Source organism: Cynocephalus volans, chromosome 4 (genome assembly GCF_027409185.1).
Source record: "Cynocephalus volans isolate mCynVol1 chromosome 4, mCynVol1.pri, whole genome shotgun sequence".
In the NCBI taxonomy this organism is placed as follows: Eukaryota; Metazoa; Chordata; class Mammalia; order Dermoptera; family Cynocephalidae; genus Cynocephalus; species Cynocephalus volans.
The window spans coordinates 3997493-4069581 of record NC_084463.1 but is presented as its reverse complement, the minus strand read 5'-3'; the positions used below and the strand labels follow the sequence as shown (position 1 = coordinate 4069581).

Sequence of the window (72089 nt, the reverse complement as noted above, 5' to 3'; positions counted from 1 at the left end):
CTCACCAGCATTTGTTATTCTCCATCTTTTTTTATTATAGCCAGTCTAACTGGGATGAGGTGATATCTCGATGTGGGTTTAATTTGTATTTCCCTGATGATTAGTGATGTTGAGCATTTTTTAAAAATGTCTGTTGGCCATTTGTATGTCTTCCTTAGAAAAATGTCTATTCAGCTTCTTTGCCCATTTTTTAATTGGACTATTATTATTATTTTTTTTTTTTTACTGTGTAATTGCTTGAGTTCCTTGTATATTGTGGATATTAATCCCTTGTCAGATGTATAGTTTGCAAATATTTTCTCTGTAGGTTGTTGTTTCACTCTGTTGATTGTTTCCTTTGCTGTGCACAAGTTTTTTAGTTTGATATAGTCCCATTTTTTAATTTTTTCTTTTGTGGCTTGTGCTTTGGGGCTCTTGTTCATAAAGTCTGTGCCCAGCCCTAGTTCCTGAAGTGTTTTCCCTATACTTTCTCTTAGTAGTTTTACAATTTTTATTATACAATTGTCTTATACTTAGGTCTTTAACCCATTTTGAGTTAATTTTGGTATATGGTGAGAGGTGCATGTCTAATTTCATTCTTCTGCATATGGATGTCCAATTTTCCCAGCACCACTTATTGAAGAGGCAGTCTTTTCCCCAATGTATGTTTTTGTTGCCTTTGTCAAATGTCAATTGACTGTATTCTGTGGGTTGACTTCTGGGTTCTCTATTCTGTTCCACTGGTGTGAGTGACTATTTTTATGCCGGTACCATGCTATTTTGGTTACTATAGATTTGCAGTATAATTTGAGGTCAGGTAGTGTTATGCCTCTGGCTTTTTTTTTTTTTTTTCTCTTTGCTCAGGATTTCTTTGGCTTATTGGGGTCTTTTGTTGTTCCATGTGAATGTTAGGATTGTTTTTTCTATTTCTGTGAAGAATGTCATTGGTATTTTGATGGGGATTGCATTGAATCTGTAGATCACTTTGGGTAGTATGGACATTTTCACAATGTTAATTCTTCCAATCCAAGCACAAGGAATGTCTTTCCATCTTATCGTGTCTTCTTTAATTTCTTTCAGTAGTGGTTTGTAGTTCTCATTGTAGAGATCTTTCACTTCCTTGGTTAAATTGATTCCTAGGTATTTAATTTTTTTGGTGACTATTGTAAATGGGCTTACTTTCTTGATTTCTCTTTCTGTTAGCTCATTATTGGAGAATATAAATGCAACTGATTTGGGGATATTGATTTTGTATCCTGCATCATTACTGAAATTATTAACCAGTTCTAAGAGTTTTTTGATAGAGTCTTTAGGTTTTTCTATATATAGGATCATGTCATCTACAAATAGGGATAATTTGACTTCATCTTTTTCAGTCTGGATGTCCTTTATTTCTTTCTCTTACCTGATTACTCCAGCTAGTACCTCCAGTACTATGTTAAATAGGAGTGGTGAGAGTGGGCATCCTTGTCTTGCTCCTGTTCTTGAGTGAAAAGCTTTCAGTTTTTCCCCACTCAGGATGATATTAGTGGTGGGCTTGCCATAGATGACTTTTATTGTGTTGAGATACTTTCCTTCTATACCTAGTTTGTTGAGAGTCTTTATCATGAAAAGATGTTGAATTTTGTCAAATGCTTTTCCCACATCTATTATGATAATGATATGGTTTTTGTCCTTGATTTTGTGTCATGTGGTCAATCATCTTTATTGACTTCCATATGTTGAAACATCCTTGCATTTCTGAGATGAATCCTATTTGATCTTGGTGTATAATTTTTTTGATGTGTTGCTGTATTCTGATTGCTAGTATTTTGTCAAGGATTTTTGCATCTGTGTTCATCAGAGATATTGGTGTGTAGTTTTCTTTTTTTGTTGTATCTTTGTCTGGTTTTGGTATCAGGGTGATGCTGGCCTCATAGAATGAGTTTGGGAGGATTGCCTCCATTCATTTTTTTGGAATAGTTTGAAGAGAATTGGTATTAATTCCTCTTTAAAGGTTTGGTAGAATTCAGCAGTAATGCCATCCAGTCCTGGGTTTTTCTTTGTTGGGAGATTGCTGTTTACTGCTTCAATCTCATTGCTTGTTATCAGTCTGTTCAGGTTTTCTATGTCTTCTTGGTTCGGTATTGGCAGTTTGTATGTGTCCAGAAATTTATTCATTTCCTCCACGTTTTCAAATTTGTTGGCATATAGTTGTTTATAATTGTCTCTGATGATTTTATGTTTTTAAATTTGGGTCTTTTTTTTTTTTTTTTTTTGGTTAACGGAGCTAATGGTTTGTCTATTTTATCTCTCAAAAAACCAAGTCTTTGTTTCATTGATCTTTCGTATTGTTTTTTGGATCTCTATGTTATTTAGTTCTGCTCTAGTCTTAATTATTTCTTTACATCCACTGACTTAGGGATTGGACTGTTCTTGTTTTTCTAGTTCTTTTAGGTATAGAGTTAGGTTGTTTACTTGAAATTTTTCTATTTTTTAAATGTAAGCATTTATTGCAATAAAATTCCCTTTTAGTACTGCTTTTGTGGTATCTCACAGGTTTTGATATAATGTGTCTTTATTTTTATAGTCTTCTGAAATTTTTTGATTTCCTGTTTAATTTCTTTTGGACCCATAAGTCATGATTTAACTTTTTTTCAGATTTTTGAGTTTTATTGAAATCTTACATGAACAAGAAATTGGAAATACAATAACATCAAGGAACAAATTGTCACAGCTTTGACATTTAAGCCAAACCAATTTTGTAGGGAAGATCTCAAAAAGGTATGAAGTTATAGTGATTTAAAAAAACAGTTAACCTGCTTGTAGAAATGCAAAACATACAGTCATAGGTTATTTTCAATACAAGAAAACTTAAATTTGTTTGCTTTTTCATTTTTTTTGGCAGTATATAATCACATTAAAAAAATCAATAATAATTCCTTAATATAATCAAACATTAAACAGAGTTAAATTTCTCCACTTCTCTCTCCCCCCTTTCTTTCTTACAATTAATTTGTTTACATCAGTATCCAAACAAATTTTGCTTGTTGCATTGGTTGCTATGTCAGCTGTCTCTTAAATTTCTTTTAACCTATAGATTCCTCCTTCATCTATTTTTTTCTCCTTTACCCCATAAAGTTTCCCATGGCCTGGATTTGCTGGTTCTATTCCAGTAGTGTCATTTAACATGTTCCACTGTTCCCTGCATTTCCTGATGCTTGGTTGCTGGATCCTGAGGCTTGGTCTCAGGCTAGATTTGCCTTCAGAGGTATATATTATTACTGCAGGAGGCCCATTATGTCTGATTATCTCTCTGTGACAGTAGTAGACATTGATGATCATTTGTTAGATCCATTATTTCAATAGGGGATTGCAAAATACCATGTTCTAATTATTTTATTCCTTCTTTATTTACTAGCTGGGATACTTCAGAAATGTTCGAAAGAAATGTTCCTTCCTCAGCTATTTATGGTTACCCTGAGGAACAATTCATATAGAAAAGACAGAATAAATTCTTGACTCTTCCCTTTTACTTACTAGTTTTAGAAAAATGGTTTCCCTATCATCTTCCAAAGAGACTGAGAGTTTGTCTGCTATTCTGTCATTGTCTTCATGTTTTTTTGTGTGTGTGGTGGTAAGATTTGGTTTTTTTTTTATCTTTCTTGTTTGCATTTTTTTCCTATCAGTGAACTTTGTTCTATCTCATGTATTCATGGTAGTGATTATCATTTTCCAGGTTCCAGATGCAGGACTCCCTTGAGGTTTTCTTGTAGAAGTGGTCGTATGGTGGTAAACTCCCACAGTTTTTGTTTGTCTGGAAAATACAGTTTCTCCCTCATTTCTGAAGGATAGCCTTGCTGGTTATAGTATTCTTGGCTGGCAGTTTTTTTCTTTTAGTATTTTGAATACATCATCCCATTTTCTTCTGCCCTGTAGGGTTTCTGTTGAAAAATCTGCTGTTAGTCTGACAGGGGCTCCCTTATAGGTGACTTGATGCTTTTCTCTTGCTTCTTTTAAGATTCTCTCTTTGTCTTTGAGCTTTGCTAGTTTGATGATAATGTGTATTGGAGGGGACCTTTTTGAGTTGAATCTGTTTGGGGATCTTTGAGCCTCCTGGATCTGAAGGTCTATGTCTCTACCTATACCTGGGAAATTTTCTGTTATTTTTTCATTGAATAGGTTTTCCATGTCTTTTCCTTTCTCTTCCCCTTCTGGAACACCTATGATTCAAATGTTGGTGCACTTGAGGTTGTCTGCTAGCTCTTTTAGATTTTCTTCCTTTTTAAAAATTCTTTTTTCCTTTTTTTTGTCTGCCTGGGTTATTTAGAAAAGACTGTTTTCAAGATCAGAAATTTTTTCTTCTGCTTGTTCTAGCCTGCTGCTTAAGCTCTTGGTTGTGTTTTTTATTTTGTTATATGAATCTTTCAGTTCCACGAGTTCAACTACATTCTTTTTTAAGGTATTAATCTCTTTGTAAATTTTCTCCTTCATATCCGGGATTTTTTTTCTCATTTCACTATGTTGTCTAACTGAATTTTCCTGTATCTCAGTGTGTTTCCTTAAGACTGTTGCTTGGAATTCCTTTTCAGTAATTCAAGGGTTTCCTGCTCTGTAGGGTCTGGTATTTGAGAATCACTGTATTCTTTTGGTGGTGTCATATTTTCTTGGATTTTTGTATTTTAGTATCTCTACAATGATGTCTGGACATCTGGTAGTGCAGTTGCTTCTTCTATTGCTCTGGAGTGGACTTTGAGGAGAGAGATGTCCTCTTCTTTTCCCAGTCTCTGCTGGTGACTCTCCTTGTATCACTGTAGTTGAGTGTCTGATGGGTCACCTGCATGGTGGCTGTGACTACTAGTGTTGAACCACTTTTGTGGCAGCCGTGGCTGTTTTGGTGGCTGTGGTGGGCCACCTGTGTGGAAGTGGTGTTTTTGGTGTTCTCCTTGCCCGCTTCTGGGCAGAGGGGGCTGTCCTTGGCTCCTGCCTAGGATCCCGGGCATGCTCCTTGCTTACCTCTATATATTAATTTAGATTGCCTCTAAATTTCTTCCTATGCTGAGTTTCTATCATTCTAAGAAGAGCCTTGTCTATGGTCATTTCCAATGCCTTGAGGATGAAATACTGAGTAAAAGTTATTCTTCTTATTATTTTACTTAAAAGAAATATAGGTTGTGGGGGATCAGGGCAGATTTTTGAGCAAGAGAAAAATGTGACCAGAGCTACCTTTGGGAAGTTAATTTTACAATGAAGAGTAGGATAAATTAATGGGGGAAAGTGGTATTAGGGAAAGTATTTGGAGACCATAGAAATAATTCATATATGGATTCATAAAGACCTGAATTAGACAGGGAGTAGGCAGTGGGGGGTGACCCTGGAGTGAGAATGGAGGATCAGATCTGCAGGGTAGTTCTATTAAGATTGGAGAGAACTTGGAGCCTGACTGGGTGAGGGAGTGGGATAATGGAAAGGAAGAGTTAAAGGTAATTTGACTGATTAATGTCAATGTTTAAATTGATTAATTATATCTCCAGTGTCATATTTTATTAAAGTTAACTTTTATTGCTAATAAAACTTAATACCTAGCGATTATGGAAAACGCATTTGTTCTTTTATTCATTTTTTTGAACAAATATATAAGGAGTGCCTTCTATGTGCCAGCCACTGTTCTAGACACTAGAGATATAATAGAAAATAAAATGAAACAAAAATCCCTGCCCTCATGGAGCTTACGTAGATAAAAGAAAGGGAGAAAAAGTAAAGAAAATCCTCAGATCCTCCCTCCTGCCCCACCTTAACATAGTGTATTTTTTTCTTCTCTCTCTCTCCCCTTCCCTTCCTCCCTTTCCCTTTTTCTCTTCTGTGTTTTTGTCTATTGTTTGTTTAGCAACATTTTGATGACTGAATAAACATACTGCTTTATTCATGTACATTATAGTGTATGATTTTTTTCCGTGTTAGTACCTATTCTTCATTACTGTCTCTTACTGGTTGTGGGAAGCTAGGCAACTTCTGTGCCTCAATTTCCTCATCTGTACAAAGGAAATAATGGCAGTACATCCTTCTTAGCATTGTTGTGAGGTCTAAGTTGATATATTTAATATGCCTTGAACAATGAATGTGACGGTGTAAGCACTCAAATAAATTTAGTTATGAATATTATTTTTATCATTAAAATTATAAAGCATCATCATTTACCACTATACTGCTGTTTTTATTTATTTAGGTTATTTACATTTTAAAGTAACACTAAATGAGCATCTCTTTATATACAAACTTTTTCTCTATTTCAGAGTCTATCCTAGGGACTGGTTCATAGAAGGTGAATTACATGGTTAAGAGTTACAAGCATTTTGTGGGGCTTAGTGGCTTTGTGATTTGATTTTTCTGGGTTTGCTGCCCACATAGATTAAGCTGAATAATTGTAAATCTCCACATTACTCTGTGCGATTGGAATCAAGGTGATTCAGGCCTTGGCTCGAGGCAAAGCTGAGGTGAAGTTGAATGTTATTTGGGTTCTTCCATCCTCTCCTTTGTACACTCTTTTTATATTCTTCTCTTGATTCATTCCTCAATTATTCTGCAGAGAACTTGCTGAGTAGCAGGCACTGTGTTGGTTCCTGCTGGACGGGAAAGCTCAGTCCCTGACTTGGAGCTTGAGGTCCAGAAGCATGATTACAATTTGGTGATGATGTTGTTTTGGCAGAACAGGACTTGAACTAAGCTGAGGAAGCAGCTGAGAGCTCCCCCCAAACAAGACTTGGGGTTTCAAGGCTTTCTGGAGGGGATAAAACTTGGGTTGAGGCAGGCAGTAGAAGTTAGTCAGACACTGACATGAAATTGACTCTGCCATTGTTACTTACTAGATGTGGGACCTAAGGTGAGGTTTAAACCTCTCTGAGCCTTAGTTTCCTTATATATAAGATGGGGGTGATTGTGCCTACTCCATAAATTATTGTGAAAGACATGGAGAATTGTTTATAAAGTAATTGGTAGCAAACAAATAATTCTATAGCACTTAATAGGTGCCAGGTATTATTCTCATTTAATATATTATTGAATTTCTTAGGCAATTAGTCTCAGGCAATATAACCTATTGAATCCTCATAACAACTCTATGATGTGAATGCTTCTATTATACCCATTTTACAAATGAAGAAACTAAAACCCAAGGTGTTAAATAGCTAGCTCACATTGTTTATAAGTGAATAAAACGGGATTTTAAACTATGCTTTTAATTGCTACCCTATGCAGTATCCCTAAAAAGTGCAAAAATAAGTGAATTATTATTAAAGGAGGAAGGGCACATGATGCAGAGGAAATAGTAAGTTAAAGGACAGGAAGTAAGAGATAATACTGTGACTCACGTGTAAGACTGGTTCTGGTGGAATATTATTGTATCAGCCAGGATTTTCAGTTACCAGTAATAGAAACTGACTTATAATAGCTTAAGCTAAAGGGAAGTTGTTGGTGATGTCAGGGGGCTCACACAACAGATGTAAGTTTGAAGGACTAGGCTTCAGAAACATGTAGAATCCCTGGAAGCCCATGGAAACTCCAACAGGCACTGTGGGGAAGAAAGAGTTGGAGCAACTCCTAGAAAGATAACATCCAGTCCTAGCCCAGCAAATCCTAAGTCCTCAGGACATGTCCTATTGGCCAAGCATAACAATGTGCACTAAACCCAGGAGAAGGAGGATCTGAGCCCTTCATCTTCTATCATGGGAAACTGTTTCTAAGAATTATCCTCTCTCCAAGAATACACAGTGTAGGAGAGTTATTTTTCCATCCCCAGAAAATTGGGGTGCTATTAGGATGCGAGTGAATGTTGAAAACTTGATAACAACCTAGTCTACTACATGTACTAAGATAGTTGATATTGAGGTACCATTCCCTATGTCATCAAACAGGTATTTATTTGAACCCTGAGGTTTTGTGTTCCAAGGAGAAAAAGCCATTTGATCATTTTTCACACTTGTCAAAAAAAGTAGACATGGGCCTCATTACTTTTGGGAGATCTGAAACATTTCTGGAAAAAGATAATAGCTAAAAGATTATTCTTTTTCATCATATATTTGAAGCCTAATGTGTATAGCTCCTTCATTCTCAGCTTTGAAATGACAGGTTGATGGCTTTTTCTCTCTTCTTACAGCTCCCTGGTGAAGTGCTGATTCTTGGACCAAAATTAAGGTAGATGAAATATCCCAGAAATTACATTTAGTGTTTTATGGCTAGCTGCTTCTTTCATACAGAGAGTTGGAGAATTTTAGAAGTGGAGGAAATGTTAGAGATTACCTCATGTCTTCATTTTCTAGAGGAGGAAACTAAGATACAAGACATTCTTTGGCCATCCCAGGGTCAAATAGAAACAAAACTCAGGTTTGCTGATCTCAACTCTCTGCTTTTTCCATTCTAGCCCATAGCCAATGAGATCATTTTTTTTTTCCAGATTTTTTTTTTTTTTTTTATGGTTTGCAACATGATTCAGATCCTTCAATAAACTGTCTGAGCTTCTAAATTTCCAGGAAGATATTCTTTCCATTTCATGGTAAAATCTGACTCAGTTACTTTCCTTCAATTTTCCTGCACCCCAGCCCTGTTTCCCTTCTCCAGTTTCTACAGCTCCTTTATCTCGCCAATGTGCACTTGATGATATCACAAGGATCATTATACTCAGCTCATTACATGAGTATTAGTCTCCTCTCCTCTGCACCTTGCAATAAAGGAGATGCATTGTACCACCTAATAGAATTTCAGTAAATGCGGGAATGGAAACTTGTAGGTTGATTGGTTTGATTTGCCACACACCTTTTTTTGTAACTTCCTCGTGCTTTCAGCACTTCTTGGCTCTGCTCTCCAAGGCCTCAGGCTGCCAGTGTGCTCACTGTAGAAGCCAACCTAAGCTGCAGCCATGTGTCCGTCTCTTACTGCTGTCTTCCCAACTAACAAAATTAGCCCATTAGTATTGCAGGCTTAGTTACCTTTGATAACTTTGATAGTTGTATTATTAGCCATAAATGGAGAAGGTCTGTTTCAGATACCTACTGCTGCATTATAAACCACTGCAAAACGTTGCAGCTGAAAACCACAACGATTTATTATTTCTCAAGAGTCTACGGCTGGCTGGTTCTGCTGATCTGGGCTGAGCTTGGCTAGTCGTGGCTGGGCTTTCTCATGCATCTGCAGTCAGCTAGCAAATGACCTGGGGGCTGGCTGGTCTAGGATAGCTTTGGCAAAGACAACTTGACTTTCCTCCACATAGTCTGGTCCTTCAGCAGCTAGCCCAAATTCCTTCTCATGGTGGTGGCCAAGTTCACATACAGCAGCAGCAGGAAACTCAAAAATTATTTTTCAAACCTTTGCCTGTGTCAAGTTTGATACTGTCTTCTGGCAAAAAGTAAGGCACAACGCAATCCCAGAGTCATTGGGAGAGTACAGAGATCAGATTCAGGGAGGTGTGAAAATTGGGGCTACTAGTGTAATCAATATAGTACAACATCCAAACTAAAATAATTTAAAAACTACCCAGCTGATTGGTTCTCTCTCTCTCTCTCTCTCTCTCTCTCTCTCTCTCTCTCGTATTTAAAATATAATACACATATAAGTAGGCAGGTAGGTAGATAGTGTGTAGTTTTAATTAAAAGAGTAATAATAACCATCAGAGTAGTAAGCAATGGAGCAGACATTAGTTGTTTTTTGTCACCCTCCCCCAGTATCCATTTCCCCTACTTCTCCTCAAAGTACCTGATTTCTTTAGTGGTGAATGACTCCTCCCCTTCTCTCAGTGAACATAGTTTTGGGAGAGTGGCACATGACCACATTTAGTCAATGAAAGTACTACTTTCCCATTGCAACAGTGATTATTCATGGGCACGTGTCTCAAGCTGGCTAGTAAGAGATTCAATTCCAGGTTTTTATTTGAACCAGGCTTCCTCAGCAGACTCCTTGCCAGGGCCTTAACCTATGGTGTGGAAGCTGCTTCAGGCAATTTGCCACTGTGGGGACAAGAGATGGGAGACAAACTCAATTCTGGTGTTTTTTGGAGCTGCTGGATCCATCTGTATCTGAAGCCAGATGTATGACTAATTTTCTCAGTCACATGAGTTAATAATTTTCTCTTTTTATATAAATGAGTTGAACGATTAATACATATGAAGTGCTTAGAACAATGTCCAGCAATAATAAGCACCAATATGTGATATTATTTGTTTATGACAATTTGAGTTGGCTTTTCTGCCATTTGCTACCAAAAGAATCCTAACTGATGCAACCTATGAGAAAATAAGATGCCAGGAAAGAGCCGATTTACAATAGCAACAAGGAGGGAAATTAAAACAAAAACAAAAACAAAAACAAAAAACCATAGGTATTAACCTAGTAAGAAATAAGTGAGTCCTTTATAAAGAAAATGACAGAACTTTATTGAGGGACCAGAGAAGATCTGAATATTTGAAAAGAAACAAGAACCTGGATAGGAAGATTCCATATTTTAAATACATCAAATTTCCATAAAACAATCTACAAATTTTTCTATTTATTGGTTTCTTCCCCCCCACCACACCCTAATACATCTGCCCAATCCCTCCAGACGCACTTTCTTCCTCCTGTAATCATGTACTAATTCCTTCTGATTTAATCTTCCAAATATTTTCTGAATCTGTTTCTTCTTCTACATATCCATCCCCACAATTTCAGTTTGGCCCCACCTAATTTGTCACTTGGACAGCACTACCAATGTCCCAACAACCTTCCTGTCTTATTTTTGATGCCTCAAATTCACACCTGAGTCCCAGCTCTTGAACAAAGCATTCAAGGGCATCATCCAGGATCTAGTCGCCATTCTAATCCCGTGCTCCCTGCTCTCTGATTTAATGAACTGCTTAAAGCTTTGCTCAGACTGTGTTCTTCCTCACCTAAGTGTCTTCGTTCATGGTGTCCCCATGGGTGGCTTTTCCTGTAACACCCGAGAACCACTGCACTCACCTCACTTTAGTGTAATGGACTGTTTATGTGTCTGTCTCCCCACCAGACTTGCAGACAAGGAATATGTCTTGTTCATTTCTGTATCCTGGCACCTAGCACAATGTCTGGCATGGAGCAGGCCCTTGATGAAGATTTGCTGATGAATGGATGAAAGAATGCATGGTTCCCAGCCCCCCGATTGCACAGGAACAGGAAAAATGAATATTTCTTCCATGGGTATCCCACCTGAATAACAGGACCATAAGCAAGTCTGTCACTTGGTATGTGGAGCTGATGAGTCGGAGGAAACAAAGACAGAATATTCAGGGTTGAGCAGTGAGATGGAAAACGAATATGGTCACTTGGGCTGAAACTGTCATTCCTTACAGCAGCAATAATAACAAGACATAAATATTCATAGTGTCATTATTCAGAGAGTTATGTAGTGTTGGCAGAGGATGTGCTGTCTGGAGTTTTTGCTTCAGTGTCTGAAATCGTTATTGCTAAAACAAAAACAAAAACCAACAACAATCAAAAACACCAAAAACAAGACCCAGGGGTCTCTGAGAGCCAGAGACATAATGAGAATCTCTCAAGTTAATGGTTAAGGAAAAGGAGGGTCCTGGTCACACTAGCTCAGGTGGCTCCTATCTGACAGGACTTTACTGGGAATATTGTTAGGGTTGGCTCTCATTTCTAGTGGCAACCTGGGCCTGATTATCTAAGACAGTCTCCTCTTTCCTGCCAAAGAACATGCATAAATTAGACTCCTGAGGCTATTCTTTCTTTCTCATAGAGTATTATTTTATTATATAAAGATGTTTATTATTTTCTTCAGATTGTAAATACCATACATACTCATGAGTGAAAATGTGGGAAACATAAATATGTATAAAATAAAAATAATTTCTAATTCTACCACGCAAAGATAAGCATTTTGGTATATTTTCTTTCAGTTCCTTTTCTAAAAAATAAAGCAAGTGCTGAACTGGTGGGAATATAACATACGGTTACATAATAACGACTTGGACAGAGCCAGAAAAACTGGGTTTGCAGCATGTCTTTGTCAGCTTCTAGCCGAGAAAATTTGAGCTAGGCACTCAGCTTTTCTCAGCCTCAGTTTCCTTATTGGTAAAGTATGAATAAAAACAATAGGCTGCAGTGTTACTTTGAGTGTTAAAAGAGACAATGAAAATAAAGCACTTGACCAAGGACTAGCATGGAGTAGGTGGTCAGTCATTAGTGGCTATTGCTATTATCATTGTCATTAATAACTTAAGTCATCTAGTCTCAGAAGTCATCCTACACTCCTCTCTATGCCTCAGCCCTACTTCCAACCAGTTACCAAATCCTGTTGATATTACTATTTTGTGCTACTCAGATATATCCCCTCCTCTCTGAGGGGACGACACTCAAATGCATTCCCTCAGTCTCTGCTTTGGTTCAGGCTCTCAGAATTTCTTGCTTGGGCACCATAGTTCCATATCCTTCTTCTCCTGCTGCCTTCCAAACCATTCTCCACACAGCAAGCAAAGAGAGTTTATTAAGTGCAAATCTGACCATATCATGTCCCTGTGATAGTTACAGGGCTACTGTATGTACCTGTGTGCGTGTATATGTGTGTGTGTGTGCATGAACATGCGTTTGGGCATTCTGAGGGTGAGGGAAAGGGTTTTGTGCTTTAGGCCCAGGAGAAGTATGGAGAGGGAGGAATGGTGTCTGAAATCCCATCTGGTCTTGGGTTTGTTTTTACCCTTACTTTACACATAAGAAAACTGAGACACAGGAGGATGTTTGGGCCAGAGTCCGAAGGCACTGTTTTCATAAGCATCTTTGGTGAGACTGTAGCTATAAGCAGTGCTGCTGGAGGGACCCAGTGACCAGGGGGATCTGAATGATCTGTGATAATCTCTGCATGACCCACAGCTGCAGTATCAGCTGCTGAAGCAGCAGTGAAACCAGGAGGGCTGAGCTGCCCTGTGGAGCTGCAGGAGGTAGCAGCCTGCAGAGTGCTTTGGCAAAGGGCCAAGATCAAGGCTCTCTCTCAAATAGTTTGTGGGAGGATACATATGGATGTATGGGTATTCTGAGACCTGTCTGGGGAAGATTTTGAACGAGAAATCTGTATTTGTGTATTTGTGCAGACATAGTATATATACCACACCCTTCATTATCTGGCCCCCGTCTTTATCTCTGGCTCCTGCCCTATTTCTAGTTAGGTACCAATGAGCACCTGTGCTCCAGCTGTTCTGAACTAATAGTGTTCCCTAGATGTGTCACGTATGTCTCCATGTATTTGCATCTGGTATGTTAGTCAGGATCAGGCCTAGTTGTTAATAACAGATAGAATAACTTTATTCTCCAAATAAAGAATAGTAGCTTAGGGCTGGCCAGTTATCTCAGTTGGTTAGAGCATGGTACTGATAACACCAAGGTCCAGAGTTTAATCTCTGTACCAGCCAGCCAAAAAAAAAAGAAGCATAAAGAAGGTGGTTCATTTCACATTCACATTAAAGTCTGGAGGAAGACAGTCTAAGGCTGGTACATCTGCTGAGACCTTCAGGGACCTAGGCTATTTCTTGCTCACCACTTCGACATCCCTAGGATGTAGCTCTTGTATTTATGGTTCCAGGTGGCAAATACTACATCTGGTTTACAGCAGCAGGAGGAACCAAGAAACAAACGGGCAGAGGGTACATTCCACATATCTTTAATGGAACATTCTTAAAAGCTTCCAACAACACTCCTGTTTACATGCTATCATTCAGAATTAGTCAAACGATCCTATCTAGCTGCAAGTTAAGTCAGGAAATGTAAGTTTTTCTTCTGGGAAGCCATGTGCTCCAGCTCAAAATTAAGGGTTTTTATTACTAGGAGAGAGGGTTTGGTCAGATATTGGGGAATGACCAGCAGTCTCATCTGTGCCTGGAGCATCCCACTCTTTTAAGACTTGGGTTAAGCTATACTGTTCCTGGGAAGCTCCTCTCCAAGCCATGATTGGTGCTTTCAAAGCTTTCTGAACACACCTCAGTTACAATCCTTGTCTCATCATAATGTATTTGCTTAGACATTTATTCACTTCCAAGACTGGTAACAATTTAAGGGTGGGGATAGTGTGCCTAGCACACTGCCTCATGGCGGAAGATCAGTAAATTATTTTCTGAATGAACTATTATTCACAAGGCAAGAAACTGAAGACCAGAGAGACAAAGCAATTTAAAAAAATATCCACGGTGCCCTCATAAATATGTCCAAGGAATTCTTGACAAAGATGTAAAAGCAATTCAATGGAGGAAGAATAGCCTTTTCAACATATGGTGCAGGATCAATTAAACATCCACAAGCAAAAAAATGAACCTCAACCTAAACCTCACACCTCATATACAGATAAACTCAGAATGGATTATGGATTTAAATGTAAAATGTGAAACTGTCAATTTTTTAGGAAAATATCATAAGAGAAAATCTTCAGAGCCGAGGGCCGAATGAAGAGTTCTTAGGCTTGATACCAGAAGTGTCATAAGAGAAAAATTGATAAATTGGACCTCATCAAAATTAAAACCTGCCTTGGGTTGAATGTCCCCCCAAACGTAATTCCCACTGTAACTTTTGAGGGTGGGAAATCCTATTATGGTAACTGAAAGATGGAGCCTTAAAGAGGTGATTAGATTATAGGACGATGCTGCAGTAAATCAATTAAAAATGGTGATCAGGGGCATGGTTCTGAGGGTTTTAAAAGAAGAGCATGAGAGGTGAGTCTGTCTCTGCTCCACCATTTTCTGCAGTGTGAGATCCTGCATTGCTGTAAAGCCACCACCAAGACCTTCACCTGATGTGTTCCCTGGACTTTGGACTTCCCAGCTTCTGCAACTGTAAGCAATAAATTTAGTTTCCTTTATAAATCACCAGGTTTGGGTATTTATGTTATAAGCAACAGAAATGGACTATTACAGGAAATTGGTACCAGAGAAGTGGGGTGTTGCTTATAACAAATACTTGAAAATGTGGAAGTGGCTTTGGAACTGGGTATTGAGGAGAGGCTGGAAGAATTTGGTGGAACAGGCAAGAAAAAGCCCAGATGCTGGTGAAAATTTAGAAGACAGGAAAACCAGAAGTTTTAGGGACTGGTTAAATGATGGTGACCAGAATGCTTATGAAAACATGGAATGTAAAGACCATTGTAAGGAGTTCTCAGATAGAAATAAGGAGTTTATTGGAAACTGGGGCAAAGATCACACTTGCTATGAACTGGCAAGGAACTTGGCTGCATAATGTTCATGCCCAAAAGTTTTATGGAATGTGGAACTTCAAGGTGCTGGCCCACAGTATTTAGTGAAAGAAATTTCTTTCTTTTTTTTTGGGGGGGGGGGGACCGGTAAGGGGATCGCAACCCTCCTGCACTCAGCCAGTGAGCGCACCGGCCATCCCTATATAGGATCCGAACCCGCAGCCGGAGCGCTGCTGCGCTCCCAGCGCCACACTCTCCCGAGTGAGCCACGGAGTTGGCCCTAGTGAAAGAAATTTCTAAGCAGCAAAACATTCAGGAAGCTGCATGGCTACTTGCAACAGCCTATGCTGAGTTATGTTGGCAAAGGCATGATGTAAAGCCAGAATTTATAATGAAAAGGAAAGCAGAGTGCAAAGATTTGGAAAATGTGCAGCCTGTCCATATGGTAGAGAAGCAGAGAGCATATTCAGGAGAGCAATTAAATAGGGTATGACCAAGGAGATTAGTACAAAAGAAAGGGATTATCAAGAGAAGGGGGAAAAGGCCCTGAAGGCATTGCAGAAGCCTCTGTTACAGGCCCAGAGGCCTAGGGAGATAGAATGGTGTTGGGGAACAGGCCCAAGGCACCCTCCACTGACTTGCTGTCCGGGGCCACCTCAGGATGCTGCTCCCCACACCAGCACCCCAGCTGCTTTGGCTGCTCCAGCCATGGCTACATTGGCCCCAGGTGTGGCTGGACCCACAGCTTTGGAAAATACAAGCCAGAAGCTTTGGCAGCATCCACATGGTGTTACGTCTGCAGGCCTACAGAATGCCAGAGCTGTGGAGGCTGGGGAGACTCAACCCAGATTTCAAAGGATGTATGGAAAAGCCTGGGGGCCCAGGAAGAGATTGGTCACAGGGGTGGATTCCCCTCAAAGAGCCTCCTGAGTGGAAACATGGAAGTATGCAGCAGAAAAACCCCAACAGTGCCATGCTTAGTGGAGCCATGGGAGTAGGACCATCAAGGAGACCCCAGAATTGTGGAGTTACCAGAGTAGAACACTAGCCTGGGAGATCTGAAGTTTGGCCAGAGACCAGGAAAGCCATAGGAGTGGAGCTGCCTGAGGACTTGGGGACCCAATCCCCACACCAGCATGCAGAGGACATCGAACATGGAATCAAGGTACATGATTCGTCTGCTGTAAGATTTGATGCCTGCCCTTCTGGGTTTCGGACTTGTTATCCCTTTCTTTTGGCCTATTTCTCCCTAGAACTATGTACCCTATGTTTGTCCCACCATTGTATCTTGGAAGTACTTGTTCTGACTTCACAGATGGGACTTTGAACCTTTGACTTTTGAGCTGAAACAAGTTAAGACTGTGGGGGTGAAACAAATGTGTTTGTATGTGAAAAGCACATGAATTTTGGGGGACCGGGGGCAAAATGCTTTGGGTTGAATGTCTCCCCCAAACATAATTCCCATTTTAACTGTTGAGGGTGGGAAATCCTATTGTGGTTATTGGAAGATGGGGCCTTGAAGAGGTGATTAGACTGTAGGACCACACTCTAGTGAGTAGATTAAAAATGGTGTCAGGGGCATAGTTCTGTGGGCTTTAAAAGAAGAGCATAAGAGGGGTTAGTCTGCTCTACCATTTTCTGCCATGTGATACCCCTGTGTTGTCATAAAACCACCTCCAAAGAAGACCCTCATCAGATGTATTCCCTGGACTTTGGACTTCCCAGCCTCAGAAACTGTAAGCAATATATTCCACTTCCTAACAAATTACCCAGTTTCAGATATTTTGTTATAAGCAACAGAAACAGACAAATACAAAACCTTTTTGTTGATTAAGAGAATGAAGAGACAAACTAAATACTGGGAAAAAATATTTGCAAACTGCACATCTGACAAAGGACTATTATCCTGTATATATAAAGAGCTCTCAAAACTAAACAAACAATTCAAATAGAAAACAGGCAAAAGACACAAACAGACATTTCACTGCAGAGGATATAAAATGGCAAGTAAACACATGAAAACACATGCAACCTCATTAGTCATTAGGGAAATGCAAATTGAAACCACAATGAGATATCATTATATACCTATCAGAATGGCTAAAATAAAAAGCAGTGACAACATTAAATGCCAGTGAGAATGTGGAGAAGTTGGATCATTCATACATTGCTGGTGGAAATGTAAACTGGTACAGCCACTCTGGTAAACAGTTTGGCTCTTTCTTATAAAACTAAGCATGAATTACAATATGACTCAGTAATTGCACTTCTGGACATTAATCCTGGAGATATGAAAACTTATGTTTGCATAAAAGTGTGTACTCTGTTCAGAGCAACTTTATTTGTAATGCCAAAACCTGGAAACAACTCAAATGTCCTTCAACAGATGGATGGTTAAACAAGCTGTGGTATGTTCATTCCATGGAATACTATTCAGCAATAAAAAGGAATGAACTGTTGATACATGCACAGATTTGGATGTCTCTCAAGGGAATTATGCTGAATTGAAAAAGCCAATCCAAAAATGGTTACCTACTGTATAAACCCATTTATAAAACATTCTTGAAAAGATCAGATGATAGAGATGGAGAACAGATTAGTGGTTGCCAGTGCTTAGAGACAGCTATCAGAGGAAGAGGGTGGGCATGGTTATAAAAGGGCAGCACAAGACATCCTTACAGTGATGGAAGTGTTCCAAACATTGATTGTGGTGGTGATTGCATGAATCTACCCAGATGATAAAATTGCATGGAAACAAACATACACACTCTTACATGTAAAACTGGTGAAACCTGAATAAGTTAATAGGTGAATTGTATCAATGTCAACTTCCTGGTTGTGATATTATATTATAGTTATGCAAGATGTTACCATTGGGGGAAACTGGGTGACAGGTAGATTGGATCTCGTCATACTATTCCTCACAATCTCATGTTGTAAGAAATACAATTATTTTCAGGAGGAGCTCAAGAAAAAATGCTTTCAAAAGCTGGAAAAAAACCCACCAAATTAATGTCATTAAAAAGTATTAATCCATAAAAACAAATAAACCCACAGCATGTTAGTGGCATTTTTGATAGATCCTATTTACATGATCCATGTCTCCTTACATTTGTATAGATAATAATAATTTTTAAAAACAGAAATTGCCACATTTGTGTAGCATGTTCATACATGTAAATTCACTTAATACAGTCTGTGTGAGATTCTTTGGTTTATTTAAGGAAGGGCTCTACCTTGGTCTGCAAATGAAGAGTCTGTTTATTTGTTTTCTCCAGCATCTAGGAGGCTGGCATTCTGACAGACACCTCGAAAGAAGAAAACTTTGAGAAGGACCATCAGCGGGAGTTTGTCCCTGGGGCAGCACTAGCTTTGGATACTGTAAGCAGCTTCTCAAGAAGCATTCGGGGTTGCGGGGGAGGGGGCAGTGAGGAGTGGGGGCAGGTGATTGTGGTGAGTCCCTCATCCGTGCTAACTCCTGCTTGGAGATTGGCACAGAGTCAAGTTACACTGATAGAATAAGTTGAGGGAAAACAAAGGGCATGTTTTTATTTCTAAACTGTTAACAGTTAAGACTAAACCTTGTCAGGTTTCAGTGGACACCAACCAGATCAATACCCCCAGAGCAGCACTTCTCAACTTACTGTACACACAACTCACCCCGGGAGAGGGGTAAAATGAAGATTCTCATTCGGTAGGTCTGAGCAGGGGGCTGAGATGATTCATTTCTAACAATGCTCATACTGGTGGTCCAAAGACCCGACTTTGAGAAGCAGGGCCTCAGACTTAAGACTATGAGGTCCCTCGGACCAAGGCCAAGGTCTTGTTTCCCATTTGATCCCCAGACTTGGCATGATGCCTGGCACTAAAATAAGTTCTCAGTCAATATTTGCTGAATTGAATTAATGGGGGACACTGGCTAGAAGGACAAATTTTGTAGCTTAATTTCTGTTAGAGTAAGCTCAAAGCCAAAAACGAAATGGATAAATACAAAAGCATAATTAAACATGCATTTAACTAGTACTTTGGAGTTCCTCAAGCACTTTAATTAATAATAGCTTATTTGATTTTTACTGTTATAAGAGTCCTCCAAAGAGGAACTGTCATTGTTTTTATGTTACAGATGGTAGAAGCAAAGTCAGAGAGGTTAAGTCACTGACTTAAGAAAGACTAGCGGCGCCTGCACAGATCTGGGTCTTCCGACTGCTATTTTTCTCGGGCTGTACTTTACAGAAAGAGCAAACACTTGACGGGAAGTGGATTATGTAACTCTTTGTATCATACAGCTTGAGGCTGTTGATGTCTCTCCCTATGCTTCCATAATTGTTATACACTTGGCATAGAAGAGCTAATGTCAAAATGTAAGAATATGGGTGTGACACAAGAAGATTTGTCAAAAGATAACTCATGCGCTGTGTCTGGGCTGCTCGGACAAACCAGATGAGACTGAAGGCTCCTCCCTCTCCCAGCAGAAAGGTTGTATCCAAGCTCAGCCTCTCTTAGGACCAGAGATTTCCTCCCCCAGGGTGACATCCCACAGACCCCCAGTCTCCAGGTGCAGGGCAGCTGGTGCTCCCACTTGGCTCCCAACCAGCTGGCAGCTAGATCTGGAGACTGGCTACCAGCTGGTCTGATCGTATCACCACTCCTTTGCCAAGGTTGCTTTCATGCTTGCCCTAAAAGAAGTACAGGGGCAGGCTCTCTGCACCTGAACACACACCTGAGTGCATCCAGCAGAGCACCCAGGCCCTGGCATGCCTTGGGATGATGGGAAGCACTTGTACCCTTTTCTTTGGCTGACCCTTGGTTTATAAATTTCTCTAAAAAAGTCTATTCCAAAACCCATGCCTTGTGATGCTGTGGAATTCATCTAAGCCTTTGTATGGTAGATGGCAATCACAAAAAGACACTTAACTTGCATGACAGAGGGGGTTTAACTGCGGTTTTATGCATTTAACCTCAGCTTTCTCCTCTCTTGGCCACTTTCCTAGTTGCCATCAACCTTCCTTCTATGGTCTTTCCCAAAGCACAGCACAGTGCTAGGTACATAACAGATAAAAAATAGTCACCATTTTGATCTTTGTAACCTTGCCCTGACCCTCTCCTAACCATCTATCAGGTTTTTGTGAAGCATCCCAGGCATGTTAATGGATGACATAATTCCTGTTAGCATATCTATTAGTAGCAGCATTCTGGAGGCTTTGGCAGGTTAGTGGGCACAAGAACTTCAGCTGTGAAAGAATGCTCTATTTATGAAGATTCAATGTGCCCAAAGCCCTGGGTGTTTCTCTTTCCACAGAAATGCCCAGTAGCTTCTGGCCTGAGCATGTTGCAGCCCAGGCTCTGCAAGCTTACCTTGCTAAGGCTTTCTGCAGGGGAGCAGGAAGGAGGTGCAGGCTTCCTTTTCTCGGGGAGACAGGGATCAGGAGGAAGAGCTTATCATCCTTCAGAGTTGTTCTTTGTGTATCAAGGGGAAGAAATTCTGACCAAGAAGTACTGAGGGACAGTATGGCAGCATTTGTGAACTGCAGGTATGAATTCACTCTGTGCATCTGAGCAAGAAATATTTATTACATATATATTATCACTTGAGGAGTAGCAGGTGTGTGAGTGTTTATAATTTACCAGTCCCCTGGGATAGTAAAGAAGAATTCCAATTAGGTAGACAGCGTCATGATTAAAAGTCTGGGCTTAAGGCCTTTGGTTCAAGGTCTAGCCATGCCGTTTACTTCTCTCTTGAGACCTTGGGCAATGTATTTAAATTCTCTAAGCCTGTTGGTCTAGAAAAACAAGCAAGCCAAATGAACAAAACCCCCTTTGACTTTGTATGTTGTTAAGGAGAAGAAATAATGCAAGGCAGGGTCTAGTATTGTCCATAGCTTAAGAACTCACTAAATGATGGCCCTTGAAATGGAATCCAAACCAGAATCTCTATCTTCTTTTGATCATTTTCTATACTCGGTTCTGCTTTTCTGCCATTTTGTCTCCACATTAAGTAGCCACCACTGTTAAGCTCCCTGGAGAGTTAGAGGCATTGCTTTAATAGAGCCTGTGTCATTATGACTCAGTTTCCTGGATGAGGAAACTGAGGCCTCGCTGACACTTTCCTTTTTGTCTGTCCCCTTCCCCTTCTCCCCGTGATCTCCCTTCCCCTAGCCCCACACTCCACCAACTCTGGCCCCCTCCTCATTCCCATTCAATTGGATCTGGCCTCATATGTTTATGCATTAAGCTAGTTTGTGGGCATAGAGCTCAATGCTAGGATTTATTTTCTCATTGCCAACTTAGGCCCAGTCTATGCAGCTGAACTTGTCAGCTCAGACCAAACCCATATCTGTGATGGGTCCTAAGATTTTGGGTAGCATCCTGGATATCAAAATGTCTATGTCCCTAAGATGTACTTTTGCCAGAGGTTAGAAAGTGAAGAAACCGGTTTGGAATTGCTTATTTGTTTTGTGCATTGACAACCTCTACTTATGTCTATCTTTTGATCTCTTTTGGTCACAACATCTCAGTTTCCTCAAACAGTCCCAGTTTACCCTGTCGTCCTAAAGAAATTATTAATAACATCCTCTTTCTCTCTCAAAAGTATCCTGGTTTGGAAGCTATATTGTAAGGTCACCCAATTTCTTGGGATTAGCATATATTTAAGCCTCTTTTCAAATACAGAAAAGATTAGGGGTTATCAGGCAAAATTTCTTTCTGTAGTGCAAACTGGAATGTGTTTTTATCATAGTCAGTCATGTTCTGGAAAACTTGGAAGAAACTTGCTATACAACTTACATTTTGTGTGGTCAACCCTTGTTCAACAGATTAAGTATAAGCAAACTAAAAATACTCAAGGGAAACACACACACACACACTACACATTTTGGATGCTTTTGAAACCTTCTCCTCTTCTTTTTCTCACTTCACTTTGTGTTACTGGGTAGAATGCATCTTCCACAGAGGTGTGAATGAGAAATCTAATAATACTCAGCAATAGAAGCTGGTGGGGCTTGTTCATCCTGAAGTTGTGCTGCCATGTTAAGATACACCAGAGAGAAAGCACTCAAGGAGCTTGGAGGGGAAACTCTTAGCTTTGTTAGCATCAACTCTCTCTACTTGAACAGAAGAGACGTGAGCTGGTGTAAGTGCCAGATATGATCAAGCCATGCCAGTGACACGGGAACACAGTGGACAGAAAGAGACAGTGTACACATGCGGCTGACAAAGGCTGCATTGCACATGGAATAACACCTTCATCTACAGCAGCTGCAGCTGCAGCTGCAGTGGGAATTCAGCACTCCCAAGACAGGCCATCTACGAGGTTCACACATTCTCACTTGCTCTGGAGAGAATTTATTCTTGTCATTACTCATGATACACCTCACGTGTTAAGCAACTCCTTCCGTTCCCCACTCTAGGAAGGGCACAGAGCTATAATACAGGCAATGCAAAACGCTGCCACCTGGTACATGGCGGAAAGGGAAAAGAACACGACTCCAGAGGAGCTAGAACAGACAAGGAAACACTGGGCAGTTAATGCTGCTTCTTCATCACTATCTAGCAGTAGCCAAACCAGGCTTCGTAGGGAGTCAGTCACAAAGAAACATTCATTCTTTTATGAAAGCACCATCAGGCCTCAAAATTAGTTAAAGAAGTCTCTCAGACATAAGACATTCTAATTTACACCTGGTTACTCTGAATAACGGCATGATTTATTGTCAGCTCCAGGTTGTCTGTCTTTGACATTCTGCCCACTCATATATTTGCATATTCAGAGCTGTACGAGCACAGAAATGTCAAAATGAAATCCACTCTGTTACAGTATGACATGTAATTTATTCATATAACCGACAGTTAGGCAGTACTCAAAATTCATTTAAATAAGCAAGTGATTACACAAACATCTAATAATACTAAAATTGATAGCCAGAAGGTATAAAATACCATGGGTATGAAATGCCATGGTAAATACTATTCAACAGACTACAATCATAATTCCAAACTAAATCATGGTTTTTTAAATGATTTTTAGCAGTTTTGGAATGATTTGACTTTTCCCCTTCCAAGCAATTTACTTCTTTCCCTGATACAAGACAAGGTCATTATTTTCAAGAAATACTGAAGAGTGACATAGCTTAGGTTCCTTTCTTTCAATGTATTTTCTTGCAAATTGTTTTTTAATATTGCCCCTTGACATAGAAAACAAACTGGTCAGTACTCAGTTCCCCAACCAAAGATGCCTGGATCAGAACAGTGCCAGGGTATAACTCTTGAGTTCAGCAAGAGGCAGGCAGTGTAAAACCTTTTGCAGCTTTTGAAATATGCTTACTTCTTTTCTGAGGCTCCAAGCATCATAAACATATTTAGGTATCCAAGCCAGTGAAATTATTGGAATAAAATAATTTGATATCCAGATGACTATGAGACAACTGGGGGTAAGTTACAGTATAATTCTACAGTACTTCAAACAAAAACAGCTCCTACCTAAACTTACTTCTTGTAAGCCTCATTACATTTTTGCGAAGCGCAGCGATGTTTGCAGGAAAAGTTTGGTTTATCATGTGTCTGTCTGTATTATTTTAAAGTCTTATACTTTATCAGAATGAGGTCCAAGCATGAACCTGGCTTAAGAAGCTAGCAGCAGTGGTCATGAAACATATTAATAAATTAAAAGGCTGTCACAGAACAAGATTCAGCTAACCCTCTTAACATACAAAATACAGCTAGAGAAATACGATTCTTTAATGCTGAATTATGAAGGGGATGAAAAAATCTAAAAAAATAGAAAACTCTTTCCATACCTGGGTGTCAAGGCAAGATGTAACACTGCATAATGCCACAATATGAGCAGTCACCGGATGACAGATACTCCAGAAATAGTGGTATCTGGGGATCTTGGAATTATGACCAAGAGATGAAAATACTGTACCAAAAGGCATGCATACAATCACCGTGTGCATTCAGTGTGTGAGCTGTGACCTAAGCAGAGATCTAACACGACAATGAGGCAGTGTTCCAGGGTACCCATTAAAACCAGTGTGGGAAACTACATGTTGATTAAACCTTCCGAGGCAGCAAAATGTGGGCACAGTGCCATGTCTGGGTTCTGCAGCTGTTTTACGATCCTCTTGCGGAATTTCTCCCGCACACGATTAAATTCCATTATGTCCATGGGGTCCTCTTCAATCCAAAACTTATGAAATTCATGCATCAAGTAGCCTGTGAGAGATAAGACAGTATAAGAATGCAGGAGGAAAAAAGTCCTTACACCACATTCGAAATCATCCTAAATGCTGAAGGAGATGTTGACCAAAGCAACAGCAACCGTGGAGCTCAAAGAAAACATCAAAATATAGCAAATGACTTTAAGATTATTCTTTAAAACCAGTGCAGTAGAAACTGCCAATCTGCAAGATTTTTGCAATAGGTCCTAGAATTGTTCTTGCTCCTCTCAAGCAGGAAGACGAATCAAGCCTGCCATCTCTTGAATATGAATCACATTGGGAACACATCACGAAAGGCAGGCAGTGGCTACTTGAGTTTTCCTCTCCTAATTAAATTAACATAATGGTCCGATTTTTCAAAATTACTCCGCTCTGCCTTTTTTCTCTTGATATTAAATTTAACTAAAGTTTTAAATTACCCTGACAAATCAAACAAATGTGTTCTGACAACCTATTATGAGACAATAATAATTATAAATCAACTCGGAACAACACAGACTGATCATTAAACTATATGGAATTGTTGATAAGGCTTTTTGCTCTAAAGCATAATTTCATATTCAAATACTTCTGTGTCTCAAAAATGTTATCCATGAATGATCTGGATTGGGAAAATTTTTGGAATAAATGTTAAGTATCTGGTACAAGCACCTATTCATCGTGTTCTGTTCCCCACTGTGCCCCCTCTCTCCACTACATTCATTCATTTTTTTATCCACCACATTTAGTATTAAAATGTGAACAGTCTTTTAAAAAGGCAATACTAGATATTTGCATGTAGTAAACCCACTGCAAGCTCAGGTGTCTCTATATATTAGAAAAAAAAATTAAAGGAAAAAGTGCTAGTTTTAAAAACAAAAAGAAAAGCAAATATTACACAAGTGTTTCTGTGTGTTAACGTTAAAAGGTAGTAGAAAACAGGAGCCAGGACTCTGCAGCCAGTAACCTGGTTTGAATCCAACTCTTCTATTTCCACGTGTAAATGGAAATGGGGAAGGGGTGAGCAGTGGAGATGATGGGGGGCATGGGAGGAGAATTTAGAAAAACATATTCTTCTGGCAACTAGCTACGTAAGGGAAAACCTTCAACATAGTTCTATACACAGACTTTAAAAAAATCTTTATTTATATCTCACTATAATACAAAATTAGAAGTGACCTTCCCCCCAGGACATGTTGCCAGACGTTGACCCACTTTTATAGACTCACCCCTCTGATTATTGATTCCACACATCATTAAGTCGGCTTATACATCTTTAAGTACATGATCTCTCTACAAACACAGGAGGAACAGTAGAGAGAGAGAATTTATCTATTTCACATATCTTTTAGGACTAGCCTGTCTTTGGGCCCTCCACATGCAATCACTGACATGACTGCTTTTAACATTTCTGATAGGGCACACACCAGCCTTACCCGGCTGGTCTCTGGGCTACACAAGCCTGGGCTGACTACCGCTGTCATGGAAACCTGGCCACATAAGAGAAGCCCCAAATCCGAGGGCTCAGTCATCCCAGGAGCCACCTGTGCTCATTTGATGCTTGGATTCCTTGCCCGAGGTGGCATCCAGGCCTGAACTTTTCTGGTGACAACACTGACTGTTCCAAGGATGAAGAACTTGATTCCTACAAGGTTCTTTCTTACACTGGGCCAAAATCTATTACCCTGTATTTCATGGAACAAATTCAATCCTTCTCCAACTCAAGTATTCAAAGTGTGCTTCATGCCCCGAGCTTATCTCTTTCCCAGGTTAAGCTTCCCTGTTTCTCCTCACCATTGCTCACATGCCATGATGCGGAGTCTGTTTAGCATCCTGCTTGTTTTAGTGCACACCAGCAGAAACTTGTTTCCTCTGATCTCAGTATCTTGTCCAACCAAAAGGATTCAATCATCCATCAAATTTCAGTAACTGGGCAAACTCCTATAATATCCCAAGAATAGTCTAGGGTACTTGTTAAAAATGCAGATCCTCCCAGATTCAACCAGACTTGGAATTCAGTAAAATAAATCTCGTGTCAGTAATGTTTGAGAACCATTGGTCTAGAAGATGCCATCTTTTTAGGTTCCCATGGCTTCCTTCTAAATATTACAATCTTCGTGGTTCCAAAACAAACTACGATAATTTATAATTTTTTTTTCCTTAACTATATTCAATACGCACATAGTTTTACTGACTGGTCTTTGAGCTCAAATGAAAGCACCTGAGCTATTTCGTACGTAAAGTCAGGCTTCTAATACTAAGAATTAAAATCACCCATGATGCATCTCATCAGTATCTCATGAATGACAGTGCCTTTACTCCCACTGATATGATAAGCAGTCACTGTGAAAAGTCATCTTTTAATGAAGAATTCACTTTCCTACAATGTGCAGGTATTTTGGCAACTAAAAGGTTATGTAGTATAGCACTGTGTTCTAGCAGAATGCAGATTCATTTGGTTTCCTCATTTTTCTACCTTACACGCAATTACAGAAACACACTTTGAAAGGTTTAAGAAATGGTCTAGGGTTAGGGTAGAGTTGGGGGTGGTTCATAATCTGGCACCATTCTCAGAACTTCCTCAGAAAGCTACAAAAGTCAAGCTATAAAGCTTGCAGACTGATTCTCTATCCTGTCAGGAAAATAATTAGAGACTGTATACATGATCTTAATCAAAGTGCAGAAACGGTGGCCTGGCTCCCAAGGTACATAGTATAATCATAAAACTCTACTTATTTATATAATATTACAGACAGTGTTCAAAATTCATTTGATCGATTGTTCAGTTGACCCACCTGCCAGTTAACAAATATGTAACAGATACAGTATTAAGTAATGAGGCTGAAGAAAAGGTAGAGAGCTGTGCTCCCTAATTTTCAGTCCCTTGGAGAGAGGGAGATAGGTATACAATTTCAGCTGATGATTTGTTAGCTGAGAGAGGAGAGGGAGAAAAGAGAGGCCAGGCTATTGCTTATAGTCTCTCATTTAATTCTTACAACAGCTTTGTGGTGTAGGTCATACAGATATCATATCTCCATTTTACAGATGAGGACATTAGGCTTAGACAAAATACTTGAATGGTGTACAATTACACAATTACAGCTGGAAGCTGGAAGCCAGGACCTGAAACCAGCTGACTTTCCACCACTGTAATAGGCTGCCTTTTCCAGTGCATTCTGTTCCTCAGGTTCTTATTCCTGATGACTAATTCCTTCTTTTGGAGGTCAAAGAAAAGATAATTCCTTTTCCTCTTCTGGCCATTGTGCTTTACTTCTGCTTGCTACACCCAACCTCACTCCATTTCATCAAGGCTGTGTGCTCAGCGGAGCTTTAAATTGAATGCAATTTTTTTGTAGCCTACTGCCTTGGCAGCACAGTGTTCACTGAGTAATGCTGTTAAGTCAGAATGATAGAGGTATTTTATTCTTATACTCTTCCACCTAGATGAAATACTTGCTTTGAATACTAATTTGGCTTTCCAACTCAAGCCTGTAGGATATTTGTTACTGCCTGAATGTGTATTAGTTTTGTTTCACTGCATTCAGGCATTAGAAAGCAGAGATATATGCAAGGACACAGGTAATTGCAAGAATATTACAGAAGAGATGTGTGGAACAGATCATGTGTGATGGAGGAACAAAGAATCTAGGAAACAGTTTGCTTGCTCTGGAGAGGACTGAGTCCCTCTGCCTACACCCCAGTCCATAGGGGGATAGCTGCTGTTTCCAAAACAGATAAGGACCTTGGGAAATAAGAAATCTTATTGCATGCATACTCATCTGGGATAGGATTCTCTTGGAAGCACATCAATCCAGGCTGTTAATTTTTTCTAGAGAAACTAGATTCTCCTTCCCCCTGCTAAGAATATCATCCAATATTTTTGCCTCCCATCTATCCATCCACCCATCCATCCAACAAATAGTTCCTGAGCCTCTACTCTATACCAGGTTCGGTGCTGAGGATACAGCAGTGAGCAAAACAAACATTCCTGTCCTTAAATGCTGATTCATGATGATTCTAACTTTGATTCTTTCCTGGGAGAGCTCCCCTACTGTGTGGCTCTGATCTTACCCTCATTGCTGATGAATCCCAAATCTGTAGCTTGAGGCCTTCTAATTCTTCAGAGCTCCAGAGCCTTACATTAGAATGTTCACTCTGCAGCTCCATACAGATTTTCCGAAAGGAACTCACCCTCAGTATGCCTGAAACTAAACTCATTCTATTTTCCCTTAAAGCTGCCTCCCTGATTTCTCTAGAGCCTGGTAACTGCAGAATAGGTTACATTCTATACATGAGGGGGTCTTCAAAAAGTTTATGGAAACATTCGTATTATTGTTTAATTCTATTTTTCCACGAACTTTTTACACATAGTAAGAGGTTTTATTTACCTACCTATGTTTATACTCTTAAACATGGCTCACATAGGCCTTCAAGATCTGTCCTCTTCCCTGCTCTTACATTTCTGGTGTCATCTCTAGTCACCCCCTTCTCAAACTGTATGCTCTATTCCTTGAATTCACCATGTTCTTTTGTTTTATGGCCTTTACCCATGTCACTGCCTCTGGCAAGGCCTCTCAGCCACCATTGCTTTATTTCCTGCCACTCATCCTTCAGGTATCATCAAAAGTGGTGTCCACTTTGGGGAGCTTTCCCTGACGCCCAGACGGAATGAGTTATGCCAGCCATAGGCCTTTAAAAATTTTAAAAACAGTATCTTGGACTGGCTGGTTAGTTCAGTTGGTTAGAGCATGGTGCTATAACACCAAGGTCAGGGGTTCAGATCCCCAATCCAGCCAGCTGCCGATAAATAGATAAATGGGAAAAATAAAATAAAACAGTATCTTTACTTCTTCAATCACAAAAGTCTACCTAATATGTTTTAATTATTTATTTAGGTGCCTGTCTTTCTCAGCACAGAACCTGATCTGTAGTAAAATCTTAATATTTGTTGGGGATGGTCAGAATTGTTACAGGAGTAAAGGTAATCATCAAGTGTCAAAGAAGGAGCTGTAATAATGTATGTAAGGGACTCACATTTTCCATTAACAAGTCATAAAGTACACGCATTTTAAATTTCCTTTTTATTTTTATCTAAGTTATACATACACATAGCTCAGAATCAAATAGTTTAACAAGTTTTGTTACAAAACAGAAAACAGCAGCATCTCTTGCCCTAACTCCTGCTTCCCTAAAGTAACATTTCAACTCTTTCAGTCGATTGTTTTGATTATTGATCTCCATATCTAAATACCATGCCTTCCATTGCTTGATTTGTTTCCTTCCCTTTATAGAAGATGAGGACTTAGTTCCCTTTCACCCACCCCAGCCACATGGTCACATATTTTCTCACACTTTACTTAGTATTAATAATTGCCTTCTTTGTTTATTTACTCGGTTTCCCACTTAATTCAACCTCAAACATTCCCTTAAGTATGCCAGTGTCCTCTCGATGTGTTCAAACAAGGTAGGTATTGTGTGAATTTCATATTCTCCAGAGCCTCTCTCAGATCCTTCTGACCTGCTAAAGTCTAGATTTATTATTTTCAGCCTATTGCATAGATATCATCTTGCGCTTTCCCTTCACCTTCATCCTGAAGATTCCCTTCACTTCTCTCCTGGGATAGACTTCCTGTTTTCGGAATCCCACTTATTCCTTTTAGGATTATTCTCTTATTTTTGTGGAAACATATCCTTCAGGAGCTTTCTAAGGTACAGGGAGGTAAAATGTTTAAGACCTTGCACTAAAAAATGTGTTTGTTCTATTCCCACACTTAATTGGTAAGTGAGATTGGGTATAGAATTCTAAACTGGAAATCGCATTCTCTTAGATTTTCTTTTTTTAATCTCTCAAATTTTTGAAGACAATATTCCACTGTTTTCTAGAATATAACGTTGCTGTTGAAAAGTCCAATGTCATCTTGATTTCCAATTCTTTATGTGACAGCTTTGGAAATTTTCAGAATCATCTCTTTCCAGTGTCATAAAATCTCACAATCATATGGACCTTGGTGTGGATCTATTTTAATCTGTTATGTTGCTGAGTATTAGTTTAAATATGAAAACTCATCTTTCAGTTCTGAAGATTTTTCTTAACTTATTTCTTTGATTCCTTCCCCTTAATTTTCACTGGTCTCTTTCCGACACTCCTATTATTTAGATATAAGACTTCCTGAAATGGTCCTTTAATTTCTCAACCTTTGTTTTTTATTTATGACTTTTTGTCCTACTTTCTGGGAGCATTTTTACAACTCAAGTTGATACACTGGTTATTATGCAGGAAAGAGAAAAATCCATAATGCCTGAAAATACATGTGTAGGTTTTTGAATGAGAATAAAAAATCAAAACCAAAGAAGAAAGTTCAAAGGCCCCAAAGCAGCCAAATTACAAAGATCTCTCAGCTTCAACCCTTGTCTGGCATGTTCTATAGAAATCTATATTGATAATTAGGCAACAGGACACTTACAGAACGTTTGTTGGAAGTGAGACAATGTTGGAGCTTCTGGGGCGATGTTGTAGAAATGGGTTTTTAGAGCTCCGGTGACCAGCAGATTATATGCCAGATCAGTTATGTTGATGCCCACGATTGCAAATGAGTACCTGTAAAGTGTAAACCACAAAATCAACTGTGTGTCATATATAAGAAATAAGCATTTCAAAAAAATGAAAATCTAATGTTTAAATTACTATTAAATTATCAGGGTGACAGATTGTCTTTCCCCTCTACCCTATCAAAACCTTGACGTTTGTAATTTACCAGAAAATTTCAGTAATGTGTACCAAGAGAATTGAGAGTTCATGTGCTTTGACTTAGTCATTTCACTTCCAAATATATGATAAAAAAAAATCCTAAGTGGACAAACTTTATACACAAGGATATTCATTACAGCATTATTTATAATGGTGAAGACAGGGAAACTATTCAAATATCCTAAAAAAAACATATAGTGAAATGTTATGGAATCACATATAACATATTGCAGCTAATTAAAACTATATTCTTAAAGACTATTTAAGCAGGACATAAAACATTATGAATGGAACACAACAAGTTTTATTATCTACACACATATGTGCATGGAAAAATGGCAAGAATGAAATGCCACAAAATATTAATATGGGTATGCTAGAGTAATAGGATTGGGGTGATCTTTTGGTTTACTTTCCTGTATTTTCTAAATTTTTATAACAAATCATATATTACTTTTAAATGAGAAAAAAGTTTAAATGTGTCCTAACACAGTGTATATTTCTAGTCCCTTTGCTATATGTCTACTAAAATTTACAGGGAACTGAGTTCTTAAATCCTCTCTGCTAATATAAATCCAGCACAGAAAAAAAGTTCTCTGTAAGAGATAGTTTGGGATGAAATGGGGGTTAAAAAACACTTCTAAAGTAAATTTTTATTTAATTAAGCCCAATACTTGATAGAAATCCTTAAGAGAAAACTACCAAATATAATTCTAAGTGATTTCCGGAAATCATTTCCATACAAATATAACTACCTACTTTGTCAGTTGATCACAGGCAAAGTAATATCATATAACCAGCAAATAAGTCCAAAACCATATAAAAGTGTCCTAAAAAAATTCAGCTGGATTGTACATTTCCATCAGAACAAATGGAATTTAATCCTTTTCATCTTTCACAAAGCTCTTAAGACTTATGCTCTGATTCTGGTTCAGACCGACAGTCTTTATATATGAGATCCCACACTCACCCAATTGCTTTATCCATCCTTTTCTTCTCCCAATCTGCTTTGCTGAATTTGCTGAGTGAATGAATAAATAGATACATAAATAAGATTTAATCTCTAACTGGTACTTGTTCTCTTTTAACGCTGTGTTAAAACTGTTAATTATATGCAAAGTTGTCTGTAACTCAGTTATTCAACACTAATCAATCTAAAGGTTATCAATTTCAAAAGCCACATTACAATGTACATGGAGCTCAGAGATGGAATTATTTAAGGACATGCTACTTTACCCCCATTCACTTTAGTGCAGCGGCAGCAGACAGCCCTAAAGGCCAAACGTTAAGACGCACTTTCACGCTGTCATTAGTTATCAAACACCACCTCCTCCATGAAACCTCGCCCGGTATCTCTCTCTCCTCTCTCTAGATGTTACCTCCCCCTCTCGAGTCCCCATTGCATTTGGTTTGGTTTTATCTCCTGGCATTTATCCTCCTCAGCCTTATTTGTGATGCCTGGAACGTAGTAGATGCCAGATACATGTTTATTGATAAATAAATGACTGGGTTAGTAACAGAATGAAAGGAAGGAAAAAAGGAAGGAAGAACAAAAGGGGGCAGGAAGGGGAGGAGGGAGGGGGGAAGGAAGGATGTATATAGGTTTTAAAAATTTTGTTCCAAAAAATGACATTTCCTCTGGCTAAGCTAAGTCTGCTAAACCATAGCAGTTTCATTTTAATTGTTCTACAATTTGAGCTTCTGAATAAGACTGTTTGAGGAAAGGGCTCTATCACAGAGGCATTCTGAAAATACCGCCTTACATTCTATGTTACTTTGTGTACTTGCACATCCACCCCTTTCCCGTTTTTCTCCACACTGCCAGTGTCCTGTAGGCAGGAACCATGATCCACTCTTCTTTGTGACTGACGTTAACCTTTACTCAGTGTTTCACACTCAAAATTGTAGTTAGCATTTGAACTAAATAAAATTTAAAACTAGAGTTATTACAAACACTTAGCTTCCATCTAAGTAGGAGAAAGGAGAGTTCTCTAGAATACACAGCAAACACTACATTAAAATACTCGTAATACACACAACACGCAAGCACAAAAACATTATACAAAACTGATATTTAACTATGTGTATTTTCTACTCTGTGAATGAATGGTTATAATTCCAAGCAACTGCTTTTAATTCATGTTTAAATGCACCACCTCTTTTTAAGGTGTAACTTCTAACCAACAAACCAGTCAGCCAAAGAGGCATCAGGAGATTTTTACCTTAAAAGTCGCACCCACATCCAGACCGAAGTGAGTTATGTGTGAAATTTAAGAAATTTTATATATCAGAACTTACAAGCACCTATGTTCTCTTCAGCAAAGCTTTACAAACACATGATATCTCCGTATTTGTTAACTTAAATCTCTATCTGCATTAGAAATATAAGAAAAAGCCAAATGACCTCTATTCATTTGATTACTTATAGGATGTCCTTGCCCAAACAAATTGGATCCCTCTCTTCAGCAAAAAACAAAAACTAACAGTCAATATTCTCCTCTTAAACTTAAATCCATTTTTATCCCTCAAGTTACTTTCCTTAGGATATACTGACTTCTCAATGTTGAACACCTGGAATATCAGGGCCTGACAGAACCTATGTTGATATCATAATCAGTCAATATAGACTTCCTTCAAGATGTCAGTGGAGAAAGACAGTAGCATTTTCAAAACACTCTGATTTGTATCCAGTGACATTTACCATCAATTTTAAGTAATTAATACATGAACTTCATCTATTCAATTTTATTGTAGCTTGAGGGACAAAACATGGTAATTTTATCTACACGCCTGCACACACATATCCACACACACAACACACAAATGCTAGTCTCTTCTTAAATTAAGAGTAGTCACACAACCCTCCAATACCTCCTCTCTGATGGCTGACACAGGAGACACAACTATAAAGCTTTTATTTGAGAATGGCTCACAGAAAAAATTAATCCCCCTCCAATGGTTAATTAAAAAATATTTTAAGCTGACTGTTACTTTCCAAGGACCATGAAGGATTCATGTCTTCTGGCTGATGTTCCTCTAGGAAATGCCACCTGACCGTGCACACAGAGTCCCCAGCCAGTTTTACTTAGAGGGAGTTCAGGGTCTCTACATTATAGAAATACGCAATTCAGAAGATGTAGTCAAAATTAAAATAGCTTGATTTTAACCATGTAATATATAAAGAAAGAGCTTAGTGATTTTATTGTTTTTCTTAAAGCAAATACAAGAAAACGAATTTTTAATCTTATAGAAGGTTATAAATGTAAATTTGGGAAGTGTAATATCAATTTAATGACCCTTAGCAAAATGAAGCTAGAATGAGTATAACAGTAAGGTATGGGAAAATAACCCAAGTCAATGCATTCCTTAATTTGGGGAATATTATAATAAAATTTTTGATTTATTCACCAGACGTGAACACTAACAACTAATCTGCATGCTGAGGAGAAAAAGGTGATATAAAATCATGATTGTAAAGTAGTGGAACTCTTTATGAGAAGATACACACACACGAAAACTAATATTTAAATTAATCAAGTTAGAAATACATTAATACAAGAATAAATTTTCTCTATGCAACAAAACTGCAAAATAAAATCTCCGTCTCTGGGGGGATAGATGGAGTCACAGTGTGTGGAGTGAGGTGTTCAGCCGTAGTGAGTGTTTGAAATGTTTCTCCAACCAGGTACAGTCATGGCTGTAGAAAGGCTCCTTGGCATTTTCCATCAGGTTAGTCTAATATGGTTTTCTGTTCATTAAAAAATAGCCCAAAGATAATTGATTATATTAGATTAAAAAGTTGGGAAATGTTTGCTTTTTGCACATTTCTCGTGAATTTATATTTCTTTAATAAATTCTTACCTATACTTACTCTAAAGTAAAATAAAAGCAATAAAACACAAAAAATAAAGAAAAAAATACCTTATTTCCTCTTTAGTGATATCCCTTCATGGAATCAATTAAAGAAAAAAAGTTTAGAAAGGTAAATGAAAATAGAAATAATTTAGAATCTAGAATTCTACCAAAAAAAAAAAAAAAAAAAAGCCTCTGCAATTCTAGACTTTCTCAGCTGGTCTCTGATTTCATGACTTCATTCTTCCTTCTATTTCCCCATTATGCTCCCTTGTCTCTGAACTCTCTCTCCTAGACCCTGTCTTCTTTCATGCCACCTTCTCAGTCTTCCTGGACACTGGTGACATTATCAGTCCCTTTAAATGCATATCTCACTTGAATGGTGCCACTTTACATATTAAATCCTGGAGTAGTTACCTGAAGTTTTAACCCTCCTGCTCAACATTTGTCAAAAGGGCGTGTTTGGAAGAGCTTTAAGCCTCACTTTCGATGGGCTGACTCTCCTGAGAATCTCATCAACAGATCCATGAAGGAGATGAGGTTAATTTTACCTAATCCATCTTTCATTTTCAACAATTACCTGCATTTTGGATGAAGAGAGTCAGAGAGGACCTGCTGAGCTGCTGCAGCATCCCTTTCTGCAAAATACCTGCAGTTGGAGGGAAAGAAGACCGTAACTCCATATCTGCTGAATATACTCAGTTTAATCCACTTTGAGGCTATTCTGGATTCAAAGATGGATACCGGCATATGATTATCATTTGTTTCAGCTCCTCTAGCTTTTCACAACAGAGTTTTCCAAACATAATAAATGACTTGGTAGGGTAGTTATGAAACCCACACAGATTTGGGATATGTAGATCTGGTAGATTTGAAAATTTAATTATGAGCTTTGCCATTCCCCAGAGAGCCAACAATATTCTTATTAAGAAGAGTTACAGATGAGGGGGTAGGATGGCTCAGCATTTGGGGGCCCTCAGAAGGTAGAAGTCTGGCTGAAGGGATATGGTGAGGGGCTATGACAGCCAAAGAGCAGAGAGAGAAGACACTTGGGAGGTGAGAAAGGATGTATTTCAGATGCACTTTTCTTGGAGAATATTCACTGGGTATTTGAATTCTGGATGAATGGAAGATGTCTTATAGAGCTTAGCTATGTTAAAAAAATAGAATTCTGTTCTGGGGGGAGAGGGGCAATGAAATTTGCATTATTAATGCAAAAAGCTTATATACCCTCAAAAATGCTTCATAAAAAGTACCTCATAAAGACAATTTTAAAACTAATGCATATATTATCAAATTTGATGTGTATAATTTCCTACATAAACCTAAAGGATAAAACAAGCTCTTGAATTTTCTCTCAGAAAATTTAAACCAAAGTCAGCAATTTTAATACACACATCCAAGATTATTGATGAAATTGAGTTTCTTTTCATACTTTTCAACAAAAGTTGAAATCACCTGGGTTTCCTCTTTTATGTCTTGTTCTTTCATATTTCTTGGTTCAGTATATGTAAAAAATGTCCTCAAATAAATAAGACAAATAACCCTATTGAGAATAATATACTAGATATGGATTCTTTATTATTTATGTGGGAGGAAATTTTGTCTCATTTCACTTTGTTTACAGTGGCTTATCTTACAGAAGTTTTCAATTTTAATGTGTGAAATTTATCGATTCTTCTTTTTCAGTTGATGCTTTTTTTGACTTTCATCTTGTGCACTGAGGTGAGGTAGTGCCAATCGTCCCAGTTCTAGTTTTTCAAAAACAGCCTTTTCCCACTTATTGGTATCACCACCTTTGTCATTAAGATTTATTTTCTGTTTATCCACATTACATGATAATGTAGCGCTTAAAACATTTCATAAAAGAATGGGTGATTATTAAACTTCCTAAAATTAAAATAAAGGGAAAGATATAGGGAAAAAATGGGGTGCCTCCAAAAATGACTGATTAAAGCTTATTTTCTTTTAAAAATTTATCACTACCCTCACTAACAGGGTAGTGTCAAAGGAGACAAGAACCAACTTGGAAGGACTCTCTTTCGCTAAAAAAATAATGACTACAATTAACTGAACTTAAGCATGAAAAAAATAATAAACATATAAAAACACAGGAATTAACAAATGGATTTTTAAAAATAGAGAGAAAAAGCAAAACATTTTTTTGGATCACTAACAAGGAAATGAGGGCACCAACTCCTTATTCAGAATTGGCGAACAAATACAAAACCTGAACACCTGTCCTGCCTGTATTTTAGAGATGGCCAATAACCACAGTTGATACAGGAAATTTAGTCTTTACAGAATTCTAGCCAACAATTATGGGAAGAATAACAGAATTAGAAAAACACTTTTTGCACAATTAATTAATTGGCTGAGTGAAAATTAGGGAAGGACAGGCTGGTGGGGACTTCTCAGTGGAGCCATCAGGCTGTGGTCCCTCAGGTCCATGTTGGCACAGGACTGAGAGTGGTGGGATACTGCAGGCCTCCTGCTGAGGTGTCACCTTGAATTTTTTCAAGCCTTCCCGAATACCTCCGATTTTTCAGGAAATATAGGGAGTAGGTACAAGTGCGAACAGACAAATCCAGACCATTAGGCATTTTACAGGACAATGGACCTGGAATCTTCCACAAGTTAATGACAAGGGAGAGGGGGCAAAAAGAGGGACAGAGGGGGAAGTACTGATCTAATTTTAAAAGACCCAAGGGACATATTAACTAAGTGCAGTGTGTAGATCTTATGTGGAACTGCATTAGAACAAACCCGCTGTAAAAAGACATTTTTTAGAGGATTAGGAAATTTGTATATAGATCAGACATAGATGATACCAATGGATCATTGTTAATTTTGTTAGACGTGATAATGGCATTGTGGTTAATGTAAAGTAATACTGAGCCCGACTAGCTCAGTCGGTAGAGCATGAGACTCTTAAAGTAATACTGATATTTTTTAGAGCTATATGTTGAAATATGAGGGGTGAAATGACAGTGTAGGATTTTCATTAACACTTCTGCCAAAAAAAAATAGTATTGCAAGTATTTCAAAACTTCAACAATTACTGAATCTGGGTGGTCAATATAAAGGGGTTCTTTATAATCTTCCCTCTGTTGTCATGTATGTTTGAAATTTTTCATAATACAACTTTTTAAAAATATATTTGAGATTTTCTTAAAAAATCCATGAAGTCTTCCAAAATAGAAGGAAGGTGGGAGTAGCTTTTAAAATTTTATAAACCTGAGTTACCTCTCAGAGGACTTGAATGTTTTCTTGGAGTCTTCTGGAAAGTGGTTTTGGGAACTAATAACTCAACTTTGCCATTTCAACATGAGGAGATCAGAACATCACTCAACTATTCTTCGTTTTACTTACTGCAGATTGTACAGTCCCAGAAGTCCCATTCCTCGAAAATCTGTTTTAGGATCATCACCTTGGAAACCAATTTCACACCACTGCTTAGAAATCCGAGATTCCAATGGAGTATTGGGCTTCAAGAATTTCCATAACTGGAGACAAAAAAAGAGAGCCATCCTGTTTATATACACAAACAAATACCCTTTCCTATTGGTTCACATTTTGTAAACTACATTATTAGGAGGGACTTTGCAAAGCTGAATATATGCAATTAAGTTACAATTAAAGATGTGGTCATCTTTCAATTTTCTATGACAGCAGTTCTCAAAGTATGGTCTAAAGACTCCTTTGGAGGTATCGAAGATCTTTTCAGAGGTTCTGGGAGGTAAAAAACTATTTCATCATAAAAGGAAGAGGTTATTTGCATTTTCACTCTTGTCTTCTCATGAGTGTAGAGTAGAATTTTCCAAAGGTTGAATAACATGTCATGATGGCATTGCTGTGAAGGCAATGGAATGTGTACTTGTATATTTTAGTGTTGTAAATCTTTCTGTTTTAATTTCTAATAGAAAATTATACAGGTGATAGATAAACAGATGATAGATAACCTCCCACAAAAAAGCTCTTTCAAGCTCTCAAAAATATTTCAGTATAAAAGGAAGGAGAGAACAGGGAAAATTTTGAAGCATATCTTAATGAACAAATACAAATTCTAAACATTATGCTCTTCACTGCTTAATAAACTGGTTTGATATTTCTGCTTTCTGTACAAAGATAGATTCAACACATATCTCTACTTCAGAGAGATTGAGATCCACAGTTATATAAATATGTAATGCTAGAACTATTAGTTCTTTCTAGCAAAGATAGGCATGTGAGCAAATTTAATTTTTAGATTATTAATATCTAATATTGTATTTTCATTATAGACAGGGTAAAAACACAAATGTGTAGTGTAAAGCTACACAACTACACCAGTTGTTGGGCTTGGGCTCTTTTACCTGCCCATAATCCTGCCAACTGGGCCAATTGTCGAGCTAGGGTTGGGTATGGAGCTCACAGACCCCTCAAGCCTGTTGTTGACACTGGGTCATGAACCCTTCACAGGCCAGGCTGGGTCCTCAGACCCCTCACATGCCAGGCTGGGTCACCAGACCCCTCACACGCCAGGCTGGGTCACCAGACTCCATATACGCAGGTCTATGAGCTAGGTAACCAGCAAACAGGTCCTTGGAAGCTGTAGGATGGAAAGTATGGCTGATGGAGCGGTGTCCGCCCGAGGTAGCAAACTTCCAGCCAGCCTGCTTCACAAACTATGAAGAACACAAGAATAGCAACAAAACTAAAAAGATACATTGTGCACATGCGTACTAACTACACACACACACACACACACACACACACACACACACACAATTTGCTTACAAAGGATGTGCTGAACCACACTCAACTGGACCCGAGGCGAGGGTCCTGACCAAACCATTCTATTTTCCCAACATATAGTTTCCTTACTACTTCAAAAATAATTCAACTTCTAAATTGCTTATTTTACACTATATGGACTTGAAAGGTTAAACAGAACAGTAATATGCAAATACCTTGCTTTGTAGCAAATTGTCACATATCTGACATAATATAAAACATAATATTCAATGATGGAAAATACTAACAAATAAAAACTTATAATTTTATTATTGTTATTTTAGCCACTAATCTAAAATTACTCATTATTCACATTATACAGTATTTTGTGTTAGTGGCACAAAAGGTCAATTCAATTTATCTGAAGGGTGAGAGAAAAACTTCAGAGGAAAGAAAGTAAATCTATTACGCTTGAAAGCAAAATATCAAGCATGGGTAGGTATATGGAATCTCTTTTTATAATCCACATAGGAATTTGTCAATGATCTGCATTCATCAAAACAGAACATGTTTGAGTTAATCAGACTAAATAATGAGAGACTAAGTGGTCATCATCAGGAAAAGGTCTCTTTTAAAAAACCTTGTAGCAACTGATTTGGTTACAGTCACAATGGGGGGAAAAAAGGAAACAAAATGTAAAGCTCATCACATTCATTTGAATAATAATTAGAAGACATCTCAGGGCCCTGCAGTTTAAAAATATCTGGTTTCCTCAAGTGAGCAGAGTAAAATGGCAAAGACAACATTTCATTTCTGTAGGTTGGTGATAAAACCACTTTTGTTAGGTGAATGCTTAGCTTGAGAGAGTAAGAAGTTTGAGTAATAAAATGCTTTAAAAAGAAATTCCGTTTTAATAATTTCATGTATCATGGCAAACTAGACTAATAGCTAACAAGTATTCTTAACTAAGCTGTGGTGACTTTCATGGAGGATGAAAGTCAACTATGCTAAAACACTTATATGAAGTACAATTATGTGTATATTTCCCGTAAGAAACTTTGAACTATTGGATTCTCTTCTGAAAGACAGTCTCCTCCTTGAAAAAGTATGGGTAGGAGGCAGGGTGCCCCTGAGGGTGAGCCCCTTTCTTGCATTAGGAAGCCGACTTTAAATCTGAGCTAAGGTGGGGTCTCCTGGTGGGAGCTCTGAGGAGTCCCACTGCCTCAGACAGTGCTACTAGGAGTAGAGGGATTACAAAGCCACCTGCCGAGTGCCGAGTGCAGGAGACCTGGGGCTAGGAAGAGTGATTCCCAGACAAGCTACACACGTGGAAGCTGCGCTCTGAGTCAGACTATCACTCATCACGGCCTGTTCTCTCTGTTGGACTCTCTTCTCTTTGAACTGAGCCTTTATACAGGTTTATTTGAACATTTGACTTGTCTCAAGTACGCTACAGAACAGAAAGAGCAAGGCCTTTTGTCCACCCTTGAGCCAGAGTGTTCAAGGAAAAGCAGCTTCTCACGGACCCCACCATGGGACTGTTTCTTCCCATCCAGAGAAGGTCTTTTAATTGTGGGTTACGTGTTTTCCATTAAGTGCATGAATCCACCTAAAATTTTGTCTTTGGTATTCATTTGGTTCAAAAACTTTTAATAGAAATGTCAATTTGAATAATTCATATGAACAGTGCTATATGAATACAATGATATTATTCAATTTCATCCCAGCCTATGTTCGAATAGTCATAAAATGCAGAATTTCTTTTTGTTATTTTAGGACTCCAAGCAGTAACACTGACAATGTTCTACATTTCTAAAGCAATGCAGTTAAGCAATGTGGCAATATATTACCTAAGCTTATAAATTATGGGTCAGCGAACTTTGTAAAGGACCAGCTAGTAAATATTTTAGGCTTTGTGAGCCACATGGTCTCTGTTGTAATTACTTAAATTTGCCTTTGTAATAGGGTAGAAGCCATAGACTATACATAAATGAATATATACAGCTGTGTTCCAATAAAACATTACTTATAAAAATGGGTGTCAGGCCAGATTTGGCCCACAGGCCTTGGTTTGCTGACTCTTGCTCTAAACAATTTTGTGAAGTAGGAAACAAGGGTATTACTACCCATTTTAAAGATGAAGAGACTTAAGCTCAGGCAGTTAAACAGAATCCATGGATCAGCCCTTGGAAATACAAATGTGAACAAGACAAGCTTTCTCTCTCAAGATGTGGTGCGGAGCAGTACTTAAGAGCCCTTCCTATGTGAGCTGTGCAGTCACTTAACTCCTCAGCCTCAGTTTCCCCATCTGAAAAATGAGGATAGTACCAGTATATTACCACAAGATTATTGTGACAATGAAATAATGCTGTAAAATACTCACTGTAATGATTGGCACATACTAAATGCTCAATGAATCTTTTATTATTACTGATTTTATTATTATCGTACTTGATATCTGAATAAACTGAAGAGGAGACCCAAGATCCCACTGTTAAGTTTGCTTGGGGAGGGAGGATAGAGAAGATTTCAAAATTCAGTGGGTAAGGACTTAGAGAACAAGCGGGCTTCTGCTGTGAGAAAATGGGTTAGAGAGGGAACAGCATGAGCAAATTCCTGGGCACTCGGGATGGCCTGGACTATTCTGGGGCAGATGAATGACAGAGCATGGGGAAAACGTGCTCCACATAAGGGGACACAGGAGATTCAGCTTAGAAGAATACACCAGAAAGTGTCCAAAATGCCACACTAAGATGCATGGGCTTTCTGCGATAGAGAACATTGGGAGCCTGAACTTTTTAATTTAGGGAATAACATGACTAGAAAAATCCCTCTAAGCAACGTTTTAAAAGTTCAAAGGGAAGAATTTCATGGTTAGTGGCAGAATTAAAAGGTTATAGCAGCCCAAATTGGAGATAATGGATAGAATAAGGCAGCGGGCATGGAAAACATCTGAGTGATATTTTGGGGTGCTTTAGGGATAAGATTTAGTGATTTTTGTAGATGTAGAATATGTCCCAATTAGACTGCAAACCACTTGAGGGCAGAAAAGATGCCTTTCTTCAAAGTGCCTAATGCAGTAGTCAACAGTCCTGGCTTCACAATTTACTAGATGTGTGAATCAGAGCCTGGATTAAAACGCTTGTAGTTTTCTCACCTCTAAAATAAAGACAATAATCATTAACTTGCCTACCTCATATAATTGTGACAATCAAAATGATAACACATACATACTCAAATCATAGCCACAGATAAAAGTCATATCATAAACATTCTTGGTATATAGCTAACGAACTATAATAATTCATGCATTGATCCATATTTGTTGAAAATATACTGTGCCAGCACACACACAACAGATCAGTTAAGATGGTGTAAAGCAGTCACTCAAATGTTATTAATTCTGAGGACACCTCAGACATTTTAATGAATTCAGGTGCTTGTGACCAGTCTGTTAATTATACCACCTCTTTTCTCTTTCATTCATCCCTCCCTAGGTCATTTTGTTGAACTTGACCACCTCTATCAGAAAATGGTCAGGAAAAAAGGCAATAAAAGAAGATGGAATTCACCTGCTGGTTAGATAAAGTTAAGCAGAGAGTAGGAAAAAGAAAAACTATTGCCAAGAATGAGGCTTCTTTAATGACTCACATCAGATCCAGCACTAATTAGCAGAGACAAATGAGTCATCTCCTTAAGTACTTACATACACAAAAACATACACTCCTTCACACAAAAACACAACAGGATACATTTTTTAAATTACATCTTCTATTGACATTTTATGATAAAATAAATTTAAGGCAGCTAAACAAATGTTTTCTTCTAACTTTATTTCTGCCTTTTTGAATTATAGGAAAGGGCAAGGAAGCATTCTAATACTAAAAAGCATCTATTTTCAGAAGTGAATTTATAAAACATTTCAGATAAGTGGTTCTAAAGGTTTGTCAAATTTTTTGGGGGGGGGTCTTAATTTCTTTAACTCAAAATTCAGTGTTTTGAAGAAAAATTTTATTGATGTTTCATAATGCACAATCAGATCCTACGAGATTTTTAAGATTTTGCTTTGACAGCCAGGAGCATTCATAACTCCACATTATTTTCCCAGCAGTTCTAATATGCCAAATATAAAACCTTTACCTCCTCTTCTAAGACTCTCCAAGATATATGAATAAATAATCAGCATTAAGATCTTGGGTAATTTCCCAAGAGGGCTATTGCTGAAGCAGAAATCAACTTCATTTTATTTGATGTGTATTACAAGTCATAAATGAAAATCCCAGGTCACTCTTTGACAAATGCTATTTCTCCTATTAGACTGTTTCTCATGTGTGAAACTTGAGCCAAATGTGAGCCCACGGAAATCGCCTCTGATGCTTTCTCAGATTACAAAAGAAAATTGGCTTTAAACTTAACTTCTCACATGAATTTTCTGATGAAAAATTTACCTCCAACATCTGAACCAGCAAGAAAACTCAGCCTTACCAACTGGCTATGGTGCCCATGTTTTATTAATCTGTGTAACCCCAACAACCAGAGTAATGCCTAGCACATAGCAGGCAAATGTTAGCTGACTTAAGCGAAGCTCTGAAATGTGTTCAGAGACTAACCTTCAAAAGCATTTCTTCATGTTGGGGATTATCAGAATCATAGGGCTCTCTGCGAAGTTTTTCCACTTCTGCAATAAGGTTTCTGTACCCAACGATTTGCAGAAGGCAAGCCTGAAGAGAGATTCCCAGCCTAAGGTGTTCAAAAATAGAAGAAACACACATGAGGAAAAACAAAACATGTACTTTTGGCATTGGTTCACTTGATGTATGCCCAATAGAACATTTACATTAATATTCAAGAGATTTCTCAAATAAGATCTATTTAATAGAAGCACAATTCTTATTGAAGCTCCATATGGACAGCTATAGAATCTGGCTAAAATTTACTTCTAATTCTGGCTTTTTCTTAGGCTAAATTGCAAAAGTTTTTTTTCTTTTTTTAAAGCCAAATTGGCTTAAAAAACAAGGGAGCTCTTTATGCAGGTAACTTGAAAGCAAGATGTAGAAAATATAGGTAATGATGGGTTCTTAGAGATTATTTAGTCCTCCTGGGTGATATAGGGCAAAGGAGAGGGGGTGGGGGGTGATGAGTTGGAACGAAATAACTCTCGGGGGCTTCAGGACAAGAAAAATTTCAAACCACTAACGACAACAGCAACAACAACAACCCTGCTTGGGAATATCCCTGACAGACAAGGTATGTCAAGAGAGAAGTCACAACTCTGCAAGATTTCCCATTACATGCCGATTGCTCTAGTTGTCTGAACACTTTTTCTTAAGCTGAAACCAAATCTGTTTTGCTTATTACTAAGTGGTTCAAATTCTGTCCTCTGGGCAAATGTATTTCTACCTTTCTCCTGCCATGCTTTTTTATTTTAAGATAGTGATTCTTTCTTCTAGTCTTATCTCCAGGGTTAGAAAAAAAAAATCCCCTGTTCCTTCAATTCTCTCTCATGGGACGTGGTTTTCAGATGCTTTACTGTCTTGCTCAGTCTGCTCTGAATGTACACCAGTTGATTAACAACCCCCTTAAAACATACCGCTAGAACAGAAAACAATCTGGCAAACATAATACACAGAGGATCGTTACTTCTTGTGATCAGAAGGATGTTTTCCTCTCCTACAATCTATAAGGTAAAACAGGATCTTTTAAAGCAGTCACATAACATTACAAGTTTATTAAACAGGTGACTAATCACAAAGATCATTTTTTCATACAAACTTCTTTCATATAAATTATTCTCCTATCCCATGTTTGATGGCATTTTAAAATCTAAAGGTAGTACTTCATGTTTCATTTATTCCTGCTAAATCCTTTACAGTCATATATTTTTTGTGGTTCAAAAATGGTTGAACATTTGCAATTTTATATGATACTGTCCAATATATCCCTGCTCCAAGTTCACTCATGAACATTTTTGTTGTGGTGGTGGGGGTGGTCGTCGTGGTCGTAATAATCACACTGACAGTGACATCATCATCTTTTTGTGGGATAAATGAAATGCATAGAGGTTAAATCTGAAGTTGGGGCAATGGGTCTTAGACTGTATACCTACTTCAAACACAAAGGGCAGTGTCTGACAACCTAGGAATACTTAACTCAATATTGTATGTTCAATTAAATGGCGTATATAATAATTTGTTACCATAGCACCAAAAAACGAAATCAGATATTTAAATTTAGGAAAAGGCATCGTGTCACTGGTCATCGAGAAAATCAATATAGGACTGAGAAGAGATTTAATTTTGAGAAGAAGAGAGAATGGAAGAAATATAAGAGAATAGGAGAGTCAATTTTTTTCTATAGTAATTTTTAGTACCACCATAAACAGTACTTGAAAAAAAATGTAATTAAAACAAAGTGAGGTTAATAGTAATAGCTAGGTAAGTTATAGAATGTTTCCCCCCCCCCAACTCCTATATCTTTGTTTTCTCAGCAAGAATATATATTTTTTTTATATCAGATTTTGTTGATGTCAGTCTGGAAAAAAAGGCACTAGAATCCACATTGAGATGTTAAAAAACAAACTCTACCACCTAAAGAGTTTTGTTTTTCTAAAAGAAATCAGAAAAAAAGATGGCAAAGCAATGCTTTTGAATGCAACTTACATAACTTTCTTAGGACAGACATAGAAAAGATTTGCTATTAAATGTAATCCTATCTCTAAAGATGATTATAGGACTAATATATCCCTCATGCCCAGTTGTAGTCTTAAATTTTTGGTTCAACCTAATTTAGAATAAATTGTCTTCTCTTCACCTTCATGAATACAATATACATCAGAAGTTTTCAAAAAGACATTACATAATTAAATCAACCTTTAATGGCTGAACAGGAAAAAGGCAGCTAATAGCTGAAGTGGCTGCAAAAGAATGCTATGGCGACTAGGTGGAAATGGAGTTTTTGTGATGAGTTCCTGGGGAACCAGCATCTAGACTACCTCCAGGAGATATGCGAAGTGTGTTCTGAAATTCCCTTCAATTACAGCTCCCCGTCTTTGGTAATTAAAAGTCTTTCTCAGTGGTAACATTTGAAGTTCTCATGTAGGCACATCTAACAGACAGTTTGATTGCTACTAACCTAAAACTGTCTCAAATATATCTGTACTTGAAATTTATTTTTCCCAATGTACTCAGCGCAGAATTTTACTGGAAAATTGCTGTACCCAATGGAAAATATAAAGCTAATTTTAAATGTCACGTACATTGCCAAATGCATTTTAATACTTCCAAGATGAGAGGAATAAATTATAAAGTTCTAAAGTCTTCATATAAAAACCGTCTCTTCCTCCCACACAAGCTTGTCTTCTTGACAAGCAGGTAGGAACTGTCTCCAAGATTATCAGCCTGTCATGAAGGAATATTCATGAAAGAACTGAAGAAATATTCTAAATGGAGCAGAATCAGTTTAGGCACATTTACAATGTGAACACTTACTGTTAATGTAAAACACGGGCACTGAATAGAGCTATTGTGATGAATGGGCTTCCTTTATCTCATCTTCCAAGATCAAGGGCATCCATCATATTTCTTACATTCATTGCATCTCAAAAGCATAAGCATAAACCACAACAGAAACATGAAAAAGGCACCTTCTTTCTTATTTTTCATTTGAAAGTCAAAATATTGCAGATGATTATTTTAGGGAGAGAAGGAAGGGGTGGGGGAAGTGTGGAGAGAAAAAGAAAGGAGGAAGAGAGGGAAGAAAAGAGAGAGAAACACTAAATATGTGGCCATATGATTTGTGTTCTATATTTCTGACATAAGAAACATGTTCTTACTGTGGGTTTATGTCAGGATTAATTTTTTTCAGTTCCATGATGTCATCTATAGTTTTTTCAATAGCATCAGGATGAACGCTCACTGAAGTCTGCAACAGCTAGAAAACATGTTTCAGTCAGTTCCTTTTTCATTAATATCAGTGACTTAATCAGTGTCTACTGGAGTATTTAAGCTTCAAGTATTTAAGCTTTTATATGAAGATATAAGCTAAGAGCAACAATTGATTCAGTATACTTGAATTCTAATAAACTTGACATTTTCGCAGCGGGGGTAGTGCAATTTTCCTGATTAAGGTAATTAACATAAAGCAGAAATACATAAGGTTTTCTGTTTTTGTCTGTTTTGTTTTTACCATTTTCATCTGTTTCAAGTTAGTTATATTGGAATGTTATATTTTCTTTTCCTCACCCAACATAGTTTCTATTGTTAATGAGCATTATGTCTATGACTAAAGAGTTAGGCACATGGGTGATATAGTCTTAAGGATGCCAAAATTAAATAGTAAGCTAAAGTTATCAAGAATTTTGAAAAATAAAACATTTTTTCTCTTTTCTGTGGATGCTCAACTGTGTGCTATAAAAATTAGCATAGTGATTTCTTTTGGTTTTTATTGGAAAATCTTGAGTATAAATGATTTGGATATTGAGGAAATTAACTAGAGAGTTAATACTGTTCCTATTTTCAAGGAATATTTATTTTATGATTTGAGAAGGAGTATAAAAAATGGTTAAGGGTTAATTCAACAATGAAGTCATGAATGCTTCACAAATCTGCCTCGAAATTTATATACGGTGGCTTTCATATAAAAAGTACAGTGCTTTGTGATGGGCAAATGATTCTTTCTTCTCAGTTTACATTAGTTTTCATAGCCAATGGTGTGTGTGTGCGTACATATACACATTTTTGTGGAATTTTTTTTTCAGGTAGATGCATCTCCAGCAACACATAAATTACCTAAATGTGTTTATAAATTATTTCAATTTATAATTGTTATTTTACTACAAAAATACATAAAGGCTAAGATGTCTGTATGGTTTTTGTTTCTTAAAATTTTGACTTTTTATGATAAAGGCAAACTTCCAAGTGAAAAGTTGCTGAAAAATAAAAAAAAAAAAACAATTTTACTTACCTTACTTTTTGAATCTCTCAATGATGTTTCTGTTAAAGCAGTAACAAAAAAAGTCATTCAAAATTATCCTTTATGAATGGTTTACTGAAATTTAACATTGTATCTTCAATCCCACCAACTCTACGTTCTACTTACTTCTTTGTTTCATGCTTACCAATTTTCATGGTTCTAGAAGCTCCAGGCTTGGTATTGTAACAGATGCGTTGCAGTTCACATCTTCCAGTTAGCTTCCTCATCACAAATTTCAGGCAACGCCACAAAAATTTACAGTAAAAATACAGGCACACCTGGATCAACATTCTGTGAAAAACAAAAGACAGCACCCTTCCAACAGAACTCTGGAAGAGAACAGAAAGCAGCCACCACCAGAAAGAAAAGAAGCCGGGAAGAAAATCAGTCATTAGACTTCAAAGTTTGCAAGTGTGAATTTCTAATCCCATGTGACCTTATTTGCGGTAGCTACCCTTACTAGGACTGCAGGCAACTCCAGAATGCCCTGTTCTGGTAAATTTGATATTCCAACCAACTGGGGGTGAAGCATTGGAATCCTTTATTTTCCCACCTTTGCCTGAAAGCATTTTGGAAATAAATCAGTACCTTGAAAACAGAATCCTTTAATACTACATGCATTTTATTTATTTATTTAATTTTTGATATTTTTTCTTCTACTGCCTGTGTTTTAGGAGTTGCCAGTCCCTTAGACGTGGGGGAAGAACGTTCTTTCTCTGTTGCCTCCGTGGAAAGTCTCTCAGCTTACCCTTGTTCTGTTTGTTCTGTTCTAGCTCCTGCTTAGTGCCTTTTTCTTTCTTTTCCTTTTTTTTTTTTTTTTACCACTCTTTGATTTCTTCCCTTGCTTCCATTCTTTCCTCCTTCCCTCTGCTTCCAAATTTTAGGTGTTGTTCTCCTTGAGGATTTGGTTGTGCAGCCATCTGCCTTCTCTGTTGACCAATCCCAATACTCTACGGACTTGCCAGAAAGCCCCTTCGAAAATTCATTGAACAAGTGCTGACCTTTGATTCTCCTCAGAGGTGACAACATTCCCTCATGTAAACTTTTCAAAAACTCTATCTCTTGAGAAGTTTGTTCTTGGCTCTTGCTAAAGAAAGTTTTCTTAACTGCACGCCCTACCTCTAATAATATCTCAACAAACTGTGAACTATGTCATCACCAATCAGGCACTTATTCACCCATCTCTAGCACATGTAAATTTGTCTTTCATGCTGACTTTTAATTATAAAAAATGTGCCTACTACTTCATGGTACTGTTAAGAGTCTCAAAATGACTCAAGCTTTAGAGGTAAAAAGAACCTATCATCCAGAAACTTATATTCAACCCACCTTCTCTTTATACTATATGTTTCTATGATGCAGAATTATTTATGTTATTTTCTATCAGTGCCATTTCTAAAAGACGTTTTTTCCTCAAATGTTCACTAATACCTGCCACCTCTAAAATAAGGTGATCCAGGGTCATTCAGATGAATTATTTAATTAGTAGCCTCAACAATGTGATCCTTCCCTGAAAATAAACCAATACCTTGGTTGTGTTCCTTTGCTCAAATTGATCTGGTTCCAATATCTTCAACAGCTTTGTGTTAAAAATAAAAATTCTAACTGTCTGACTTGTACAAAGGCATGGGGTCTACATCTTATAAATGCAAAGGGAATGGAAAGAAACAGTATAAACAACCAAGCTGCTATATTAAGATAACACAATGGAACACTTAGCAAGCAATAAAATGATGTCCTAGAATATCTAATAACATGAAAATGTCCATGATGTTTATCAAGTGGAAAAAAGTTACAAAGGAATATGTATGAAATGATCTGCTTTTCCTTCGAAAAATAAAATAATTTTAATAGTGGTGTATAAACGAGAAAAAAAAGACTGGCAGGATACACAACACAAAATGTTAACACAAAAAATGTTAACAGTGGTCTGGTATCACTAGGTAATGAAATTATCAGTACTTTTTATTTTCTTTTTTGATTAAGTATATATTTTGTCTATAATAAATATGTATAATTCTATCTAAGAAAAAGTGAAAGTTTAAACAAAAATTGAAATGTATTAAATGATCATCAAAAGCCATTACAAAAGTGCATACGAAATTTCTATGTGTAGTCAGTATGAAATCAACTGGATTCTGATGAAAGACAAAGAATGAATTTACTATGTTGTAAAGCCTAAGATTCAACTGTTCTACTCATACATATTCTAAGATCTGTTAGGATTTAGGTTAACAGCTTCCAAAAAAAAAAAAGTAACCCTAAAAATAAATTTAGTGGGACATTTTAATTAGACAAGTGAGAAGATTTATAAAACCTCAACATGCTCTCTTGGAAAATGTTTTTCATTTTCCAACTATTAGATAGCTATGCCAGAAAAAGGATTGAGCAATATCTTTTTGAAATGGTCCCCAGCCAAATGATAATTATATTAATTACTGAGAGGTATTATTCCTATTATCAAGTCAAGGATAAAAGCTTTCCATAATATCTGCTCCGTGTGCAATTTTCTGTGAAGTTGGCCACATGTGTGGGCCAGCACCTCAGATGAAGCCACCTTCCTCCGTGTGTCAGGACCCTGGCACAGGTGAAACCACACACTGATCAGGTTCTTGCAGTACTAAATCTTCCTAGAGAAAAGGGTTCTGATTGCTTATGGACTATCTTTGTATTCATCCTACTTAGGACATAAGACACCAACCATATTATAACTTAAATTAAGCTATAGAAAATTTTCCCCCTGATCTCTCTATCAGGCCTATACAAAGATGTGGCTTGAGACCTAGAAGTGTCATCTTAGGTGGCAGGAAGTGTCCATACATAGAATGAATGACCTATAGCCCAACAGTAACTTCTCCCACTGGCCTTCTCGCATATGAGAAGAGAACGTCTGTGCTACTGTTTTGCATCAGGACAGTCTTTTATAAAAGGAGAGGAAAGACTTCACATTCTGTTTGTTATCTTTTTTTCTTTTTCTTTAAAAAAAATTCTCCTGAGGATGTTCACACTGTCAAAGACAGTGACACCGAGTAGAAATCCACAGTGGGGTTAAGGAGGACGTCTCATTTTTTCAGCTCACCACTCTGTGGAGTGTGGTTCATCCCCCTCACATAATCACAGAACCAATACCACAAATCATGAAAAAGAAATGACCATTTCAATTATAAAATGATATTTATATACTGCTTACCCTTTTGTAATATCTAGGCCAGTAGTCCTGATAATGCTATTTATTGTCCAAGATATATTTTGACATTTTTCTTTTTGGCAGCTGGCCGATGTGGGGATCTGAACCCTTAACATTGGTGTTATTGGCACCACACACTGATCTAACGGGCCAGCTTAAAGTTATCTTCTTTTTCTTTTTTTTTTTATTGGCAGCTGGACCTTGGTTTTATCAGCACTATGCTTCAAACAACTGAGCAAACCGGCCAAAACTCTTATTTTTCTAATGAGCCAACATGCCAACAAATGTTTCATTAAAAGCCCAGCTTGCAGCAAAGTGCACTAAAAAAAAAAAAAAAAAAAAAAAAAGGCCAGCTTGCTATAGCAGCTAATTGCTATATTTTCTTGCTATGCTAGGTACTCTATTTTTTCAGTTCAGAGCATCAGATCAAACAAGGTTTTGACAGATACAATTTATTTTGTGTTTAGGTCATAAACCTGAATCAGGCAATGCATGGTCAGAGATGGAAACACCGGGTTTACCCCTTACTTTAGAAGCCTTATTTGATGACAGAAACAATACGCAACTTGCTTCCTCATGGAAGGTCCAGATCAGCAAAACCTCCATATGAGCAACTCGGGACGGCTGTTTACCATCAGATACTGCCAGGAGTTCACTTCTTAAATTGTTTGGACCTATTTAAGTCCCTAAATCATAAAGTTTATGGAAAAACTGTTGAGGGTCAACAGTAGAACAATACAAATGATTAAATATTTTGAGAGACTTTTGCATTCATTGTACCTTTTCCTCCTTTTAATGTTAAATTGGTTTCGCATGTTTACCCTGAAAAGGGAGAAATTAAGAAATAGATCTGCAAATACTCTTGAAGACGGAAGGAAGGAAGGGAAGGAGGGAAGGACGGAGGGTTTATCTGTTTCTTATCTGAGTTAAAAGACTTTTGAATTCATTGCACCCTTTCTTCCTTTTAATTTCCTTTGTTTTACCTCTTTATATTTCTTCCTAACTGCATGCCTCGAGAGGAGGCATTTCTAAGGTACCTGTTAGACAGATCCCATTTGCTTTCTCTTGCACCAGTGCCAATCCCATCCTTCTGTTCCACATGCTCTCCACCATCTGAACCCTGTGTTCAGGGGTTTTTATAGCTCTGCTCCTTTTCCCCAGCTTGAATTGGCAAATCAATAAGCTTAGTTTTAACTGGGACAATACTTGCTTTTTTCTTTCCTAACACTAGACTTGGTTTTCTTAGTTCTGATGGAAGATTCTCAACTCAGTACGGATAAGATGTTAGATTTTGTAGGAACAACAATTAAATCCTCAAGACTAGGAGGAGAAAATACTGATCATAACCTCCTATTTTTAATAATTACATGCATACGGCAGTACTTTTTGTGGGTGTTTGTTTCTGTTGTTAATCACAGCATTTTGGTAGTGTTCCAAAAAGAGTTACTGTAGCTTCCTAAGAAGAATGCCTTACTTAAGCCCTGGGACAATCTGATTCTAAAATAAGAGCTACTACACATGTTCCATTTCAATATTTTCTGTTACTGCTGTTTATTAATGTGCTGCAGAGTGATGTTTACGGCTGAGTTCACAGCAGTGTTCTTCCATAAAGCAATTATGATCACGTTTATTATTTGACATTCATTCTCTAGCTCGAACCAGAATAGCCACTCAACGGAAATTATTCAAAACGGATCATCTCTCTGCTACCAAATAGAAGCAAGCTCTGAATCCATTCAGCAGGGATGGGGCCTCTGAAACAGGACATGCACCTAGACCACGTAGCCTCTTGCCTACGGGGTTAGGGGGTTGGGTACCTGTAGTGCAACACTATTCCATCATCTTAAATTTGTAATTCTGACGTCTTCTTTCAAAACAATAAGAGAAAAGTGGCTTATTTGAACAGTTTCAATGAATATGCTAATGAAAGTTAATTCTTGCTTGAAGAAATCCTGTAATAAACAAAGTACACTATTGGTGAGGAAAGATACGTACAAAAGTAATCACAGTTCCCCAAATGAAACACTTTTCATCTAAATGGCCGTAAAGAAGAGGAAGGTACTCAATGTTTCAAGCATGGCATACATTTTCTAAAAGGACATTAAAATTTTTTTTAGTTGCTTTATTGAAGTTCTTAATTAGCGGCACTGGCAGTCAGCTAGGAATTAACTTATCAACGAGTGGTTAGCCTAGTGAGTGGGACCAGCTCTACAATGTGCTTTCTACTAGGAAGAGAGGCTGCGGAGGACTTGATACATAAACCAGACATGAAATCACCACTCATGGACCAATGAAACCATCTGTGGACCTCTAGAAAAACAAGAGTATTTCTCTCCCACAGAGCAGGGGAGAGGACCCAAGACCACGTGCCAAGTAGTGTTGAAGTGGACCCCCAAATGTAAATGTTTTACCCCCCCCCGCTTTTGTTTTAATTTTGCAGCTGGAATGTGCTTGTTTGCAAAGGACCCCTAAGAGTTGATTAAACAGTACTCTGCCTCTTGGGTTTCTGTGGCTCTGCTGCCTGCTTGATTAAGCCACCTAAATTCGCAGAAACTGCTTGCCAAAGATATGCTTAGAAATTCAAACTAACAGCACCTACTTAACCACACATTTCCTGTCTCTGTAACCTGGCTTGTTAAAGCCCCGGACCTGTTTTATGAAGCCCCCCCTGCCTGTGTGACCCTGCCTAGATACAGAAAGGGCCAATAAAAGGCTCGCATGCCTGCTCAAGAAAAGTATATAACCACAGCTGTCCCCGCACCCAGGGTCCCAGGATCTCAGGATGTGAGTCCACCTGGGTCCTGCTAGTTGACCCTGTCCCACTATCGTAATAAACTTCCTGACTCTCCATCTCTCCGAGTGACTGGAATTATTTCCTCGCCGAGTTCTTTCCATAACAGGGTGGGGCCCCACGGTCTTCTACACCGTTCTTTATCTGAAGAGATCACACTGCCTTTTTCCTTCTGGAAAGTAAAAAGGGGTTGATGGGAATATATCTTTCATGGGTTGGTGTTATTTCAAATTCTATTGCTCTGGCTAAGGGTGCTGTTTTTATATTCCAGAGAAAATTTTTTGAATTTAAAAATTTTTATTTATGAAATATCTCATACATACATAAATACAGTACATATTATAGCCACCAATCCAGAGAAATATTATTTGAAGGTCTAAAGTGCAATAGCTGACTGTGGGATAATTAAAATAATAAGTCAATTAATGGTTTATCCTTTTCTTTTCAAAGAAAAGGAAGCCCAGGTTTATCTTAATTTATTAACAACATCATTATTCAATTAAAAATAATGTTTAAATGCATACATTTTACAAGATTTATTTTTAAAAATCAAACTGTTTTTGCTCTTTGGATAATATTTTACTGACTTATAAGGGAAGCAGCAAACACATTATACTTTGATATTTAAAAAGTATTTAAACATAATCTCAAACAAATTGTTTTGGTAAATAAAAATATTTTTTAAACAACCAAGATTAAATACATGTATGTACAAATAAGTAAAAATCATCAAAGGGTATTACTAATGCTCCATCATCCAGTATAGGCCTCAAACTCTTCTACAGGGGATAAGAAATGGACCTGTTATCATTGCAGATTTGTTACATAATATAATTTTTAAAGATTAGAAGATATTTTCAGTATTATGAATAAATTAACTTCTGTTGTGTTATGGACCCAGAGTAGTTGAAGGAAAGATTTGAAATGGAAAGAGATTTGAAATGAACGGAGGGAATGAAACATCATTGAAAGGTAGTTGACTTATTCCTTCTTTGAACTGAACAAATACAAAATGAGACTGGTCGTATAATATAAAAGACAAAAGAGAGTGGAGGTTATGGCAGTGCAAAAACTGAACAGGAGTCAGGAACTTAATTTCACTGCAAGCCACACGACATCCCTGTCCAGAAGGAATTTATACCATTGATACAAGAGGTGCTAGGTTTCCCTGGGTTCAAGTTTCAGGACAAGTCTCTGGGTTTCCGGAAAGCCACTACCTGAGGTCTCAGGCTCCCTCCTCTGGGCTCTCCCCTGGAGGAAAGTTACTGTTGCCAGTTAGACCTATTATTAGCACCAACACCAGAAAAATGAGACCACAGGGGTCTGGCTTGTGCAATCCAGTGGCTGGTCATGCTCAGTAGAGAGCACAGAACATTCTGGTGTGTATACCTGGGAGCCACCCCCTTAATTGAGTATTCTTCAGGTAGAGAAGCTATAAAAGCCGAATCCATCCAAAGGCGCGGTTGTTGCTTACTTTCTGGAATCAATCGCACTTTGCCGGCTGAGGTGTGTATTTTATACTTTGTATTAAACTTACTTTCAGCAAGCAGCTGCTCATCCTCTTGAGCCAGCCTGCACTTTGTACTGAACTTTAAGTATGTTTTTCTTGCTTTTGTGTTAGACTTGATGTCTGTACTGAACTTACTTTTGTGTTAAACTTGGTGTTGGCCCTGCTGCTTCTCTGGAGCTATGCGGTACTCTTTCTGTGGAACCTATGTTTCTTATCTATTATATTAAACTTGTTCTCACTGTCTACTGTGACTCTGCCCTTGAGTTCTATCCTGTGGCAGAGTCAAGAACCTGGTAAGAGGATGGAGTGTGTTAAGGCTGACTATAGGCCCCTCCTGCCCTGGGACCCTACCTCTTACACATCAGTATAGTAAGCAAAATGACAATAAAAAAAATGTTGAAAAACAATGTGATAAGAAAAATGCCCAGGGTGTTGGAGAAACAGATGAAAACAAGAAAAATGCCCAGGGTGTTAGAGAGGCAGAGGAGAGAAAGTACCTTCCTCTGAGACTGGACAGGAAAACCAAGTCTTGATCAACCCACAAGGAGGGTAAGAACAGCCTGGAAAATCAGCATGCCTTACTTACTTCAGAACAAAAGTGAAAATCCCAGTAGACGAATGAAATTCAAAGCATCATTTATTGGGTGTCCATGGCTTTCATTGATCTTGTTCTGCTCGGGGCCTTGGGTGGTGGGGGAGTCAAGGGGGGTTGTTAATAAACAGTGAAGTGGCCAAAGAGTTGGCCCTGAAAAGCTGAGGGCAAGCAAAGGGGCAGGAGAGCTAGGACGCAATTGGTCCAGCTCTGAAAGGATCTCTGACAGCAGCGCAGCTTGATGGCACCAGGCAGGCTCTGGGGAGGTCACCTACAGGAAATTGTCTGGAAAAAGATTCGGGTTAACCTATTTTTAACAATTATGGCTGAAAGCACCAGTCTACAGTGAGAGAAGTATTTAGATGCACAGGCCATAAACCTTCCCCTTTTCAGGACTTAGCTTCAACATCTCATAAGCTCAGATTCTGGAACAACCACACGCCCCTGTACCTTCTGCCTTTCAAATGTAGTGGAGATTGGTTGGTGCTGAATGGAAGTCTGACTAAACAGTCTGGAAGTCACACTTCGAGTCTAGTCTCAATTTGCCACTATGAGCTGTGTGACTTCAGACACAACTTGGCTTCTCTGGATCTCTGTTTTCTCATTTGTAAGGTGAAGAGATTGGACTAGATTTTTGGCTATAAGGGAAGGTTAGACATGTGTTGGAAGGGAAAAAGATTTTTTGTCTGCGTCTCCCTTGTCTTTGAGTTCCACTTCTAAGTCAACGTGAACAAGTTACCATGCTTCTGGGCTGTTTTACTCTGTGCTTGCAAAGGTGTCCAAGAACTGCCCCAACTTGATCTTGGCAACTTGTCTTCTACTCACCCTAAACAGGGTCTGCATCCAACAAACTTGGACCACTTGAGCTTGCGGCACCTGGTCATACTTTCTATACTTTATTCACAGCACTGTTTCTACGTCCCACGCCCTCTATCCTGATTTTAAAATATTAAAGTTCTAGTCCCCGCCTCCCCCAACATCACCTCCATGAAGACTTCCCTGAATATTCACTTCACAAAATGCCTGTAACTTGCTACTGATCATGTTCCTTTTTGTATCTTAGTTTTGTTAAACTTATGCCTCATCTCCTTACCGGGTGATATGTCATTTGGAGCAGAGGCCACCTCACGTTCATTTTCATATCACCCACGATGCCTCGCTGTGAGCACACAGTAAGGGAGTAATGTGATGCAGAAATTATGAGAAATAGCTGAAGTCAACCAGGCCTGCATTCAAATCCCTTTGTGCCTTTGGATAAATTCCTTTACTTTGCTGAGCCTCCTTGTCCTCATCTATAAAATGGGATATAAAGTTCTACTTACTTATAATTGCTATGAAGAGAAAATAAAAGGGGTATAATACTAGTAGTATTAGCAGTAAAGGCTTATAAAATGAATCAGTGGACCAAGGTGTTAGTCAAGTGTGAATGACTTGGAAAAACCAATTTATAGTTATTTTTGCTAATCGTAAACCTTTATTTTACCTAACCATAATGGCAAAATACTTTTGTCTCTCTGTTGCTTCTAAGCTGGGATGTAGGGACATGTCTAAGCTGTATTGCTCAAACAGTTTCTCCTGCAGAGGTTTGAGCTTGGCAGGTGTTTCCCTTTCCTCTTTTCTGCCTAAGAAAAGAAAATACGCAGTGAGGTCTACGGGTGAGAAATGGAAATTCTGAGGCTGGAACAATTTGAAGCAATTATTTACATGGGGTGACTTAAAAATTCGCTTTATAAGAAACTCCTTAAATTAATAATGCTCTGATTACTTTTAAAAATATGATCTCAATAACTGAATCCTAGCAAGGGAAAAGATCTTCAGTACAAGTTTTAGGCCCCCTATATTATATATACCAATGGAATTGAAGTTAATAAAATACATTATAAAAGCTAAACCCTAAGTCTTAGCTCTATTTGGGGCTGAAAAAATGCCCCCTCTTTTTCTGATCACACATAGACACATTTTCTTATCCATTTTAATCCCTTGTTTTCTGTTCATGCAGGCTGTGGCTAAAGTCTAATTGGGTGACTGTGGGGTACTTACCCAATATTCCACATCTACTCTCAATTTAAAGTATATTCTTTAGCTGGGTGTACTAATCCTATAGTATTTATTTCTAATATCTCATGTAAGTTTTTTAAACAAACATTAAATATTTTTTCCATTCCTTTATGCTCTGAACAGTTACACCATTAATATATATGATGGTAGCAGTGAGCTATAACAGTTGGGTATCATGGATCTTAAATGTGGATTAAAATTCATTCTCTTCCACAACCTGGTTTCTTTATGCTTAGCCTAATTTCTTCTGGGGCTGTGCATGGAGTATTTTATTCTAGAGCATCTCAGAAGCTGACATATTAATCACTCTGTTGGCTTTTAGATGATGCTGAATTCTTCACAGTAACAGTCAGCTCTTCATTCTTCATAATATATTTGCTGAGCTTAGGAATAAACACCTAATTTATTCAGGCTGTGTTTACATAACCTTATTTTTGGTTTAAATGAAAAGATTGCCAAAATTGTCCAACATCTGTGGGAATGGACCACGGGGAATAAATTGCAATCTAAATCTGATATAGTTTGTAATAAAGGATTATTACTTCTTGCCCTCTAATCCTTCCAAATTCCATAAATATTAACACATAATGAATGCACATACATTATGACTTAATAAAAAAGCATTAGAAACAAAAACTAAAGTGGAAAGCAATAATCAACTATGGAGGGGCAATGATCGTGTTTCCTTTTATTATTTCAAAGCCAATGGTCAATGAAAATCCTCAAGTTTCTTTCTTGATATGTAATCTGTTATCCTAGCCTCAGTTTCACGTAAATAGTCAATGCCAAGTAATATACAAATTTATAAAATATATGTGCCAATTCAAAGAGAAAAATTTGAATCAGAACATGTAACTGATAAGGATGTGCTGGTTCCATTATCCTTAGTGCTAGTCTGTGCAAAATTATAGTTGGTAGATATTCACTGTACCAATTCTAAATCATCACGTACAAATTAATTTTAAAATATTATAATCTCTAATAAACAAAGCATTGCACCTATTCAATAAAACTACCAGAAGCAAAGGCTGCTATTTCTCCTAAAATGGCTGGTTTTGAGGCCGCTCAAGTTCGTCTAAAACAAACGAGACACTAAAGAAGAAATTCAGTAGTGATAGGCTTGGTACAAATCTCACCACCACCATCACCCCTTTTACAAAGGGAGCTCCTGACTTCAAAGCTTCATCTAACACTAAAGCTTTCTGTTAACATGATTCTATAGCTAAAAGACACCACATTTATATTCAGGAAGCATTAATAAATGCCAATTTTCCTGAACGTGTAAGCAGATGGGTTAATTACCATGGCAACCAAAACCATATCAGGTCAAATATTGGCTGGCAAATATCCTAGTGATTTTTCAAATACTATCTTTTTACACACTGAGATAAACAGGCTGGGGAATATTCTGTACAAAATAACAAATGCTGACGCCCATAAGTGGTTTAATAGTGACCTCCTGAGAGGTTTTCACAATTCTAAGATCCAGTAAACACCAGTAGCCATACCAAAGCACAGTGAATCCTACACAAACTGGTGTAGTTACTCCAGAAACAACAATAGAACCAAAACCAGTGGGGAAAAGAAAATCTTAAACTGCAGCCACTAAAAAAAAAAAAATCAAATCATTTCCTAAAAGGAAGCAAGCCTCTTAATTATTTGTTTATAGAAAACAAGTCAGAGCAAAGGACAGGAATGTGTAATAGAAAGAGGCCACCATCTTGAGGAAAAGCAACCCAATCTTCTGGAAAGTGTGTTGTATTTTCTAACATTCAAGACCAGACTGACTTTATTTTGTCATATGTTAATATGATGTAAAATTTCTCTGGGAATTTCACTAATAGAAGAGTGAATGGCAATCAATACTCTTGAAAATAATTATAATTATAGGCCCAGCCAAATGGCTTTCAAACAAAATCACCCCAAACATACCAACATATACTCTGTACAGCACAATCTTCAGGGAATCAATAATTAGCATAGATTTCAGAGACATCACTGAGGCAGGAAGAGCAGAAGCTTATAACATACACTTTGACCGAAAAGGAGCATTTAGAAATGCTGCTATTGACTGGCCAGACAACCAAAATCTAAATTAAGGGATATTTAAAATTACTTATTTCAGGAAAACGATTTTACACAAATTACATTAATTGATTCCTTGACTTCTAATTCCTCAAACCTCAACTTTCAGGCCAGCAGCACACCATTCTCTGGAGACATATGGCATCAGTGTTGTCCAAAGCACTCATGCTTTTGTGCCCAGGCTCTCCTGTCATCTACAAGTGCTCTCTTAGCACCAACAGAGTTAGCAGAAGTACCTCCTGACTGAATTATTCTTAGCCAAAATACAGTGTCATTTAATGCAATCCTAAGAGACCTGTTCACAGGATCACAAATGGTGAGCAGAAACCTCACCCTAATTGGCAAGGAAGTTTCTCCACTGTAGAGGACTCATCCAGGTAGCCATTAACACTTACCTCAGGAAGTGCTTCATTGTGCCTGTGTTGATCATCCAGATGCTATATGAACTGTTCTCAAGTAATTGCTTCCAAATGTGCCTCTGTCAAAGTAAGTGTAGGCTGTGGGAAGAAATTGCATATATTTACTAATAAGGGGACTAGAAACCTCAAACCAAAAATTTTGGCTTCCTGAGGTAAGCAGACAACATGTTATGCACCCAGAACATTATCAACTGAACTGCCCACATAGCAACGCAATTCAATGGATGGCGATTACAGCTATAGCCTTTCACTTTATAATTACACGATCAGCCTTTTATTTTAAGTTACTTGCTGGAGAAACTATTCGTTTCATGAGCAATCTCTTCAATAGTTAAGCTTTTTCTCTCTCTCTCTTTTTTTTTTTTTGGATATTATTCTTATATCTTGAGGAATAGTATTTTTAAGAAAGAAAAAATGAAGAATCATGAAATTAACTATCCTCATTTCCACACGTCTGGTGGCCTGAAATCTGGCAGCTTCAACACTTCAGAAGAAGCACAACTCAAAAATAACTAGAAACAACCGATAATGTCTTTAAGCTCAAAAATAGCTGTTAAAGAGCCAGGTACTCCAAACAAATGAATGATGCCCAGGCCTCTTGTTTTTTTTTTTTTTTTTAAGCACCGTGAACAGAGCAGTAAGATCTTACATTAGCATAGCACTTTTCAGTTTACAATTTGCTTTCACAAAGCCTACAATATCAGGTTGTGGGTTTTCTTCCTTCCGATAAGGAAGACACGAGGGGCAGCCTGCACAGCAGCAAGTTGGGATGAGATGCGATGAAACAGATCACAGAAGAGAAAGTAACTAGAAGGAATAGCAGAGACAAGCTACCTCACGAGAGAAGAGACGACTGGAACACCAGCTGCCACACACTGCGAGGAACAAACGTGTGGACGAACGGGTGAGGGCGGACACACACTACCAACTAGAACAGCCCAGAAGTGTGGGAAGCTCTGCCCAAGGAAAACAGCCAGTCTCTTGTCACGTAATGTTTGACTCCTCCTTTTCCTTCACCAACCCCTCAATCAATCAATTAATAAAAGTCCTATCAATTCCACCTTCTAAATATCTCTCACAGTTTTCATGTCTGTCTCTGTCCATTGCCATATCCTGCCGTTATTACCTTTGCCGGGATTATTGCAACAAGCTTCTACATAGCATCCCTACCTATGATTTTACTACAGTGCAATTTATTCTTCCTAGTAGAGATCACAGAATATTTTTATTTTTTAAAATATATTTGTTTGTTTATCATTATACAGTGTAGTTGATTTTTGTGACCCTTTATCAATTCTTCCCTTTCCCACCAGAAAATATTTTTAATACTAGCAACCTGATCATGTCACATCTCAGCTTTCAATAGTTATTGAAATTTCTCTATTATATACATATTTGTTTCTGGTTTTTTTGAGGGAGGGCAGCTGGCTGGCACAGGGAACCAAACCCTTGACTTTGGTGTTACCAGGCCATGCTCTAACCAAGAGCTAACCGTCAGGCCCCAGTTTTTAAACGTAATTATTCCACGCGTGCTTGAAAAAAATGTCTACACACCAATTTAAGATTGTGGTTGCTTCTGGGAAGAGAGGGAGGGGCTCAGGATTGGGGACGGCAAAAATGGGCTTCAACTTTATCTGTTTTATTTCTTAAAATATATCTGAAGCAAGATAAAGGGAAAGACATTTTGGGTGGTAGGAACATATATTATTCTTTGTACTTCTGTGGCTTTTAAAAATGAATCAAAAATTTAATTTAATTTGGTTAGTGCTCATCCAGCACTAACAGCATGGTTTTTAACACATTTAACAATAAAAAGAAAAAGGAATCTTTGGAGAAATGGTTGATTCTAGGGCTGGAGCAGGGCAATGTGAACCTGAAGCATCTTGTAGTGCCAGAAAGTTAGGAGGTGCTCAAGACAAATAAAATAGGGGTTTCTCAAATAAAGAGCAGCCAAATGAAAGAGTTCCCAATGGCCAAAGCTGGAACAATCTGAGAAACAAAAATAAAGTAATATTGGATTATAACCAAAAATATAAATTTCCATGGTTATATACTGATATAAATGATTGAATAAACAAACGGGAGAGAATATATAAATCTCCCATAGAAAATAATTCCAAATAATTTATGTAGATACTCTGCCCTCAAGGAGGTGGAGCATAACTCCTTACCCCTTAAATGTGGGCTAGACATAGTGACTTCCTGAACATGGTATGAACACGAGGAAAAAGTAACTGCAGTAGAGAAACCTGACGAATGCTACCTCATCCAGGTGATCAAGGCTAATATCAACAGTGATAAGTCATGTTGATAGTATGTAACCTTGATATTATATAATGAAAATGGCACTTTGCCTCTGTGGTCTTTCTCCTCCAACCCCGTTACCCCAGTCTAATCATGAGGAAAACATCAGACAAACTCCAATTGAAGGACATTCCACTAAATACCTAACTAGTACTCCTCAAAACTCCCATGATCATAAAAAAACAAAGTCCGAGAAACTGTCACAGCCAAGAGGTATGGGCCTAAGGAGATATGACTACTAAATGTGACATGGTATCCTGGATGGGATCCTGAAATAGAAAAAGGACATTAGGTAACAACTAAGGAAATCTGAAAAAAAGCATGGAATTTAGTTAATAATAAGGTATCAATATTGCTCAATGTATCAATATTACATGTAACCAATGTAACATATTAATATAAGATGTTAACAATGGGGGAAACTGGGTGCCAGTATAAGGGAACTCTCTGTGCTATCTCTGTAACTTCTCTGTAAATCTAAAACTCTTCGAAAATAAAAGTTTATTAAAATATAGTTAATGTCTCCTATGCTCTAGACACAGAGTTAGGCAATAGGATTATACAGGGCGAAAAGAGGGGTGTGGATGTCCTGCAGACCTAACAATCTTGAAGGAGGAGAGGAGAGCAGATGATACAAATAAACAGGTACTTAAACTCAGTATTACAAGTGTAAATCGGTGCTGTGAGAGTGAGTAGAAGTGATGCCTAATCCTAGACATCAGGGGCTTCCCAGATAGCACACGCAGAGCCCTAGAAGCAAAAGAATGCACAGTGTGTATGGGAGAAATGTCAGCATGACTTAGTGCAGGGCTAAGGGAGAGGGACAGGTAAAAACAGGGATGGCAAAATATGGAAACACAAAGGTCAGATCAAGGAAGGCTTTGGAAGCAATGTTAAAGACGTTTGAACCTTATCCCATGAGCAGAGAACTATTCAAAGTTTTCACACTGAGATGTGACACAATCAGATTGCTAGTTTTAAACATATACTGAATGTAGTATGAAGAAAAAATTGTACTCTGGTGAAATTATATGTAAGGACACCATTTCAAAGCTTGTTACAATAATCCTGGTAAAGACAATAACGGCAGGATAAGGCAATAGGCAGAGACAGACGTGTGAAACATTTGAGAGATATTTAGAAGGCAGAAATGATAGGACTTTTGTTAAGTGATTGATTAAGGGGTTGGTGAAGGAAAAAGAGGAGACAGACATTACACCCATGTTTATGGCTGGCAACTGGACAGACAGTGGAGTTATGAAGATACAGAATTTTGAAGAAGCCGATATACGGGTTTGTGTGTATAAGAGGTCTTTGGGATACTTTTGAGTTTTCAGAGCCAAAAGGTGGAGTGCAGATACGTGGATCTGCATGCAGGTCTGCAGAACAATCCAAATTGGAAAGATGTGGGCTTCCTCAGCATATAGATGGTAATTAAAACCATAGCCCCAAAGGAATTACTCAATAAGCAGCAAAAACAAACACTTGTTCTTAACAATAGTTCTTTGTCAGTAGGGTAAGATTAAATTAGAATTCTCATACTACTAAGGTAGTAAAGAATAGGTTACATTTTAGAAATATTTTATCGGAATTTTAAAAAACCAAAAACTTTACCCTTAAATGGTTTAATTTCAGTTAGCTAGAAAATTGGTTTACCTAAAAAAATCTCATTTCATAATAATACAGGAAAAGCGAAATAAACATTACTTTTCTTTCTTGCTCTCTACATAGTGGTTTCTCAATTTATCCATTGAAAAAACTTCTTGAATGCTTTATGTGCCAGGCATTGTGCTGAGTAATGCAACACAGTTTAATACGAGGGTACTTTAAAAAATTCATGGAAAAATAGAATTCAAAGATGATATGAATCTTTCCATGAACTTTTCGAAGTACCCTTGTACTGTGAGGGGGGCCTTACTATTGAAGGGGAAATTTGGCAAATAAGGCAGGGAGTGTGCAAGGTGGTTAAGAACACAGGTTTTGGAGACAGTTTATATCTGGGATCTACCACCAGCCAAGGGGTAACTTTAGGTAAAGTAGGGAGAGTAATTAATTATACCTACCTCGTAGGGTTGTTCTTAGGATTAAATGAACCAAAGCATGTAAGGTGCTTAGCATAGTTACAGGTATATAATATGCATTCAGTGAGTGGCACTCAGTATTATCATTTTGTCATTCTTATTATATCCTCCTCTAAAGTAAAAGATCATTTTGTCACATGAAGATTCACTTAGAAGACTTGAAATAAATTCTGGCAAGTTGATGTGACCTGAACTGGAACAACAACAGTGGTGGGGGAGAGAGGTAAACTGACGTGAAAAATATCAATTGGACTTACTGATTGAATGGGAAAAGTGAAGAGAAGGAAAATAGTGGTTAGTTCTAATTATCTGTTCCCCAAACAGGAAACAAAGATACAATTAGATCTAATTATCTGTCCCCCAAAGAGGAAACACCAAAAATGGCTTTAGGTGGTAGAAGAAAGCCTGTGCAAATGCCATTTAATTCGTTGCTCACTGGGTATTCATTAGATAAAACTTTGTTAAATGTTTGATATAAAAAATTTGAAAATTACTGCTTACTTTAATTTAGGTCTAGCTTTGTTTTAAAGGAGGCACACTTGTTAATGTCCTATTTCCTGTTCTTAGACAATCTGCATTGTAACAAATCATAGTGGGCGGGCGTGCAACGCTTGATACTCTAGCCACTATTGTTAAGAAATGCCCTTTGTGTTGTTTTTCCACGAGTGGTGTTGAGTTCTGCTCCTTTTTTGTACTACACCTTCTGTGTAGCCAAGTCAACATTTCTTGAGTGGCTGGGCAGGACCTAAGGATGGGGGGAATTTAAGTTTGCTTCTCATCTGCGCAATGCTCTAACCAAAATGTAGCCACGACAGATTTCTCACGTATTCTTGTATACCAGCCTATTGACTTGAACTTGGTTAAATGTAGGTTACTCGCCTGGTTTATATCCATTGCACTAATTGAAAAATACAGATATTAACTTTTTTTGTTTAATTCAGATTTCCTGGTGTATTATTTACATATAGAAACGTTCACCCTTTTTTGATTAGACATGAACTTTAATGCCACCTGTCTCACAGGAATCAAAGAGAACATGAAAACTGCTGTGTGCCATCCCTTCCCAATGACGTCCTCTCTAGAGGTGGACATCAGAATCACCTGCTGTATTTTAAATCTCTAATATTATTCCAAAACGATCTGTTCGAGGGTTTTTTTTCCCCTCTGGGCCATCTGCTCCTCTAGGATGTCCACGGACTGGTAACATACCTGGCACATGGAGTGCTCAATATATATTTGTGTAAATGAATTTTGCACCCTTTTAGAAAAATACACTTCTTTAACAGCATTATTGAATAACAGCATTAATAAAACAAACTGTAAATCTCTCACTGGAGGAAAACAATCTGTAGGTCTTTTTTTAACCAAAATACAGAATATGATTGTAATCCTGGGTTTCCTAACACTTTCACCTTCACTGTAGTAATTTCTCTCCGTGTGTGAACTCATCTAAAGGGAAGGATCAAATGATTGTACTTGCTGGATCAAACACCCCCAAAGACCGCTGACACTTCAGTTCCATGCTGTGGGGTTATCTGCCTCTTGTCTCCCCGCATGCCACCCAGCTGGGAGGAAAGGGGCAGCCATGAGTGGTCAGCTACTTCTGAAAATTCCTCCTCTCTCCTGGCATCATGTAATTTGCCCTGCCTCCTTTGAGCAAGAAGCCCCCTGAGGCCCTTTGTAAAGTACTGCTTGGTAACCCCAGCTCTTAGAAGCTGATCTATCTATTGAGCACCCCAGGGAATAAATTAGAGACTCAGCTAGAGGGAACAGAACTCCTTTCTTTAAAATCTTAATGAGATGAAAAAGCCACTTTCTATGTAGCCTCTTCAAATTCTAACTGACTGTATACCCTGTAACTGCGGACTCATAATGTTTATATTCAAATAAAAGACAATCCACAGAGTAAATACTATTTCATTTTTATAATCTGCCTAATTTGGGATTATCCCAGTTTTTAGAGAAAAGTTATATAGAGCAAACTTAAAAATAACATTTAATTTAAAAAATTGTCTCAGCTTAAGGTTTTATGAAACTAGTAATGATAACAGGTAGTATTCACAAAGTGCTTACCATGTGTCAAGCATATTCTATGGGCTTATATTAACTCACTTAATCTTAACAGTTATCTTATGAAGTGAATAATAATTATAATCTACATTTTGCAGCTGGGGAAATTGAGACAGGGTAAGGAACCTTCCAAGGTCACACAGCTAGTATGTGGCAGAGATTCAAACAAACCCTTGCATCCTGGCTCCTGAGGCAGTGCTTTTAATTGCTCTCTGCTGCAGCATCTGGAAACCAATGAGGTAAAATTCGGGACTGACATAAGAGTGAAGAGAACGCATAGAATATTCATTTCAAACTCAACTTAGTATGTGGCAGAGATTCAAACAAACCCTTGCATCCTGGCTCCTGAGGCAGTGCTTTTAATTGCTCTCTGCTGCAGCATCTGGAAACCAATGAGGTAAAATTCGGGACTGACATAAGAGTGAAGAGAATGCATAGAATATTCACTTCAAACTCACCTGTAGAGCTGTGGTCATCAAAGCCTGGGTGTACACCTGCAAATAGTATTCCTTTGGGAGCTACCTGGAGGACTCTTGCACAGTAAGGGTTACTCTGCCACTGAAACTAACCGCTTCCCTTTCCCAAAGCAAATGTACTACAGATCTGGAAGTTTCCAAACAAAAAAATTTTATGAAAAGAAATTATGCAACAGACCCCCAAAATATGACTTTTATATTACTCTTCATTGAGGTCACATTTCCAAGGAGATATGAATCGTTGGCATTGTAATTCTGAAATAACTAATAATAAAAATACCCTCCCCTCCTAAAATGTAAATCCAGTGCTACCTTGGGTTTAGAAAATCCAATGAAATGCAAGCTCCTGGTCCACATTATTATTTATGTGGTGACTTTGGTCTCCCCAAGCTACTCTGAGTCATCAGTCAGTGTGACAGGGTCTTCAAACCAGTATTTTCCTTCATTTTTCTTTCAGTATACCTGTATATGTTTTAGTCTTCATAATACATTACACAATTTCCTTTATAGGTGAAAATATATTTACTTTGTTCTACTATACATAAAATATGACTAGTGGCTGGTAAAATTCCTGAATTACCTAGGATATATATATACTAACTTGAATGGTTTTTTTTGAATTCATTAGAAAGCAAGTTTCACCCTCCTTCAGATTTCCCTACTTACTTCTTGTTATTGTTATTTTTTTTTTTTCGTTTTTATCACACCAGTAGGAGAAAAAAATTAATCAAAAGGATCACCCTCAAAATACAATTTACTGTATTTAGGAATAACTAGAAGATGTAAACATGTTTCACTCCTCCCCTCTGAATCTAGATTAAAAAGAAATTTGGGCAAAGGTTTTTATTTTTAAAAATTATTTAATTAATTAATTTTTTTTTTTAGCAGTAATGACAAACAAAATAAAAAAACATTCCATTTAACAATTGTGTTGTCAGGGGAGGGAGCACACACACAAGTTAATTCTGCAGATGATAAATTCAAGATCAGCAATATCTAAATTACTTGCCACTGATTAATTTCGTCAGCTTGGGCTATTCTCATTTCAGGTGATAAGGAGAAAGAAAATAATGACATGTTCAACTATAAGATCCATGAATATTAATTTTGATAGCTTTCTCTCCTGAAAATAAGATTGATCCAAAGCTGTAGTGGGTATCAGAAGAAAGCCTGGGGCTAGTTTGGTTCCATACTATTTATCCTGTGTTTTTGTTATACTATGACACCTTAAATCTTTCTAAATGTAATTGAGCAAGTTTCCCAATGGAAAGAAATCCAAGTGAATTCTCTTTAACCTATGTGAAAATTTCAGTTTTCCTCTTTTTTTTGTTGATGTTGCTTGCTCTTTTTAAAAATTGTATTTATATTTCTTTTTGCAGGGTACAATGTGTTGTTTCAATACATGCAAATACCGCACTCAGTTTCCCTCTTGAATGGTCTAACAATAGGTACTTTGCCCTTCTAGAGTCTGGTGAAATCATAGTGGTGACAGCCTCAACCAGTCAGGTAGAGATTTGGGAATCTAGCAGATACAGGCTTCTCTTTTTCCACACCTTCTTCACCGATGGCTACGACTAGGTAGAGACGGTAAAATGGAAGAGAAAGGCAGCTATTCTATATTTACATTACACACTATTTTTAACTGACAGATCATAATTATATTACTATTATGGAGTACTATGTGATGTTTTGATATATGTATACGATGCGGAGTGATTAAATTGAGCTAATTAACGTATCCACTACCTCACTTGACTTTTTTTGTGGTGATACATCTGAAATTTACTCTCTTAGTTAGAAAGGCAACTATTCTGAAAAATGCCAAAACTAACAGATCCTGAAGCCAATGTAGTTTTAAGATGTGATTAATTCAGCTCACAGCTCTCATTATTTATTATTCTCTGTAGGTATGCATGCCTGTGGAGGGTTTTCAAGAAATTAGAGAAAGTTCTCCTAAACAAGCCTGACCTCCCAGTAGGAGGCATATCTCTGAGAGAACTCAAGGCCAAGGGCACAGGTGGTTTGTGGATAAGGAGTAGCTGGTAAGTCACCTGCCATGTTAGGGGCTGGGTTCTGGCTGGTTTGACCCACAAACAACACAAGGTGTCAATCTTCTTAACGCAAATGGGCCAAGTATCAGATTCAGATTAGGCAAATGAATAGGTCTGAATTGGCAAATTCAGGTAATGGCTAAGTTTGAATCTTGTTTCATATTTTGTCAAGTACTAAGAAGCACTATGTCTGTGCAAGGAAGAGCCAGACAGAAGAGGGACTCATAGTCTTCAAAGGATATAATGCAATATGATTTTACCACATGAAACAAAAAGAGAAGGAAGGGAAGGAATAGGTGAGGAAAGGAAGAGAAGAGAAGGAAAGAGAAGAAAAGAAAAAAAATTTTTTTCTAATGCTATTTATGAAGATTTGAAGCATATACAAAATGCAATTTTCATTCTTATACAGGTATACACATGAGGAGAGAAAGCAGCAATATGAAAAATTACCATCTCAGAGAAATGAAAAATCTTTCAAATTATGCATTTACATTTCACACGTTATCCAGCGTATCAGAGGTATAATGCTCATGCATAATGATCTCCCTGAGGCCACATTCCAGAACTTTCCTTGTCTCCTTCTCTGATGATTAGTTTGGAAAACACTCTGCTGACACTCACTAAAATGATAATAAAGAAGGTGTTTTTTCCCTTCTTCAGGAATAAAACAGAAAAACACGCATTCAGAGTTTATTTTTGTGATTTACAGCAAGGAAGGTCTATGCCAGCCATAGAACTCAGGGCTGCCTGCAAATGTATTTATGATCTGCTTCAAAGGTATAGTGATTTTCTGGCTTTCACTGCGGTTGCCTATATCTTATCCACTGTTTTCATGGAGGCAGCAAAGGGGGAGGAGCAGTGTTGATGAAATTTGTCTCTCATCTACAAAAGAATAAAGGAATTTCAAAATATAAATATTAATCCGTTTTCTCACTAAAATGCTTATACTTTCTTAATTATAACTTCAGTTTTAAAATTTAAATTTGTAAATAAAACCACAATAAAAGAATGGTAAACTTATGTTTGCATAAAAATTAAATGGATACAAGTTTGCCAATATAACCTGATGTTTTGGCAAAATTTTTGCTTTCATATACTAAGAACATAGTGAAGGCATTTACCTAGAGACATCTGACAGGAAAATCCATGCAAACTGGGGCATTTCCAGGGGCCTGTAGGCAAGCCCGTTACCCTGCTCTTAAGGAAACTGCTAAACCTGACCACACAGATGAGGAAATAAATAGCATTCAGTTATGAGAAGTAAACCATTTAGATTGGGCTTCTGCAATAACTCGTGTTGTAAAACAAACAAAAAGTAGTTTTTAACTCACTTCAGTTATGATTATGCACAGCCTGATAGATATTTGCTGATTGAATATTATTTTATTTTTTCCAATGGTATTTCATCAGTGCCATCAATGGTAAAACGCACCATTATTTCATGTGCCCTTAAGGAAAAATAAAATGTTGCTAATTAAACTATGGTCCATCTCAATTTCAGTGATGTTAAAAAAAAAAAAAGCATCTTAGAATCAGTGAAATGTAGTAAGACTGAAACCTACTTCCAAATTTCAGGCTATGGTGTTTCTGCAGGAGAATCCATTGGTTGGTGACAAAGAGTACTAATAGCCTGCAGCAAATCACATTATAGGATTCTTATTCCCTGACTCAAACATTTTTATTCAGGGGGGCCGGCCTGTGGCTCACTCGGGAGAGTGCGGTGCTGATAACACCAAGGCCACGGGTTCAGATCCCATATAGGGATGGCCGGTTCGCTCACTGGGTGAGCGTGGTGCTGAAAACACCAAGTCAAGGGTTAAGATCCTCTTACTGGTCATCT

The 72089-nt window shown here is 37.8% G+C and overlaps 1 protein-coding gene and 1 pseudogene across 2 annotated transcripts; one reads left to right on the top strand and one right to left on the bottom strand.

Annotated features, from left to right (window-relative positions):
* Nucleotides 1-24182: 24182 nt before the first annotated feature.
* Nucleotides 24183-48915, bottom strand: ELMOD1 (ELMO domain containing 1). Of its 2 annotated transcripts, XM_063095514.1 has the most exons (10): nucleotides 48771-48915; nucleotides 48617-48645; nucleotides 47487-47584; nucleotides 44266-44395; nucleotides 38312-38445; nucleotides 35520-35588; nucleotides 35009-35032; nucleotides 32058-32108; nucleotides 30804-30937; nucleotides 24183-24355 (listed from the first exon to the last, which is right to left on the bottom strand). In XM_063095514.1, the coding sequence occupies exons 1-10, from the start codon at nucleotides 48913-48915 to the stop codon at nucleotides 24183-24185; spliced, it is 987 nt and encodes a 328-aa protein (XP_062951584.1). The 2 variants fall into 2 exon arrangements, with proteins under 2 accessions (XP_062951584.1, XP_062951585.1); XM_063095515.1 differs by lacking the exon at nucleotides 35009-35032.
* Nucleotides 48916-62046: 13131 nt separating this feature from the next.
* Nucleotides 62047-72089, top strand: part of LOC134375075 (rRNA N6-adenosine-methyltransferase METTL5-like) — a 14147-nt pseudogene continuing 4104 nt past the window's right edge.

Bases quoted from the DNA above. Each gene is read 5' to 3' on its own strand.
- ELMOD1 (XM_063095514.1), bottom strand. From the start codon at position 48,915: ATGTTGATCCAGGTGTGCCTGTATTTTTACTGTAAATTTTTGTGGCGT. The intron at 44,396-47,486 runs GTAAGAACATGT...TGAACACCTTAG, and splicing joins AATCCTGACATAAACCCACA to GCTGGGAATCTCTCTTCAGG. The intron at 32,109-35,008 runs GTATTTTTTTCT...TCATTCACTCAG, and splicing joins ATCACTAAAGAGGAAATAAG to CAAATTCAGCAAAGCAGATT.